The 72,089-nt window shown below is 41.3% G+C and overlaps 2 protein-coding genes across 2 annotated transcripts; both read right to left on the reverse strand.

The window, feature by feature from the left end:
• Positions 1–12,691: 12,691 nt before the first annotated feature.
• LOC109408411 (uncharacterized) lies at positions 12,692–54,127 on the reverse strand. Its single transcript, XM_029861048.2, has 4 exons — positions 53,730–54,127; positions 53,575–53,645; positions 13,231–13,384; positions 12,692–13,170 (listed from the first exon to the last, which is right to left on the reverse strand). The coding sequence occupies exons 1-4, from the start codon at positions 53,863–53,865 to the stop codon at positions 13,076–13,078; spliced, it is 456 nt and encodes a 151-aa protein (XP_029716908.1). The 5' UTR covers positions 53,866–54,127; the 3' UTR covers positions 12,692–13,075.
• A 10,259-nt stretch (positions 54,128–64,386) lies between these two features.
• On the reverse strand, positions 64,387–65,319 carry LOC109408410 (uncharacterized). Its single transcript, XM_019681724.3, has 2 exons — positions 64,641–65,319; positions 64,387–64,572 (listed from the first exon to the last, which is right to left on the reverse strand). The coding sequence occupies exons 1-2, from the start codon at positions 65,286–65,288 to the stop codon at positions 64,393–64,395; spliced, it is 828 nt and encodes a 275-aa protein (XP_019537269.3). The 5' UTR covers positions 65,289–65,319; the 3' UTR covers positions 64,387–64,392.
• Between the last annotated feature and the right edge of the window lie 6,770 nt (positions 65,320–72,089).

Genomic DNA, 72,089 nt, shown 5'->3' on the forward strand with positions numbered 1-72,089 from the left:
TTCTTCTAGTTATTCCTCCATGAGTTCCTGCAGGAATTCATCCCACAATTCTACCAGGAAATCCTGCAGGGATTCCTCCAGGAATCCAACCATAAATTCCTCCTGTAATTGCTGCAAGAGATTCTCTAGAGGTTCCTCCAAAGATTCCTCTAGAATTCCTTCCAGAATTTCTCCCAGGAAATCATCAAGAAATTCCTCTAGAAATTCCTTCAGTAATTCCTCCAGAAATTCCTTCAGTAATTCCTCACAGAGTTCCTCTAGGCAGCATCCATTTATTACGTAACGCTAACATCGAGATTTTTATACCCGCCCCCCTCCCCCCTCCGTAACGCTTTTTTGTATGAAAACCCACAATTTTTGTATGGACCGTAACGCTCGTCCATACTAGAGCGTTACGTAATTTGTGGACGGTGCCCTAGGAATTTCTACAGGGATTCCTTCAAAAATTTCTCCAGAAAGTACTCCAGGCATTTCTCTAAGAATTACTTCTTGAATTGCTCCATAAATTATTCCAGGAATTCCTCCAGAAACTACTTCAGGTACTACTCCAGGAGTTCCTCCAAGAATTCCACCGGAAATTCCTCAAGGAATACCTTCAGAAATTCCATCAGGCAAGTCTTCTTGGAAATACTCCAGGCATAACTCCAAGAATTTCTCCGTGAGTTACTCCAGGTATTCATACAGGATTCTTACAGATGTTTATCCAGGAACTACTGCAAGATGTCCTCCATTTTTTTTCCAGGAATTCCTCCAGTGATTCCTTCATAAATTTCTCCAGTAAATGCTCCAGAAAATTCTTTAGAGATTCCTTCAGAATTCCTTCCTGTATTTCCTCCAGGAAATCGTCCAGAAATTTCGCCAGTGATTCCTTTAATAAATCTTCTATGGATTCCTCCAAGAGTTCGTACAGAATCTCCTCCAGAAATCCCTCCAGACATTCCTCCAGAAAACACTCCAGGAATTCCTCTAAGAATTTCGCCAGTGATCCTTGGAGGAATTTTTGAAGGAATTACTGGAGGAATTTGTGAAGGAATTCCTGGAGGAGTTTGTAAAATAATTCCTGAATAAATTTCTTAAAAAATTCCAGGAAGAACTGTTCGAGGGATTTTTGGAGAAATTCATAGAGGGATTCTTGAAGCAATTCTTGGCGGAAGTATGGGAGGAATTCCTAAATAAACTTTTCTAGGATTTCTCCCAGGACATCCTCCAGAAATTCCTACAGGATCTTCCCCAAAAATCACTCCAGAATTCTCCCTGAAAATCCTCCAGAAATTATTCCAGAAACTGCTACGGGAAATCCCCCAAGAATTCTTTCAAGATTTCAATCAAGAATCCGTTCAAAAATTTTTCCAAGAATTCCTACAGAAATTCCTGGATGACATCCTACCTTGAGGAATTACTGGAGTGATTCCTGGAGGAATCCTTGGAGTAAATTCTAACGGAGTTTCTGGAGCTATTCCTGGAATCCCTGTAGTAACTCTTTAAGGAATACTGTACCTGAGATAATTCCGGGAGAAATTCCTGGAAAGTTAACCGAAGGAATTCTTGAAGGAAGTTCTAGAGACATTTCTTGAGGAAATCCTGGAGTAACTCCTGGAGTACGTTCTGGAATAGTTCTTCAAGACGAATTCCTGGAGATATTCCTAAGCAATATCTGGAGAAGTTCCTGAAAAAAATCGTGAAGGAATTCCTAAAAGATTGGCTGGAGGCACTTCTGGAGGAGCTCTTTAAGGATTTTCTGAAGAAATTCTTGAAGCATTTCGTTGAGGTATTTTTATCAGGAATTCTGGGAGGAATCCCGTAAGTATTTCCTTGTAGAATTCCTGGAGCATTCTTTTGAGGACAGCCTGAAGTAGTTCCTGGAAGAATTCCCGTAGGAATCTCTGGAATCATTTCTGAAGCAATTCGTGGAGGAATTCCTAGAGTTATACCTGAAGTAATTCTTGGAGTAATTAATGGAGTATTTCCTGGAAGACTTTATGGAAGACTTCCTGAAGGAATTCTTGGAGGAATTTTTGGAGGAATTCCTCGAGTTATTCCTGAAGCAATTCTTGGAGTAATTCATGGAGTATATCCTGGAAGACTTTATGGAAAAATTCCTGAAAGAATTCTTGGAGGAATTTTCGGAGGAATTCCTGGAGGAATTTCTGGAAAAGTTCGTGGATGAATTCCTGGAGTAATTCCTGGTGAAATTCCTGGAGGAATTCCTGGAGTATTTTTTGTAGGAATTCCCGGAGGAATGCCTGAAGGAATTTCTGGGGTAATCCCTAGAAGATTTATCAAAGGAATCACTGGCGAAATTTCTGGACGAAAGAAATCACTGGCGAAATTCTTAGAGGAATTCCTGGAGTGTTTTCTGGAGGAATGTCTGGAGGGATTTCTGGAGGAGATTCTGTACGAACTCTTGGAGGAATCCATAGAAGATTTATTAAAGGAATCACTGGCGAAATTTCTGGACGATTTCCTGGAGGAAATACAGGAAGGAATTCTGAAGGAATCTCTAAAGAATTTTCTGGAGCATTTACTGGAGAAATTTATGAAGGAATCACTGGAGGAATTCCTGGAAAAAAAATGGAGGACATCTTGCAGTAGTTCCTGGATAAACATCTGTAAGAATCCTGTATGAATACCTGGAGTAACTCACGGAGAAATTCTTGGAGTTATGCCTGGAGTATTTCCAAGAAGACTTGCCTGATGGAATTTCTGAAGGTATTCCTTGAGGAATTTCCGGTGGAATTCTTGGAGGAACTCCTGGAGTAGTACCTGAAGTAGTTTCTGGAGGAATTCCTGGAATAATTTATGGAGCAATTCAAGAAGTAATTCTTAGAGAAATGCCTGGAGTACTTTCTGGAGAAATTTTTGAAGGAATCCCTGTAGAAATTCCTAGGGCACCGTCCACAAATTACGTAACGCTCTAGTATGGACGAGCGTTACGGTCCATACAAAAATTGTGGGTTTTCATACAAAAAAGCGTTACGGAGGGGGGAGGGGGGCGGGTATAAAAATCTCGATGTTAGCGTTACGTAATAAATGGATGCTGCCTAGAGGAACTCTGTGAGGAATTACTGAAGGAATTTCTGGAGGAATTACTGAAGGAATTTCTAGAGGAATTTCTTGATGATTTCCTGGGAGAAATTCTGGAAGGAATTCTAGAGGAATCTTTGGAGGAACCTCTAGAGAATCTCTTGCAGCAATTACAGGAGGAATTTATGGTTGGATTCCTGGAGGAATCCCTGCAGGATTTCCTGGTAGAATTGTGGGATGAATTCCTGCAGGAACTCATGGAGGAATAACTGGAAGAATTCTTGGGGGACACCGTGGAAAAAAATCTAGAGGAATCGTCAGAGGAATCCCTAGATAAATCCTTGCGGGAATTCTTAAAGAAAGTCTTGGAGCAATTTATTGAAAAATTGTCTTGTGAAATCCCTTCCACAATTCCTGAAGAGAAATTCCTGGAGGAATTTCGAGATGAATTTCTGGAGTTATTCCTGGAAGAACTACTGGAAGAATTTTTAGTTGACATCGTGGAGGAATCCCTTGAGGAAGTCCTGGTGGTATTAATGCAGGAATTTCTGAAGAAATCCCATGAGTCCTTCAATAATTTTCGGGAAAAATCCTGAAGAGAAGCATGCATTATTGCTGGAGAACTCCTGAATTAATTTCCAGAGTTATAATGGAGAAATTCCCAGTAAAATCCTAGGGTGATTCTACTACAAATGCTGGAGGAATTCTTGGGCTAATTCTAAAGAAATTCCCTTGGTATTTTTTGGGGTTGCCCTGGAGGAATGCCTGGGGAGCTCCTGGACTCACTCTCAGGAACTTCAGGAGGGCTTCCCGTTGAACTGAAAATAAATAAACTGTGGGAAGCTACTCCTGGAGGAATTTCTGGAGAAAAATTCTAAACCAGTTCTTGAAAGTATCCCAGAAGAAATTTTAGTAGAACTCAAGGGCAAAAACCCAGACGGAGTAGCTGGAGAAATACCAGGAAGGACTCCTAGAAGAATCTCATTAGAGGTTTTCCAGAAAGAACTACGGGAGAGTCCCAGAAAGCACTCCAAGGGAAATCATAAAAAAAGCTGGAGGAATCCCAGATTCCTGTAGAAATAACAAAAGAAAGTTCTGGATGAATGTACATCAAACACAGAAAGTGCGCAGAAACAAAAACAAAAATAAATGACAACCACTTCATACTGTGCGTGCGTTCTCGCAACATAAATTGCTGGTGCGCAGGCGCTATAGCCCGGTGAGCATTGTGTGCAGTGAGAACGAAGCGACAAAAGCCCTATCGAGTCTCGGCCGCGGCCCCGGCCCGGACCCAGTCTCAGCCCGTAGGTTTGAATATCCCTCAAAACGGTGCCACCCAGTGGTATGATCTCGCTAAATTCCACCAGTGAGTGGGTTTGGGTCTAGGTTTGGGTGTATGGCATCTAGGCGAATTGAATCTTCACCCAAAGAAAAGGATGCCTTGAGATTGATTCATAAACATTGCGCGCAATTTGCCTTTCACTGTTGGCTCTGTCAAACGATGACCGCCGCCGCGACGCTGGACTTCGTTGCCATGCGCACGACGACCAACAGCAAGCAAACGTGTAGGGTTGCCAGACAGTATTGCAATAAAAACATTGATTTATTTCACAAAATTTTGAATTCAAGATTGTGACAAAACTATGAAAGATACAATGTTGCACCAAAGGACAGTTTGGTAGCGTATCAAAAAATGAATGTTTTGTAGAAGAACATTTCTCACATTTATCACGTTTTTCACGAGTAAACTATCAAAAAAGGTGAAAAGGGGGTACATTTTTAGGCACTTTTTACATAAAAGTCAAAATTTCTGCACTTAAATGACTTTTTATCAATTACCTGTCCAAAGAGCATTAAAAGACAAAGCTTTAGGCTTTCTATCCATGCGCTAAGATTAATTATACGGTTCATAGTTTCTGAGTTAGAGATGTTTAAAGATGGGGTAGATTAATAACACTAATTTTTGAATAACTCACTTAGCAGTGATTTCCGACCCTACCTGTAGAACAATTTTTTGCTGCAAATATGGTCTACTTTCACCTCCTTTCGGGTGTAACACGAATTACCAGTCACCCTGTATTTGATGATATTGTAGAGAAAATCAACAATTTTGCTTTGTCAGATGCGAAATTTAGCGACCTGTGCGATTTTCTGCGGTTTGAAAATTCTGGTTGTCTTCATCTTCAGGCGCCGCCCTGTAAAGGTTAGTGACCAAAATGGGAAATTTTTTAATTAACTTTTCAGAAAACTAGCCTATTATAGATCATGGAACGTTGAAACATAGATTGGTTAATTTCAAATGGACGAAAATGAGGTTTGAAGTTGAAAAACACTTTCGCATTTTTTCCTGCCGCATACTGTACGCATAGATTTTCAGCCAATTCCGATTAAGAATGTTAATATTAGTTTATTATTGCATGTTACATTGAATGTGACACACAGAACATAGCTCTTATTATGGAAGAAGACAGGAATAACAAAAGCCGAACCGTCTCCCGAAGCCGCTATCGTGGTGAAGTGCATTCGTTTGACATTTTTGTTTCGAACGGTAGTTTGATTGCATGTGTTGCGAATGTCGGAGACAAAGGAGGCCGAATATCGACGAAAAGGTTCAAATGACTGTGATCTCTAACAAGACTGATCACGACTTATCGACAACCTGATGGAAAAATAGGGTCATACCACATTAGATTCCTGATAGTGTTGCGGGTTCAGCTGTGGCTTCGAAAGTGGTTAGAAGTAAAAGTGAAGCAAACCCATTCATGCGATATATCAAATCGCGGTGATTAGGTAAAGGCGAATAAATAGCAATAAAATATTCTCAGACCATAATTGGGACAACCGGTAGTGTCATGGTCCATGACTCATGGAATCAGATCCGGCTATCCCACCGGAAATTACCAAATATAAAAATGAACCAAACCCATGCATACGACACATCAGATCGCAGATTTTTTGATAATCTAATGAACGGTTAGCAAGAAAATGGCCTTAGATCACATTAGAGACTAGCTGTTGTGTAGCAGAACCAACGTTTATGTGAAAAATTAAATCGTGGCTTTGTTTAATGGCCTAATATAATAAACATTAGGTATGAACAGTAGCGAATAGGTCTAAGTTCTCATATATGAGAACAAAATATAGACAAAACTAAAGCGATCTCATCAAATCATACTATTTCAGATTGCTAAGGTGTAAATTTATAGCAGGATGGGTCAACGTTGAATGGAAAAATAAGAATTTGATCGCGCCAACAGAAGATGGAAGGAGTTTTGAGCTCTAAAACTATGTAAAATAAGTGTATTTGGTATGGGAAATATGTTCGGAGTCCACCAGAGTATCCAAGATAGCGGTCCAAAGTCCAAGATAATGGCCCAGTATTCAAGTTAGTGCCTATTTTATAGGATTTTTAATTCTTGCATTATGGTCATATTTTGTATGAAAATATGTCCAGAAACCAAAATTTGTAATCAGAAAACCCAAGCTGTGCACTGTTTCACAAGGTCTGCAATATGACTATAGTTTGAATGGGGAAGAATGCCGGTCTTCGTCCAAAACTGGTAACCAGAAAATCATAAACGACATGCCAAAATTCAATACGGCGACTATTTTATGTAATTTTAGGTGCAGAGTCCAAAAATGAATACCAGAACATCCAAGATGGTGTCTCAATGTTCAAGATGGCGGTAAGTTTAGTTGGGGTTGATATCCGGAGTCATAAAATGATGACCGGAAAATCTAAAATGACGTTTCAAAATTTTGCGCCTCCATGACACTTGTTTGGTTTGAGTTTTGGATCGTTGTCTTATATTTTCTGAATATTAGATGTTATGCTAATATAAAATGTATCCATATTGAGTAGATTTAGCAAGCAGTTTTCATTTTGTATTTATGTCAATGTCATCAACATGTCGCTCGAGTTTTGTTGAAAGGATATTTTGAAGCACGAGAAAGGCACCATCACCGCTAGGTGGATTAATTAGGGTTTTTTTAAATTGAGTTCAAAGTTTACTGTTTTGGGTAAATTAGTACAAAATTTATGTTTATAAAATACTACGTTTTAAGATGCCAAGTGAACCATGAAAAGTATAGATACAATCTAGTCATAGATTTAGTTGTTCCTAATCTCCAAACAAACTGTAAAACACAAAAATGTCCCAAATGCCGCCAATTAAAGCATGCTTTGATTTTATCATTCGTTAATGATTTATTCACATGTAATGTTGTATTTGCGTGATGATTCAACGACTGTTTAACAACACATCCAGATTTTGTAAAGATATGTTTGCTTCCTGTCATGGCCACTAATTTGAAAGACAGCATAATAATAGAGGAATCAAATAACAAAGAATAGTTGTTTACTGGTATATTTCTGATAAATTGTTATTAATGTTGCTTAGTACGCAAAATATTTAAATATTTAGTATGTACGACTACGTTAAAATAATTGAAAAGCTTTTCTACATTTTTTCACTCACTTGCTTTTGAGTTTTTAGATCAGTGAATTCATTTATTTATGCTTATAATTCTCCACATTTTTTTAAATATCTCTATCAAATAAGATAATAATCATACAATAAAAAAAATATTCATGATGTGTGACTGTATAACGCGTTGACGAATGATAAAACCAAAGCATGCTTTCATTGGCGTTTGGGAAATTTTTGTGTTTTACAATTTGTTTGGAGATTAGAAACAACTAAGCCTGTGACTGAAATGCATCTATACTTTTCATGGTTCACTTGGCATCTTAAAACGTAGTATTTTATGAGCATACTAGTTGTACTAATTTATCCAAAATTAGTAAACTTCACACCCAATTTAGAAAAAATCATTAAATATCATGTCTGTGAAATTTTTTTACATGGAAGCTAATGTATTTTTTAGGTTATTGCCGATGAAAAAACTTGCCCGAACTTGCCCGACTGCAAGAGCGTCCTATATACATTTTGCGTGATTTTCGGAAACTTTCTATATAAAATCAATGCATATTTTATTTTTTCCAACTAATTTCCTCGATATTTGTTTATTTTAGTATTTTTCATTATTATAACTCGAAAACGGACATTGAGTTTGTTTAACCCTTTGGAGCCGGAGGGGTCATATATGACCCCGGTGATGAAACCGACCCTAACAAACGTGTTCGAGGCCAGCGAGGTTGCGGCAGCAGTGGCGAAACAGTCCGGCTCCAAAGGGTTAAAAACGTATTTGATTGAAAAATTTTGATTTTAGGTATGTATTTTATAAATCGGTTAATATCTCAAAAATAGTAGGCTTTGGAAATTTGACGTCTTCAGCAAACTTAGTCACCATAAATAGCCGAACAACTTTGCCGAAGACACCATATCGCTAAAATGTAATTTGGCCAAAATGACTTATAGGACTTTTATACGAATAACGCAAGAAAAATTACCTACCGCTCAGAATATCGAACATGTCCATAGAAATATTTTCTCTGAAGACACTAAATGAGTATCTCGACATCTCGACGAGCTAGAGGTTTTTTCCATGTATTTTCAAAACTGATACGGTTGATCAAGGCGACGATGGATCGAGTGATGTGCGTAGTTCGAGTATCAGGGACACTCTCGAGTCCCTTCGAATCTCGCAGAGGGTTACGGCAAGGGTATGGTCTTTCGTGCTTGCTGTTCAACATTGCTCTAGAGGGTGTAATTAGGAGAGCGGGGATAAACACGAGTGGAACGATTTTCACGAAGTCCGATCAGCTGCTTGGTTTCGCTGATGATATTGATATTATTGCTCATAAATTTGAGACGATGGCGGAAACATACATCCGACTAAAGCGTGAAGCCAGGTGAATCGGACCAGTCATTAATGTGTCGAAGACAAAGTACATGATGACAAAGGGCTCCAGGGAAGAATCAACGCGCCCGCCACCCCGAATTTATATCGACGGTGATGAAATCGAGGCGGTTGAAGAATTTGTGTACTTGGGCTCATTGGTGACCGCCGACAACGACACCAGCAGAGAAATTCAGAGGCGCATTGTGGCAGGAAATCGTGCCTACTTTGGACTCCGTAGAACTCTACGATCGAATAAAGTTCGCCGTAACACGAAGTTAACCATCTACAAAACGTTAATTACACCGGTAGTCCTCTAGGGGAACGAAGCATGGACCCTACGTGCAGAGGACCAACGCGCCCTTGAAGTTTTCGAACGGAAGGTGTTGCGTACCATCTACGGCGGAGTGCAGATGGAAGACGGGATTTGGAGAAGGCGAATGAACCACGAACTGCATCAGCTGCTGAGAGAACCAACCATCGTCCATACCGCGAAAATCGGGAGGCTACGGTGGGCGGGTCAAGTCATCAGGATATCGGGTAGCAACCCGACTAAAATGGTTCTCGAGAGTCATCCGACCGGTAAAAGGAGACGTGTAGCGCAGTGAGCTAGGTGGGTCGACCAAGTGGAGGACGATCTGCGGACCCTACGCAGAGTGCGGAACTTGAGACAAACAGCCATGGACCGAGTGGAATGGAGACGCAGAGCGTTAATGATTAATCATAAATTTAATCATGATTAATGATTAATGATTAAGATTAATGAAAATCATTAATCATAATCACAAAAAAATCTCATTTAATCATTAATCATTAATCTTATTCACACTGTTTTTGCAATCTAATCATTAATCGGTAATCATAATCATAAGAAAAAACATTAATCAATCGTAATGCCTGAAGTTCATAGGCACAATATGTGTTGAAAAATGGACAAATTGAGTGGAAAAATTGCGAAAAAATCCACGTAGTTCTGGTGGGATTTGAACCCACGTCTCCCCAAGTTCGCTAGACAGGGCGCGTTAACCAACTCCGCCACAGAACAAGGTAACAATTCTGTGAAGTAGAAAGCCAACCTGAACCCAAAGCCCACCTCACCCCACGTTCTTTCCTCGCAATTCACCATCTCCTTCGGTCCTTAGATGTCCACTTCCAACACTCTCTGAGCGTGCCTACGAACAACAGTGAGAGCAAGTTATTTTTAGTGTCGAGACTGTTTGCCTATCCACAGCACATGCTCATCCACAACTTGCGAATGAGACCGTCAGTGTGTGTCGGGCGTTCGACTCGGTGAGGTGGGCTTTGGGTTCAGGTTGGCTTTCTACTTCACAGAATTGTTACCTTGTTCTGTGGCGGAGTTGGTTAACGCGCCCTGTCTAGCGAACTTGGGGAGACGTGGGTTCAAATCCCACCAGAACTACGTGGATTTTTTCGCAATTTTTCCACTCAATTTGTCCATTTTTCAACACATATTGTGCCTATGAACTTCAGGCATTACGTATGTCTAACATACCATTTCGGTTGGTTATCCGAAAAACAACAACATTCGTGTTGAAATAGAGCGGCGGTCTCTCTATCGCAATAGCGGTCGTGCGAGGGACATGCGACCGAGTCGAACGCCCGACACACACTGACGGTCTCATTCGCAAGTTGTGGATGAGCATGTGCTGTGGATAGGCAAACAGTCTCGACACTAAAAATAACTTGCTCTCACTGTTGTTCGTAGGCACGCTCAGAGAGTGTTGGAAGTGGACATCTAAGGACCGAAGGAGATGGTGAATTGCGAGGAAAGAACGTGGGGTGAGGTGGGCTTTGGGTTCAGGTTGGCTTTCTACTTCACAGAATTGTTACCTTGTTCTGTGGCGGAGTTGGTTAACGCGCCCTGTCTAGCGAACTTGGGGAGACGTGGGTTCAAATCCCACCAGAACTACGTGGATTTTTTCGCAATTTTTCCACTCAATTTGTCCATTTTTCAACACATATTGTGCCTATGAACTTCAGGCATTACGTATGTCTAACATACCATTTCGGTTGGTTATCCGAAAAACAACAACATTCGTATTAATCAATCATTAATCATTCATCACCAAAAATGATTCATCATATAATATATATGATCCAATTTGAATTGGTTCAAATGCTGTTCTAAATAATTTAATTTATGATTCTTTTTTCAAAAATCTCCCGGACAGAGTTACCTTTTACTTTTGAAACTTCAAAAACATGTTAAACAATAGTATATTTTAATCATTTCCTGTTTTTTGTGATTGATTAATCATGATTAATCATGATTTTTAATCAATGAGCCAGTTTTAATCATTAATCATAATCAATAATCACAGGTATACCATATTTTAATCATTAATCATAATCTTTAATCATCCTAAAAATCAAATTAATCATTAATCATAACACTAGTTTACAAAATATAACGAAAGTCGTGAACTTCTGTCAACGACCAAAATTTTTGAAGCATAATTTAGCGCTGATTTCGAAACCGTGCTTCAAAAAATTTAAAGTAGAACAGTTTTTGAGTTTCAGCTCAATATCGAGTTTTACAACTTTTTAAAATATGGAATTTCATAAAATTCAAATATCTTGCATTTTGTTCAACCAATTTTAAATCTTTTTCCATAAATTAAAAGCTAAATATAATACCATTCGATCATCTCAATGCAGGTTTTGCGTCAGATTGATGAAAATCGAGATATTGGCGAGTTTTGGGGACGATCTTCTTAAATTTTAGCAAAATTTCCAAAAATTTATGAAGAAATGTATTTTTTTCAATGAGAAAAGAACAATTTAAAAATTCTTTTTCAACGTTTATTTGACATATCATATGTGGGTGAGTTACAGTAAAAAATTCAGCTCAATCGGAGCTTTGATTGCAGAGAATAAGATGTGTGAAGTGAGCGACTTCGCTTAAAAATAGAACAAAAATCGATTTCAAATCATCAACCTTGTATGGAAAGTCGAAAAAATTTCCGCTCTACTGTAATTTTTTTCCTTCGCGTTTTCGAACTCAGGGCATGATTCTACACCAAAAACAATCATCAGCTTACCGAGTTCAAAAATGCTGTAAACTAGTGTAATCAATAATCACCAAAATTTGAATTTTAATCATCAATGATTAATCATGATTAAAATTTTTGTTAATCATGAACGCTCTGGGAGACGGCTACTATGTACAGCAGAGGCCACCTCGGCCGTAGCCTGATCGGTAAGGTAAGTACGTAATTAATGGACAGCCCCTTAAGATAAAAAGTCCACTCAAAAGTAAAATGTAAAAGTGATGACCTGCGTTATGGAATGTAGTTAATTTCGCTTCATCATTAGTAAATCGTTATGGAACAAGTCTATTTTGGGCTCAATGGAATGCAACCGTGCGAGTGATGTCCGAATTGTGCAAAAACAATCGCTCGATGATCAGCAGACACAACACATGCCCAATTCCAGATTGCTATCAATATTGTATTCGACCAAAGCGAGACCAAACATTCTTCGGCTCATTCCATTCATGTTTGGTGTCCGCGCCGGATTGAACCAGCTGGTAAAAGGCAAGAAAGGCTCCGACACGGTTTCGAAATCTCCGCTTCGTATCTCGGCAGTTCCGATTACAGTCGAGATAATGCCCAAACCATTTATGAACCCTCCAAAACGGTTTCGATTGATATCTCTCAGCATCCGGACTGCACAATTGAACTGCGGCGGACGAACGGCTGTTTTGTTTGTACAACCTGATCGGAGAGCGCGCGTGATGGTTTCGAATTTCTCGTCGGACCCATAGGCGAAGAATGATCAATAAATTAGTTCCGTTTTGTCGGGCTTGTCATCTAGATGGATTGGTTCCGCAGACGAAGACAAGTCGTTTAGGTTGTCATTTTTATATTTTTGGTATAGAATTTAAGCGTTCTTTCAATCGAGTTTGGCATAAAACGGTTGAGCTGCTTCGGCACGCGTACTACATTACTCGATTCACTACGTATACCTACTGCAATATCATTAGAAATCCGCTAAATTGACAGGAAAGCATTCTGTTACCATATTGCGCGTAAAACGGGGGAAGGTATGAAACTCTTGTCGTATAAATGTTCATATGTAAATATTTGTATATATTGTCTGGACGAAAGGGTTAATTTCAAGGAGTCCCACCGGATTTTGGTAGCGTACGGTAGTCGCTGGACCACGTTAAGTCAACTTCCACTACGTTTGAAGGATTGATAGAATACGTAGCAGCCGTTGGGTTCATTCAGACGACATCGAAATAATACAGGGGTTCTTCTTTCTCACGGCGCATTTTTCGACAAGCTCCGGCCACCACAAGCGCTTCCAAGGTGAAGATCACTGAAAAGATAGATGGTTGGGGAGATCGAAAAAAAAATGTTGAATCTCTTTTTCCCTTACAAGTTAGTAGTATGACAAGTTTCATTTCCGTGGCCGTTTTCTCCATGTTGTTCTGATTGTATTCCGTGGCGGAAAGGACCGCTTTTCGTATGATTGCAGACGCTTTCAACGTGATGGTGCAGGTTTGATATATTTGCAGTAATTTTTCCATGCGCTGAAAAAGTGGAGAGAAAATTGCCGTTAGAATGGGTTGTTTGTTTTAGATCGAAGTTTGTTGTTCTAGTTCAATACAAAAATGAGACAGAAAACACAATAAAAAAATCCTTCATTCTGAGTAGTAAATATAAATATGGGAGCACCCTGACAACTGTCTTCGTATGGAATGGATTCTACTACACATCCCAGAATGTCGTTACCCCTAATAGTCTGCTAAGCTAATCATTACCCCGATTTTTGCACGATGATGATGACACATTACCCCGAAAACCACTCCCATCGGTGGCTTTAGTTCGAGAACTTTTTATGTATGGGAAACTTCCACCTTAGTTATCATCGTGCATCTGCGATTTCTTGCTAGCAGGTAAAATGAAATGACAATCTCGCTTGTCATGCCTCGAGAATGTGTGCTTGTTAACATCGATTTTTGTTAATTTGTTAACAAGACGTCTCTGAACTAACTGCTTCATGTGCTGCCACAATTGATGGATCTGTTGTAGATCGTCTTTTAGCACGCTGAGACGTAGGATTTTTGACCCCATTCCCGGCACTACAGGAAAACAAAATTGTGCAATTCACAAGGCAACGACTGTTTTCGTCCACTTCTTCCAGCTGAATCAGATACCATATTGCGTGAACTTGTTGTTAACAGCGATTGTTGTGAAGATTTTCTGCCGAAAAGTTGATTTTGAACCAGTTTACTGCACCTAGTCCAGTGCCAATTTTCGGCACCAGTTCCGAAGTTCCAGCAAAATCAAATTGGAAATCACTTCTGCACTCATTTTTGAGCTGACGAAGTGCACCCGTCTGCATGTAAATAATAATTGTTTTGAGCATTGTGCGGCTTTACAGTGAACTTGAAGCTCATTGATTGAAGATCTAGTGGCGGGAGATGATTACCTACGAAAGTGCGCTTGGAAAATATGCGGTAAGTGATATGTATTTTGATTTGTTTTACTGTGAGGTGCCGGGAATTGACGCGGGTGTGCAAGTGGTTCGACACCCTACCAGTGCAGGTGGTTATATACGCGTTTTTTAATTCTTCAACCTTACCTTACCTTACCGATCAGGCTAAGGCCTAAGTTGCCTCTGCTGTACATAGTAGCCGTCTTCATTCTACTCGGTTCATGGCTTTGTGTCTCCAGTTCCGCATTCTGTGAAGCGTCCGCAGATCGTCCTCCACCTGATCAACCCATCTAGCTCGCTGCGCACCACGTCTTCTTGTACCGGTCGGATGACTCTCGAGAACCATTTTAGTCGGGTTGCTATCCGACATCCTGATGACGTGACCCGTCCACCGTAGCCTGCCGATTTTCGCGGTGTGGACGATGGTTGGTTTACTCAGCAGCTGATGCAGCTCGTGATTTATTCACCTTCTCCAAGTCTCCAAGTCTTCCATCTGCACTCCGCCGTAGATGGTACGCAACACCATCCGTTTGAAAACTCCAAGGGCGCGTTGGTCCTCTGCACGTAGGGTTCATGTTTCGTGCCCATAGAGGACTACCGGTCTAATCAGCGTTTTGTAGATAATTAACTTCGTGTTACGGCGAACTTTGTTCTATCGTAGAGTTCTGCGGAGTCCAAAGTAAGCACGATTCAAAATTTGATGTAATGGTGGACAGTGTAGTTTGTTTCTGCCGTGCAGCTTCAAATTTGATTAAATTAGGTACGTGTGAAATAGTGAAAGTGCCGCGGAAAAAAGTGTTTTGCCGTGTGGCCGAAAAGTGCATTAACGCGACGACGCCAACAGACCAATAGTCAGTGGGGGTTGTTCGTGTTTAATTAATGATTTTCTGTCACCCCAGCAGCAGTAAGTACTGGCGGGCGGCAAAGCAAATTTGGCATTTTTTTTATTGCTTCTCTGTGTTCTGTGTTGTGTTGTGTGCATGATTTTGAATCTGTGTATAGGCTCAAGCGATGGTTGAGTGTAGTCTATGTGGTGGTAATGTGCTTCTAAGCGATTTACCCTTTGTGCTGTTCGGGATGTGGATGTGCAAAAGTAGTCCACTACAAATGCACATCTCTGACCAAAGCAGTGGCAAAGGTAATTACGGAGAACGAAAATGTAGCGTTCAAATGTGATGATTGTTTATCAAGTCAGTGTTGTGGCGAGCAGAATGTACTTTCGATTCGCTTAGTGGCGTTCGAGAGCACATTGCTGCTCAGATAAACGAGACAATGAAATGCGAAATCGAACAATTGGGGAGAAATCTAAATTGTACATTGGAGAAGGCAATTTCTGGACTTGGGGAATTAGTTAATAAAGAAATGGAAAATGTGAAATGTTCATTTTCTCAATTTAATTCGGGAAAGGCTGCAATGAATGTAAGACAAGGTACTTCTAGCACGGCTTCGGAGCCGAAATTGAATCCCAGGGGTAAAAAGCGTAGAGTTCAGGACGACGGTGCCGATACGTCGGATGATGTTTTTATCGAAAAAGTTAGTTTTGCGGATATTGTTAAGAACAACTCTAGGAATCAAACTAACGGTAAAACTAATAGAAAGAAAAGCGTGAAGTCTAATGACGCTGATGTCACCAGAAGGTTGGGGTGACTCGTAAGGCTCGTCCAGTCATTGTGATAAAGCCGCAAAAGTCCAATCTGAGTAGCGACGATACTCGAAAATTTTTGTATACTAAACTGGATCCAAATATACACAAGATCAGTTTAGAAACGGGAAAGATGGCTCTATTATTGCTGAGTGTGCAACAGAACACAACGTAAATGTTGTTAAGGACAAGGTATTTGGAGTACATAGCTCAAAATTTCTAGAGCACCGTTTTTGAGAACCGTTGAACGGATTTGGATGAAAATGCATTACACTAATTGTTCAGTGGTTGTCAATAGCGTGATGCATTTTAATCCAAATCCGTTCAACGGTTCTAAAAAACGGTGCTCTAGAAATTTTGAGCAATGTACTCCAAATACCTTGTCCTTAACCCTCCATCAGTCGCATCAAAAAAAGTTACACGAGCGGTCGCGTCGTGTACTCAGTACACGGCAAACGTTTTCAATTATGGTTTATATGCTTTACTAGATACAATGTTGGTGTCTTCGGCAAAAATGTCCAACTGGATAATGCGCCTCTGATAGTGGACATGTGGAACCGATCAACACGATCTGGTCCTGTCCCGGGTGTCGGAATGGCCCTCGCGGGAACCTGTTTCGTGGACATTTCAGTTATGGCACCAGAACTAGGCATGCGACGGCTCTATCTTCATGATTTTTCATGTACATCATCTTGGTAACCATGAAAATGACCAGTGACCTCCCTGGCTAACCCGTAGCCACCGGAATGTGCCCGGGGCCGGGAGGAACCTGTTTCGAGGACATTTTGACCATGACACCAAAACTAGGCTTGCGACGGCTCTATCTTCATGATTTTCCAAATCAATTATTTTAGTAACCATGAAAATGACCAGTGACCTCCCTGGCCAACCCGTGGCCACCGGAATGTGCCCTGGAGGAACCTGTTTCGAGGACATTATGACCATGACACTGAAACTGGGCATGCGACGGCTTTATCTTCATGATTTTTCATATCAATTATTTTAGTAACCATGAAAATGAGCAGCAACCTCCCTGACCAACCCGTGTCCACCGGAATGTGCCCTGGAGGAACCTGTTTCGAGGACATTATGACCATGACACTGAAACTGGGCATGCGACTGCACTATCTTCATGATTTTTCATGTACATCATCTTAGTAACCATGAAAATGACCAGTGACCTCCCTGGCCAACCCATGGCCACCGGAATGTGCCCTGGAGGAACCTGTTTCGAGGACATTATGACCATGACACTGAAACTGAGCATGCGACGGCTCTATCTTCATGATTTTTCATATCCATCATCTTAGTAACCATGAAAATGACCAGTGACCTCCCTGGCTAACCCGTGGCCACCGGAATGTGCCCTGGAGGAACCTGTTACGAGGACATTTTGACCATGACACCAAAACTAGGCTTGCGACGGCTCTATCTTCATGATTTTCCAAATCAATTATTTTAGTAACCATGAAAATGACCAGTGACCTCCCTGGCCAACCCGTGGCCACCGGAATGTGCCCTGGAGGAACCTGTTTTGAGGACATTATGACCATGACACTGAAACTGGGCATGCGACGGCTCTATCTTCATGATTTTTCATATCCATCATCTTAGTAACCATGAAAATGACCAGTGACCTCCTTGGCTAACCCGTGGCCACCGGAATGTGCCCTGGAGGAACCTGTTACGAGGACATTTTGACCATAACACCAAAACTAGGCTTGCGACGGCTCTATCTTCATGATTTTCCAAATCAATTATTTTAGTAACCATGAAAATGACCAGTGACCTCCCTGGCCAACCCGTGGCCACCGGAATGTGCCCTGGAGGAACCTGTTTCGAGGACATTATGACCATGACACTGAAACTGGGCATGCGACGGCTCTATCTTCATGATTTTCCAAATCATTTTTTTTTTAGTTACAATGAAAATGACCAGTGACCTCCCTGGTCAACCCGTGGCCATCGGAATGTGCCCTGGAGGAACCTGTTTCGAGGACATTTTGACCATGACACCAAAACAAGGCATGCGACGGTTCTATCTTCATGATTTTCCATATCCATTATTTTAGTAATAATGAAAATGACCAGTGACCTCCCTGGCCAACCCGTGGCCAACGGAATGTGCCCTGGAGGAACCTGTTTCGAAGACATTTTGACCATGACACCAAAACTAGGCATGCGACGGCTCTATCTTCATGATTTTCCATATCCATTATTTTAGTAACCATGAAAATGACCAGTGACCTCCCTGGCCAACCTGGGCCAACGGAATGTGCCCTGGAGGAACCAGTTTCGTGGACATTTTTGGCTTTGACGCCAAAACTAGGCTTGCGACGGCTCTATCTTCCTGATTTTCCATATCCATCATCTTAGTAACCATGAAAATGACCAGTGACCTCCCTGGCCATCCTGTGGCTACTGGACTTTGAATTGAAGCAACCTGTTTTGAGAACAATTTTGACCAAGGCGCCAAAACTAGGCATGCAACTGCTTTATCTTTTTGATGTTATATATCCATCATCTAGGGTAAATCGCCAATTGTTACACACCTTAAAAACTCTTCAATTGTTGCACATCTCATAAGCAAAACATGGAGTCTTCAACTATTAGCAAGTTTTCAAGGTGTGCAATAATTGACGATTCATTCTAAGTAACCGTGAAAAAGACCAGCGCTCACGGTTACTACTCTATATGAGGGTGGTCATGCATATAATTTTCGCTTATACAGTAAAACCTCCATGAGTCGATATTGAAGGGACCATCGACTCAAGGAAATATCGAGTAGTGGATCCTTTGGGAAGTTTTTTGGGGGGACCATCGTAGTAACCCAGAAATTATTTTTCAGTATGGAAAAATTTACCTCCATGAGTCGATATCGAGTCAAAGAACATCGACGCATGAAGGTTCGACTGTAGCATGGTGAATCCGTTAATTTGATACCTATTTCCCACCCAAAAGCGTTTATTGTATTGCATAAAAATATGTTCAATCTTGTTTTGTAATTTTCGAATAGAAAGAAATAAAGAATTTTTTTTGCTTCACGGAGCTGAAATTTTTTGTTTTGTGGTTTTGGTTACCAACTGATTTTTATACAGTCATACCTCTGTATAACGTAGCCTCGACTCGATATTACGTAACTCAATATAACGTAACTTTTACCTCGATATAACGTAACTTTTTTTATGGTTCCAATGTTTTGCTATTTGAATAATAAGCGTGATTCACGGAATAGACTTTATGATATTACGCTCCTCCTGGAACCAAGTCTGCTAGCCAGTTTAGCGTTATACGAACAATTTCGCAGTTATATGATAGTTTTCGGTGTCAGCAATTTTGTTTAGCTGCTAACTGCAACATGTTTACGTTTCACTTAACACGTACGTCCCCAACCCCCATTTCGACGAAAATTTCAAAATTCAAATGGCTGGTTCTCAGTCATTTTTCAACGGATTTTAAAAATTTTTGCACCAATCGATCACAAATTCCTTCTAGTTTTCAGAACCGGAGTCCACTTTACGGAAGCGTTCATGGTTCCGGAATTATTCCGGGGAGTCGTGGGGTAACCTCCTTATCGCTCATGGTGGCCACATTGTAACGTTAGCTAAAACCTCACATGCAGCATATCAATCTTCATGATTTTGGAAAACAGGAACTCTAGAAGGTATTTCGATACTTTCTGGACATATTGGCCACCATCGGAGATACTCCGGGAACTTGGTGCCCCCAGGGAAGTGGTCAGTTCATGTTTTTTTTCTGAACCCTGTCTTGCGACATATCATTCTTCATGATTTTGCAAAACAAGAACTCTAGAATGCATTTCGATACTTTCTGGACATATTGGCCACTATCGAAGATACTCCGGGAACTTGGTGCCCCCAGGGAAGTGGCCAATTCATGTTTTTTTTTTCTGAACCCTGTATTGCGACATATCATTCTTCATGATTTTGCAAAACAAGAACTCTAGAATGCATTTCGAGACTTTCTGGACATATTGGCCACTATTGGAGATACTCCGGGAACCTGGTGTCCCCGGGGAAGTGGCCAGTTCGTGATTTTTTTTCTAAACCCTGTCTTGCGACACATCATTCTTCATGATTTTGCAAAACAAAAACTCTAGAATGCACTTCAAGACTTTCTGGACATATTGGCCGCTATCTGAGATACACCGGAAACCTGGTGTCCCCGGGGAAGTGGCCAGTTCATGATTTTATCTGAATCCTGTCTTGCGACATATCATTCTTCATGATTTTGCAAAACAAAAACTCTAGAATGCATTTCGATACTTTCTGGACATATTGGCCACTATCGGAGATACTTCGGGAACTTTGTGCCCCCGAGGAAGTGGCCAGTTCATGTTTTTTTCTGAATCCTGTATTGCGACATATCATTCTTCATGATTTTGCAAAACAAGAACTCTAGAATGTATTTAGAGACTTTCTGGACGTATTGGCCACTATTAGAGGGACTCCGGGGATCTGGTGCCCCCGGGGAAGAGGCCAGGTAATGTTTTTTTTCTGAACCCTGTCTTGCGACATATCATTCTTCACGATTTTGCAAAACAAGAACTTTGGAAGGTATTGCGACACTTTCTGGACATATTGGCCACTATCGGAGGTATTCCGGGAACCTAGTGCCCCCGGAGAAGTGGCCAGTTCGTGTATTTTGTATGTCGTGCCACAGAATTGACTTTTGCCTATCTTGACCACTATCAAGGTATTCCACGATCCTGGTGCCCCGGGGAAGTGGCCTGTTTATGATTATTTCTGAAGCCAGTCTGGTGACATATCAATAGAAGACATTTGGAGACTTTTTGGATATACTGGCCACCAGCAGAGGTACTCCGAGAACCTGGCTCCCCCGGGGAAATCGCCAGTTCGTGATTTTTTTAGAACCCGGTCTTGCAACATTTTAGTCTTCATAATTTGGAATAATAGGAACTCTAGAAGACATTTCAAGACTTTTTGGAAATATTGGCCACTATCAGAGTTACTTCTGGAACTTGGTTGCCCGATGAAGTGGCCAATTTTTGATTCCCTCTGAAGCCTGTTTTGCGACATACATATCAATCTTCTTGATTTTGCAAAACAAGAACTGTAGGAAACTTTTGGAGACTTTTTGGATATACAGGCCACTATCAGAGGTGCTCAGAGAACCTGATTATTCCAAGGGAGCCACCAGTTCGTGATTTTGAAAACGGTCTTGCAACATTTCAATCGTCATAATATTGCAAAACAAGAACTCTAGAAGATATTTCAGGTATTTTGTCATGTTAGCCACAATCAGAAGATACTTCGAGATACTTGTATGACCCCGGTTTTATGACATATCAATTTTTATCATTTTGCAAAACAACAACTGTTTGGACATATTGACCAGTCCTTCAGGAACCTGTTTTCTGATAAGAGGCCAATTTGTGAAAATTTTCTGATCCTTGTTTTTCGACACATCAATATTCATAATTTTCCTCCTCAAGCGGTTTACAGATAACACGAATAAATCCTTAGAGAAAAGGTTTGTGGGATCATCTCGTTAGATTTCGCTCGATTATGTTCAGAATTTGTACGGAGTATATTTCTAGGGGTTCTTCAAAGAGTTTATCTTAGGAATCCTTATGAAATTCTTCCAAGCAGTTCCTCAGACTACTTTTAGAAGTGATTTCACGATACTTCGACGAATGGAATACTTACATGTAGTTTCTTGATATTTCCAGATATCCATATCCAGATAACCAGATATTATCCAAAATTACTTTTTTGTTTTCCCTACTGGGTTTCTCTCTGGGATTCCTTCAAGGATTTGATTATTTTTTGGATTTCGGTGTGAAATTCTTGTTTGGACACCTAAAATAATGTTTGATGTCTGTGAATTTTCCAGGAACTGCTTCTAGGATTGACCCAGGTGCCAATTTTAAAATTCCTTCACCAGGAATTGATATTTTTTTTTTCGAAGTACGAACTCTGGGTTTTACTTTCTGAAATTGCTCCAGGAGTTCCTTCTGAAATTCACCCAGATTATTATTTGGATATTCCAATAAGAGTTCCTCCAGCGTTTTCTTCAACAGCTCCTATGATAATTGTTCCAGGATTTTTTTCTTCAATAATTCCTTTTGAAATTTCTCCATGAGTTCCTACAGAATTTCTTCTTGGGATTTTTCCATAAAAAATGAAATTCTATCCATTTTGAAGTTCCATCTGCGATTCATAGAAGAGGTCTTCTAGAGTTCTTGTTTTGCAAATTCATGAATGAACAGGATAAGACATTCTAGAAGCACATAAAACGTCAAGAAAAAGTTCTGGACGTATTCCCGGGAAACTCCTACAAAAATCCCTGACCCTATATTTGTTCAAAAAAAAAAAAAACACAAACAGTCCACTTCCCCAAGGGAATAAGGTTGCTGATGTACCTCTGGCAGTGACCAATATGACCAAATTATTCTGTTTTGTAAAATCATGAAGATTGATGTCGCACGAGGTTCTCAAAGAACCTCTAATAATGGTCAAGAGTTCTTGTTTTACAAAATCATGAAGTGATATGTGGCAGGAACGTTTTTATTTTTTTTATGAAAAAATCCCAAGCAGAAGTTCTGTGGGAACTCATGGAGAAATTTCAAAAAGAATTATTGCAGAAAAAATCCTGGAACAATTATCATAGGAGCTTTTGAAGAAAACGCCGGAGGAACTCTTATAGGAATATCCAAATAATAATCTGGGTGAATTTCAGAAGGAGCTCCTGGAGCAATTTCAGAAAGTAAAACCCAGAGTTCGTACTTCGAAAAAAAAAATTATCAATTCCTGGTGAAGGAATTTTAAAATGGGCACCTGGGTCAATCCTAGAAGCAGTTCCTGGAAAATTCACAGACATCAAACATTATTTTAGGTGTCCAAACAAGAATTTCACACCGAAATCCAAAAAATAATCAAATCCTTGAAGGAATCCCAGAGAGAAACCCAGTAGGGAAAACAAAAAAAGTAATTTTGGATAATATCTGGTTATCTGGATATGGATATCTGGAAATACATATCAAGAAACTACATGTAAGTATTCCATTCGTCGAAGTATCGTGAAATCACTTCTGGAAGTAGTCTGAGGAACTGCTTGGAAGAATTTCATAAGGATTCCTAAGATAAACTCTTTGAAGAACCCCTAAAAATATACTCCGTACAAATTCTGAACATAATCGTGCGAAATCCAACGAGATGATCCCACAAACCTTTTCTCTAAGGAATTATTCGTGTTATCTGTAAACCGCTTGAGGAGGAAAATTATGAATATTGATGTGTCAAAAAACAAGGATCAGAAAATTTTCACAAATTGGCCTCTTATCAGAAAACAGGTTCCTGAAGGACTGGTCAATATGTCCAAACAGTTGTTGTTTTGCAAAATGATAAAAATTGATATGTCATAAAACCGGGGTCATACAAGTATCTCGAAGTATCTTCTGATTGTGGCTAACATAACAAAAATACCTGAAATATCTTCTAGAGTTCTTGTTTTGCAATATTATGACGATTGAAATGTTGCAAGACCGTTTTCAAAATCACGAACTGGTGGCTCCCTTGGAATAATCAGGTTCTCTGAGCACCTCTGATAGTGGCCTGTATATCCAAAAAGTCTCCAAAAGTTTCCTACAGTTCTTGTTTTGCAAAATCAAGAAGATTGATATGTATGTCGCCAAACAGGCTTCAGAGGGAATCAAAAATTGGCCACTTCATCGGGCAACCAAGTTCCAGAAGTAACTCTGATAGTGGCCAATATTTCCAAAAAGTCTTGAAATGTCTTCTAGAGTTCCTATTATGGCAAATTATGAAGATTGAAATGTTGCAAGACCGGGTTAAAAAAAAAAATCACGAACTGGCGGTTTCCCCGGGGGAGCCAGGTTCTCGGATGCTGGTGGCCAGTATATCCAAAAAGTCTCCAAATGTCTTCTATTGAAATGTCGCCAGACTGGCTTCAGAAATAATCATAAACAGGCCACTTCCCCGGGGCACCAGGATCCTGGAATACCTGTCAATTCTGTGGCACGACATACAAAATACACGAACTGGCCACTTCTCCGGAGGCACTAGGTTCCCGGAATACTTTCGATAGTGGCCAATATGTCCAGAAAGTGTCGCAATACCTTCCAGAGTTCTTGTTTTGCAAAATCATGAAGAATGATATGTCGCAAGACAGGGTTCAGAAAAAAACATTAACTGGCCTCTTCCCCGGGGGCACCAGATCCCCGGAGTCCCTCTGATAGTGGCCAATACGTCCAGAAAGTCTCTAAATACATTCTAGAGTTCTTGTTTTGCAAAATCATGAAGAATGATATGTCGCAATACAGGATTCAGAAAAAAAAAACATGAACTGGCCACTTCCCCGGGGGCACCAAGTTCCCGAAGTATCTCCGATAGTGGCCAATATGTCCAGAAAGTATCGAAATGCATTCTAGAGGTTTTGTTTTGCTAAATCATGAAGAATGATATGTCGCAAGACAGGGTTCAAAAAAACATCACGAACTGGCCACTTTCCGGGGACACCAGATTCCCGGTGTATCTCAGATAGTGGCCAATATGTCCAGAAAGTCTCGAAATGCATTCTAGAGTTCTTGTTTTGCAAAATCATGAAGAATGATGTGTCGCAAGACAGGGTTCAGAAAAAAATCACGAACTGGCCACTTCCCCGGGTACACCAGGTTCCCGGAGTATCTCCAATAGTGGCCAATATGTCCAGAAAGTATCGAAATGCATTCTAGAGGTTTTATTTTGCAAAATCATGAAGAATGATATGTCGCAAGACAGGATTCAAAAACACATCACGAATTGGCCACTTTCCCGGGGACACCAGGTTCCCGGTCTATCTCAGATAGTGGCCAATATGTCCAGAAAGTCTCGAAATGCATTCTAGAGTTCTTGTTTTGCAAAATCATGAAGAATGATATGTCGCAATACAGGGTTCAGAAAAAACCATGATTTGGCCACTTCCCTGGGGGCACCAAGTTCCCGGAGTATCTCCGATAGTGGCTAATATGTCCAGAAAGTATCGAAATGCATTCTAGAGTTTTTGTTTTGCAAAATCATGAAGAATGATATGTCGCAAGACAGGGTTCAGAAAAAAATCACGAACTGGCCACTTCCCCGGGTACACCAGGTTCCCGGAGTATCTCCAATAGTGGCCAATATGTCCAGAAAGTATCGAAATGCATTCTAGAGGTTTTATTTTGCAAAATCATGAAGAATGATATGTCGCAAGACAGGATTCAAAAACACATCACGAATTGGCCACTTTCCCGGGGACACCAGGTTCCCGGAGTATCTCCAATAGTGGCCAATATGTCCAGAAAGTCTCGAAATGCATTCTAGAGTTCTTGTTTTGCAAAATCATGAAGAATGATATGTCGCAAGACAGGGTTCAGAAAAAAAACATGAACTGATCACTTCCCTGGGGGCACCAAGTTCCCGGAGTATCTCCGATAGTGGCCAATATGTCCAGAAAGTCTCGAAATACCTTCTAGAGTTCCTGTTTTCCAAAATCATGAAGATTGATATGCTGCATGTGAGGTTTTAGCTAACGTTACAATGTGGCCACCATGAGCGATAAGGAGGTTACCCCACGACTCCCCGGAATAATTCCGGAACCATGACCGCTTTCGTAAAGTGGACTCCGGTTCTGAAAACTAGAAGGAATTTGTGATCGATTGGTGCAAAAATTTTTAAAATCCGTTGAAAAATGACTGTGAACCAGCCATTTGAATTTTGAAATTTTCGTCGAAATGGGGGTTGGGGACGTACGTGTTAACGAATGAAGTTGAGTAACTGTAACGCCTGACAGATGTCATCAAACCATCAACTGACGTAAAATGAACGTGACTGTTCATAGGCCAGAGAAACTTATTCACCTAGCGTGAATGAGGATAAAGCATCAGTTACTTTTGCATTTTGTTATATGAAGATCCTGCTTTTTCTCTTCGTTTAATTCATCCACATTCATTGAATTCCTCCAGCCTATTAGGGCAAACATGGAACATCATTTTGACGTTTGGCGGTGCGATAACTCCAAATTTGTTGAACTTACCGGATTTACAGGTAAGAAGCATTGCAGTTAAACCGTTTGCACCGACCGAACGTCTACTGTACTTATTCTTGACATATCATTCCTACTGAAGCATAGCTTTCAAACTCCAAAAGACATGACAGTAGACAGCAGTGGAAGCAAATTCGGTTTCATACGATACTGCGAGTTATAACGCCGGAACAAGTCCGCCTTGTCTTAGAAGAACCCTGCAAAAAATCGCTTAAGAAATGCTTTGATAAATCTCTAGAGAAATTTCTTGATAAATTTCTGGCGAAATTTCGTGGTATATCCCCCGAATGAATTTCCACCAAAATATGCAAAGGTATTCTAGGTATAATTCCTAGAGGAATTCATGGAATAATCACATGAAGAATATATGTAGAAATGCCACGTGAAGTACCAGCGGGAATTTCTGGAGGGATTCAAAGCAAACTTCTAGAGGAACCACAGCGAGAATCAATGGAAAAGGCGAAATTCCTGAAGGAATTATTAAAAGAAGTGCTTTAAAAGAAAATGAGGTATGAGCAGGGTTTCCTGGAACCAGCAATCTTTGATTGAATCTCTGAAGAAATTCCTGGTGGTTTTTGCCGAAATCCTAGCATGAGTTTTCGGAAGAATTTCCGGTGAAATCCCTGGAAAAAAATTACTTATGAGATGTGCAACAATTGACGAGTTTTTTAATGTGTGTAACAATTGGCGATTTACCCTAGATGATGGATATATAACATCAAAAAGATAGAGCAGTTGCATGCCTAGTTTTGGCGCCTTGGTCAAAATTGTTCTCAAAACAGGTTGCTTCAATTCAAAGTCCAGTAGCCACAGGATGGCCAGGGAGGTCACTGGTCATTTTCATGGTTACTAAAATAATGGATATGGAAAATCATGAAGATAGAGCCGTCGCATGCCTAGTTTTGGCGCTTTGGTCAAAATTGTTATCAAAACAGGTTCCTTCAAGGCAAAGTGGTTGATACTGACCGCCAAGTATGGGAATCAGGGGGGCCAAATATCTCACCAGGATCGGTTATATTCTATACAAATGGATCAAAAATGAATGAAGGCACTGGAACTGGAATTACAGGCCCAGGGCATAATATTTCAATACCAATGGGGAAATGGACAACTGTTTTCCTTGCAGAAATATATGCTATTTTAGAATGTGCATCTGTTTGTCTAAAACGAGGATACAGGCATACACGAATATGCATATTCTCAGATAGTCAAGCGGCTTTGAATGCGCTAAAGTCATTCATTTGCCAGTCCAAACTGGTGTGGGAATGTATAGGACTGTTGAAAAAGTTGTCCGCTATGAACCAGGTTAATCTGTACTGTGTTCCAGGTCATTGTGGAATAGATGGTAAAAGCTGATTCACTTGCTAGAGAAAGTTCAGGTGTTCAATTCATGGGGCCTGAACCTTTCTGTGGCGTTTCTAAATGTGAAATACAGTTGAAAATAAAAAAAAATGGGAACATCAAATGATACAGTCGAATTGGATTGCAACGAAAAATGCAAGGCAATCAAAACTGTTTATAAAGCCAAATAGTAAAATTACAGAGAAATTACAAAATCTAAATAAAAAATCTCTGAGCATAATCATTGGGCTCTTCACAGGACATTGCCCGGCTAGATATCATTTGAAAAAGATTAGCCGGTATCAAACTGATATCTGTCGTTTTTGTAACTGTGAAATTGAGACCTCAAAACATTTATTATGTGACTGTCCAGTATTAATTGTGCATAGAAGACAATATTTCAACAAGGAAGTCGTAAGTCCTTTTGAAATTTGGCTGGAAAATCCCAATTTAGTTGTAGAGTTCATTCTTAGAATTATACCAGATTGAGCAACTTTGCATCCTCAGCAAACGACGGTTACCCTAAATGGTGACTCGTCATCTGTAGGAATGCAAAATTAGACAGGGGTATACCACAATAGATCACAATAATGGTCGCAGTGGTTCAAATACCAACAAAAAAGGCAAAGTCCAGTAGCCACGGGATGGCCAGGGAGGTCACTGGTCCTTTTCATGGTTACTAAGATGATGGATATGGGAAATCAGGAAGATAGAGCCGTCGCAAGCCTAGTTTTGGCGTCAAAGCCAAAATGTCCACGGAACTGGTTCCGCCAGGGCACATTTCAGTGGCCACGGTTTGGCCAGGGAGATCACTGATCATTTTCATGGTTACTAAGATGATGGATATGAAAAATTATGAAGATAGAGCCGTCGCATGCCTTGTTTTGGTGTCATGATCAAAATGTCCTCGAAACAGGTTCCTCCAGGGCACATTCCGGTGGCCACGGGTTGGCCAGGGAGGTCACTGGTCATTTTCATGGTTACTAAAATAATGGATATGGAAAATCATGAAGATAGAGCCGTCGCATGCCCAGTTTCAGTGTCATGGTCATAATGTCCTCGAAACAGGTTCCTCCAGGGCACATTCCGGTGGCCACGGGTTGGCCAGGGAGGTCACTGGTCATTTTCATGGTTACTAAGATGATGTACATGGAAAATCATGAAGATAGAGCCGTCGCAAGCCTAGTTTTGGCGTCAAAGCCAAAATGTCCACGGAACTGGTTCCGCCAGGGCACATTTCAGTGGCCACGGTTTGGCCAGGGAGATCACTGATCATTTTCATGGTTACTAAGATGATGGATATGAAAAATTATGAAGATAGAGCCGTCGCATGCCTTGTTTTGGTGTCATGATCAAAATGTCCTCGAAACAGGTTCCTCCAGGGCACATTCCGGTGGCCACGGGTTGGCCAGGGAGGTCACTGGTCATTTTCATGGTTACTAAAATAATGGATATGGAAAATCATGAAGATAGAGCCGTCGCATGCCCAGTTTCAGTGTCATGGTCATAATGTCCTCGAAACAGGTTCCTCCAGGGCACATTCCGGTGGCCACGGGTTGGCCAGGGAGGTCACTGGTCATTTTCATGGTTACTAAGATGATGTACATGGAAAATCATGAAGATAGAGCCGTCGCATGCCTTGTTTTGGTGTCATGATCAAAATGTCCTCGAAACAGGTTCCTCTAGGGCACATTCCGGCGGCCACGGGTTGGCCAGGGAGGTCACTGGTCATTTTCATGGCTACTAAAATAATGGATATGGAAAATCATGAAGGTAGAGCCGTCGCATGCCCAGTTTCAGTGTCATGGTCAAAATGTCCTCGTAACAGGTTCCTCCAGGGCACATTCCGGTGGCCACGGGTTAGCCAGGGAGGTCACTGGTCATTTTCATGGTTACTAAGATGATGGATATGAAAAATCATGAAGATAGAGCCGTCGCATGCTCAGTTTCAGTGTCATGGTCATAATGTCCTCGAAACAGGTTCCTCCAGGGCACATTCCGGTGGCCATGGGTTGGCCAGGGAGGTCACTGGTCATTTTCATGGTTACTAAGATGATGTACATGAAAAATCATGAAGATAGTGCAGTCGCATGCCCAGTTTCAGTGTCATGGTCATAATGTCCTCGAAACAGCTTCCTCCAGGGCACATTCCGGTGGACACGGGTTGGTCAGGGAGGTTGCTGCTCATTTTCATGGTTACTAGAATAATTGATATGAAAAATCATGAAGATAAAGCCGTCGCATGCCCAGTTTCAGTGTCATGGTCATAATGTCCTCGAAACAGGTTCCTCCAGGGCACATTCCGGTGGCCACGGGTTGGCCAGGGAGGTCACTGGTCATTTTCATGGTTACTAAAATAATTGATTTGGAAAATCATGAAGATAGAGCCGTCGCAAGCCTAGTTTTGGTGTCATGGTCAAAATGTCCTCGAAACAGGTTCCTCCCGGCCCCGGGCACATTCCGGTGGCTACGGGTTAGCCAGGGAGGTCACTGGTCATTTTCATGGTTACCAAGATGATGGATATGAAAAATCAGAAAGATAGAGCCGTCGCATGCCCAGTTTCAGTGTCATGGTCATAATGTCCTCGAAACAGGTTCCTCCAGGGCACATTCCGGTGGCCACGGGTTGGCCAGGGAGGTCACTGATCATTTTCATGGTTACTAAGATGATGTACATGAAAAATCATGAAGATAGAGCCGTCGCATGCCTAGTTCTGGTGCCATAACTGAAATGTCCACGAAACAGGTTCCCGCGAGGGCCATTCCGACACCCGGGACAGGACCAGATCGTGTTGATCGGTTCCACATGTCCACTATCAGAGGCGCATTATCCAGTTGGACATTTTTGCCGAAGACACCAACATTGTATCTAGTAAAGCATATAAACCATAATTGAAAGCGTATGCCGTGTACTGAGTACACGACGCGACCGCTCGTGTAACGGTCTGGTTCACAAAAAAGTTACACCAGCGGTCGCGCCGGTGTACTGAGTACACATTTAAAATGTGAGGTTAGAATTACGTATTTTTCGAGTACTTTCCGTGCATTTTTTCATTTTTTTTCTGCCTTACTAACAAGAAGAAGAGTGGATCTTGGAATAGGACCAACACCCGGTTCAATTTGGTGCGAATTTCGATTATTTTTTTGCATTTTTCTGAGACGCGTGTACTCAGTACACGCAAGCGACTGATGGTGGGTTAAAGATGGCATTCAAAGTGAATTGGGTGAAAGCTACAAAGTTGTTGTTCCCTCATCGGTGCCAAAGCTGAAACTTATGGGCATGTGCGATCAGTTTTCTTCCGATGAATTCATTCAAATCCTAAAGGATCAGAATGAAGACATCGCTATCAATGATGTGAAAGTAATCCGTATGTTTGAAAATCCGCGTTTTAAGTACAACAAGTACAACGCGGTGATTGAAGTTGGTAAAGATACGTATAGTTGCATGTTAACCGCTAAGAAGGTAAATAAAGGTTTGATCGGTGCCTTGTTGTTCCAGATAATAGCATTATACGATGTTTCGAATGTGGAGAATTTGGGCACGTGAGCACTAATTGCAAGAACGGCACTAAGTGCTCTAAGTGCAGTGAAAGTCACAAGACAACTGAATGCACGTCAACTGTATTGAAATGTGTTAATTGTTGTAAAATGAATAACGAGCGTAAACTTAATTTGGACGTTAACCACGCAGCTTTCAATGTTAGTGAATGTGAAGTCTATAAAAGACTTATTCAAAGAAAAAAAGCAGCTTGCATTTCAATGAATAGCAACCAAGTTCCGGTTGCAATGTTACACAATTTGATATTTTATATTTTAACATTGCTGGCTTATCGACAAACTACGTTGCATTACGCCAGATTGTAGAAGCTAAACGTCCACTTTTAGCATTTTTATCAGAAACACATACTGTTGATATGGATGCATTTGAACAGTACAGTATTCCGGGTTACAATGTAGCTGCTTGTTTGTCACATTCAAGACACACTGGCGATGTTGCTATTTATGTCAAAGAATCGATTCAATTCAAGCTTCAATTGAACGAAGTTTGGTAATTGGTTTTTGGGCATTACAGTTGTGCGAGACATGAAGGTGGTTAACTATGGTCGTTTATATCATACTCCCAGTTCAAGTGATCACCATTTTATTGCTATTTTGAAAAACTGGCTTGAGAGTTTCGTAGATCCTAGTAAATTAAACGTACTTGCTGGTGATTTTAATATTAATTGGTGTGACATTCATAATTCGAATCAGTTGAAACGATTGTCGGATTTTTTTGAATTTAAAGCAAAAAGTAAATGAGTATACGCGTATTTCCAGCCATAGTAAAACCTTGATTGGCCATGTTTAATCTAACTTTGACTCTGTTTGTACAGTTACGTGTTTAGATTTAAAAATAACCGATCATGAAACATTAGTTATTAACGTTGAGGATACTCAAGCAAATGATAATTTGGTCAAATTGAAGTGCTGGAAAAAATACTCAAAGCAAGCAGTTTCAAGGCTTGCGAGAGAAACATGGATTTTCAAACAACGGGTTCCTTGGATAGTACATAAATAAGCTGTTCTTACCGACGTTTTGAAAACGTGTACCAATGAATTAGTTGAACAAAAAATTGTATCTTTGAAAAATTCGAACAGCTGGTACAATTTAGATCTACTGCGTCTTAAACGTAAAAGAGATAAATTGTACAAAAAGTTACGTAGATATAATAATTTTAACAATTGGAATAGGTACTGTGTTGCGCGAAATAAATATTCGCAATCGCTAAAACAAACGTGTTGCGAATATATACAGAGGAAAATTGATCAGCATCAAAACAACAACAAAGAGTTATGGAAAATTTTAAAATCTTTGCTTAAACCTAGTAATTGTAAATTGCGGTCCATAACCTTTAACGGCACATTAAAAGATAAAGAACAAATAATAGCATGTAAATTTAATGAATATTTCATTAATAGTGTTTCAGCAATTAACCAATCCATTGAGTTAGTTGATGAACCTGATGAAATAAAACAGCCGATAAACAATAATTGTAGATTTGAATGTTTTCACCCGATAACGATTGAAGAACTTAGGAATACTTGCTTTTCTATGGGAAAAACGGCTGGCGTAGATAATGTAAATGCAAAGGTAATACAAGATTGCTTTGATGTCATCGGCCACAACCTGCTGGACCTGATAAATGAATCTCTGCAAACTGGGCACGTGCCTCAGGTTTGGAAGGAATCTTTAGTGATTCCTATTCAAAAAGTAGCTGGGACGATTAAATCCGAAGAATTTCGTCCCATCAATATGTTGCACACATTTGATAAAATTTTAGAACTTGTAGTTAAAGGCCAGCTATTAACGTATTTAAATAGTAATAACTTGCTTATACTAGAGCAATCGGGATATCGGGAAGGTCATTCCTGTGAAACCACATTGAATTTGGTATCAGCAAAGTGGAAAGAAAGCATAGAGCGAAAAGATAGATTGTTGCTGTATTTTTGGATCTGAAACGCGCCTTTGGAACAATTTCTCGGCCTTTATTGTTACAAAAAATCAGGCGTTTTGGAATTTCGGGTTCTGCATATAAATGGTTCGAAAGCTATCTGTGTGACAGAAACCAAAGGACTGCATTTAACGATTCTGTTTCGAGTCCCATGAACAATAATCTTGGTGTTCCGCAGGGAAGTGTATTAGGGCCTATTTTATTTATTATGTACATTAATGACATGAGACGAGTCTTACGATATTGTGATATAAACCTTTTTGCAGATGATACCGTGCTATTCATTGCAGCTAAAAGTTTAGGCGAAGCCCATTTGAATGAAGATTTGCGTTCTCTGAGTAGATGGTTAAAATACAAATAGTTGCAGTTGATATAAAACTAAATTCATGGTAATTTCGCGTAGCCGAGTAAACGAGAACGTCTCAGTTAAAATTGATGATGAGACACTTGAACGCGTTCGGGAAATAAAATATCTTGGCGTGATTATTGATGACAGATTGAAATTTGACTCTCATATTGACAATGTCATCAAGAAAATAGCCAAGAAGTATGGAATTCTCTGCCGACTGAAGAACGATTTAACAATAGCTAGCAAGATACATTTGTATAAATCAATCATCTCTCCCCACATAGACTTCTGCTCTTCCATTTTGTTTCTAGCTAATGGAACACAAATATCGAGATTGCAGCGATTGCAAAATAAAATAATGCGTTTGATTTTGAGATGTAATAGATTCACATCCTCCTCTTTCTTATTGGATGCCCTACAGTGTTTATCAGTGAAGCAAAGAATTGTGTTTTTAACTTTGGTGTTCATTTTCGAGATAGTTAATGGTTTGCTGCCTCGATATTTGTGTGATCGAATTGGAAGAGGAAGTGACATTCATAGGTATAATACTAGAAACGCGGATGACGTAAGAACACCACATTTTTTGAACGGTGCTTCACAAAATTCCCTATTTTATAAAGGTATTAATGTTTTCAATTCGATGCCCACACACATAAAACTAGCACCAACATTATCTCGGTTCAAGAGACTGTGTATTTCACACGTCAAAGTTGCCTTTTGAACAGCTACCCTGTCGAATTTTAAATACTTGACTAAATTTGTATCTTGACGAAGTTTCTGCAAACGGATATTTTTGTGTGAACATTTTTGAATAACCTTTTATTATTTATTGAAGCACCAATAAACTATAATGTTCGCCTCGATGATGATGATGGAATTTTATTGTATTGACGTAATTTATACTATTTTTGTGTAGTCTACAAAAGTTTGAGTCTCGCGCGCGGTGACAGGTATAAATGACTTTTTTGTATTTATTTATCATATGGATGATTTGTACTGTTGAAGGATTGTGTAGAGTAGTATTAAGTTTGCAAATCTGATTACATTATTATTATTATTGGCTCTTTATTATGGGGATTTTCAGCCCGAGGCTGGTTCATCCCCGAAACTGATTACATTGTTTATAATTAATAATTATCTTAACCGTAGTGTGGCCAGCAAAAAAAAAAACACCCGTAGAAGGCCGGCAGGGTACCCGGGTACCCACGAAATGGAAATGATCATATCTCAGCGATTTTTCCACCGATTTTAAAAGTTTTTGCCTCATTCAACTCAGAAACTCATTATCTATCGAGATCGTATTTGGTTAGACCGGTCCGATCACCATAGGTACAGGAAAATCCGGATTTCCAGATCCGTGTTTTTATACAATACAATATACGGGATTTTCGGTAGGTTAGTAGCAACTTCGGTACCAAGAATCGTAAAATTGCTTTGGCATATAGTATCTGACCGGCCTGGAATCATAAAACGTGTTGACTTTGAAACTGTGATTTCGGAACACGCTTCCCGTGAGGCCATGGTTGACCATAAACACTTTAAGGTATCCTAGCCTTAACAATGTGGGTTTCAATATGGTATAAGGACATGCTCCCAAAAATATGGATTTTCCGAAAACCACGGTGATTAGATCGGTCTAACCAAATATTTTCCCGATAGATGATGAGTTTCTGAATTGAATGAGCTAAAAACTTCCAAAATCGATGAAAAATTGACGGAGATATGATCATTTCAATTTCGTGGGTACCCGGGTACCTTGCCGGCCTTCCACGTAATAAAAAAATGCAGGAGCCCCTCCCCCTGCCCCTCCTCACTTTAAAATTTAGTCAACCCCAGTAATAGATGTATATTCACGAGTTCTAAGATCTAACAGAGTTCCAACATCCTAGTCTCAATAACCATTAAAATATCGAGATTTGAAATTGAAAAAGGTACCCGGTACCCTGCCGGCCACATAAGTGTTAAAGATATATCGTCTAGCTCAAACCTTTGTAGGGGTATGTGGCGGGACCATCATCATCATCATTCATCAATTCATCAATTTCCTGCCACAATGCGCCTCTGAATTTCTCTGCTGGTGTCGTTGTCGGCGGTCACCAAGGAGCCCAAGTACACGAATTCTTCAACTGCCTCGATTTCATCACCGATGATAAAAATTCGGGGTGGCGGGCGCGGGGCTTCCTCCCTGGAGCCCTTTGCTATCATGTACTTTGGCTTCGACACATTAATGACTTATTCGATTCGCCTGACTTCACTCTTTAGTCGGATGCAGTGTTGCCACATTTTTTTCGGGTTTCATCTGTGATTTTGGTCAAAAAAATCTTTTACATCTGTAGGAAATTTCAGAAAATCTTAGTAAAAATCTGTGATAGGTTAATGTCTCCAAAATCGAATAATTTTGAACAATTTGTTTAAAAAAAAACGGAAAACAATGTGTTTGATCTCGCACTGTCGCCGGCGTCGTCGTTGGCTGCTTCTAGCATGCAGAGTAGTGTGGGACACAAAAAGACATTTTACTCCTGTACACTTTTTGAGTTCCATTTTGGTCCCATATCAACTGTGCAAAATTCCAGATCGATCGGAGAAACTATATTTTAGCGCCAGCCATTTTAAGTTTTCATATGATTTAGTATGGGGAAAATTACTTTTTCAATGAAAAATCGCCACAGGTTGCCCCTTGACCCCTAAAAATAAATCGATGAATGATTTCTGTTGGAAATTTTACGAGGAACCAACCCCCCGAAGACCGCAAAGCGATCTGAGGCATGTGAAAAAAGTTATTGACTGAAAACCGAATGTCATGCAAACGCTGTTTAACATGTAAGGAATAACAATAAATAATAAAATCTCGTTGTTTTATCGATCGGGTGAAGCCTAATAACTTTTTCCACGAACGTCGCATTGATTTGCTGTCTTCAGAGGTCTGATTCCTAGTGAAGTTTTCTACAGAAACCATTCGTCGACTTATTTTTAGGCATCTAGGGGTGACTCCTAGCGATTTTTCTTTGCAGGAGTAATATTTCCCCATAGTAAATCGTATGAAAAACTAAGAATGGCGGGCGCTAAAATATAGTTTTTCCGATCGATCTGAAATTTTGCACAGATGATATGGGACCAAAATGGAACTCAAAAAGTATACAGGAACTTGAGTTTTTCCATTTTTTGTATTTTCCCATATAAACCGTGTACCAGGCTAATGCAGAGCGTGTGCAGAAGCAGCACATTGAAGAGCCACACCGCTTTGAAACCGCAGCAGCCTGATTGTGCGTTGGGCTCGATACACGCAGCAGAGCAGCGCACCGCTGCTATTCACATTCATTTCAATTGTATTTATATTGTCCGTACTATCGCTGTCGCCTATATAAGCGACAGCGTGTTCTATGTAACTTTAGTTGTAAGTCAATTAAACCACCACAGAGCAGGAGCACTGCCTCTCTGTGGTGCGCCAATAAATCGTAGTCAAAGTAGTTCGTTGTTACCTTTCCTCCGGGGGAATAAAACACAACGTGGGGCCTGATCAACCGCTGGACGAAACACAATGTTCTTAGAATAACGTCGACCAAAACACTCCCAGGTTGCATCTGAAGATCATCAGAAACCACAAGAACGTCGAAAACAAAGCGCCTGAGGCTTGGCCTAGGCCATCCGACTAAAAGATTTAATTTCTATTATTAAAATTTGAGTACCTGCAAATTATAATAAAGCTTTTTTTCACGAAAGTCATTCTCATTGTTTTAAAAATCTTAAAAATCTTTTTTATTGCAAAAATCTTTGATCTGTGATCACAGATATCTGTAGGCGAAAATGGGAAAAAATCTGTGTAATTCTAGGTAAATCTGTGTATGTGGCATCACTGGTCGGATGTACGTTTCCGCCATCGTCTCAAATTTACGAGCAGCAATATCAGTATCATCAGCGAAACCAAGCAGCTGAACGGAATTCATGAAAATCGTTTCACTCGTGTTTAACCCCGTTCTCCTTATTACACCCTCTAAAGCAATGTTGAACAGCAAGCACGAAAGACCATCACCTTGCCTTAACCCTCTGCGAGATTCGAAGGGACTCGAGAGTGTCCTTGATACTCGAACTACGCACATCACTCGATCCATCGTCGCCTTGATCAATCGTATCAGTTTATCTGGGAATCCGAATTTGTGCATAATCTGCCATAGCTGTTCTCGATCGATTGTATCATACGCCGATTTATTATCGATGAACAAGTGATGTGTGGGCACGTTGTTTTTGCGGCATTTCTGTAACACCTGGTGGATGGCGAACATCTGATCCGTTGAAGCGCGTTCACCCATAAATCCAGCCTGATATTGCCCCACGAACTCCCTTGCAATCGGTGATAGACGGCGGCATAAAATTTGGGATAGTATCTTGTAGGCAGCGCTCAGTAGTGTGATCGCGCGGTAGTTCCCGCAATCCAACTTGTCGCCCTTTTTGTAGATGGGACACACGATACCTTCCATCCATTCCTCCGGTAATACTTCCTCCTCCCAAATCCTGGTAATGACCCAGTGTAGTGCTCTCACCAAGTGCTTCTCCACCGCATTTTAGAAGCTCGCTTAATAGTTGTTCTGCTCCAGCGGCTGTTGTTTTTCAACCGGCCAACCTCCTTCTCAATCTCTTGGAGGTCAGAGGTCTTCCGTCCTGTGCACATGCTCCTAGATCTGTTACCACGCCACCTTCGGTACTTGCAACGTCGTCATTGAGGTTTACATCGTAATGCTGCCGCTACCTCTCGACCACCTCACACTCGCTCGTGAGAATATTTCCGTGATTGTCTCGGCACATGTCGGCTTGTGGCACAAAGCCTTTGCGCGAGTGGTTCAGCTTTTGCCGTCTCGCTTGTTGGAATCAATCTCCCATAGAGTCCGGAAGCTTTTTATTGCTGGACGATCTCCTGGTCCTGGCGTACTTCTCTGGATCTTGGACAAGCGATCGTTCCAAGAAGTTGAATCGCTGTGTCACGTTGTACCAGTTGTCTCTCAACTGGATAAGAAGCTTTTCTCGTTATGGAAGCTCGATAACGTAGCGACTATCTGCATTTCGAACGGAATGTTCGACAAAATGATCTCCACAGTATCGTTCGGACGGCGACCAGCTTTTTGACTGCTGCACTTTTCTAGCTGCCAGCACTTTTCTAGCTGCCGGCAGCAGTGGGAGATCGTTACCAAGAAAGCTTCAGTCATAGCAAATGAAATGGGCGAAATGAGCGGCATCCTGAACGATGTCCATTGGTGCCACCGATGACAGCGAAAGTCGGATCGGTGAGGTCTAAGTGCTCCTGTATAGACCATTGATCCATCTGCTCTGGATCTTACTAAGAGGGTTCCTTAGATGTCCACGCTTAACACTCTCTGAGAGTATTTACATAAGATGCGAGAGTGCGACAATGAGAGTATGTTGATCATAAGATGGTCGATTCTGTTGCCTATCTTTTCATTCACGACTTGTGATTGGGTTAAGAATACGTATCGCTTCACCTTGTACAAAGCTCAATAGAAAGCTCCTCATTCTTTAGAAAATGGCATGTTTCATGAAAGCTCATTTTTGGTCGAGCTAGCAGCTTTGACGTTCTGCTTCAACATTATCTGCTAAAACTACATATTTCTTCAATATTTAGGGGTAGGCGGGGCATTATGGACACCCGGGGCAGAATGGACACCCTCAATATTTTGAAATATGCGAACTTTTTTGAACTTTCAATGAATGGAGAATATAGTCCATTTGTCTAAAACGTAGTTTCAGGAAAGAAACATTCGAAATTAAAATTATACTTGATTTTACACGAAAAAGTTGCGTCCTCCGTTTTTTGTGCATGGAAATTATAATTTTCACACCATCTAAAATAAGATTTAGTGATTAATTTATTGCAGGTCGATTAAAACCTGATATTTCTAGAACACATGCAAGTAGTTTTGCTGTATCTACATGCTTAACATGTTTATATTTTCTTCTTTATCATATCAAAAATCAAGTTTGAAAATATCTTCTGCTGCCGGGGCAAAATGGACACTCACCTTTTTGAAAGAAGCGGCAAGGGAAAAATATAACCTAAATCACAAACCAACCAAATTCTTCGATTTCAGTATATTTTCGGTTAAATGTTCACTATAGTAGACATAGGGTGAAACAAATTGGTCAAAAAACGACAGCAGTGGAAAATAGTTGTTCTAGGCACAGCTGTACATGCCGACAAAAACGAAGCTTCATCCAAAACACCCTGAAATTAAATTAACTGAACAAAAATGAACTACTTCGGCGTATTATTCATCCATAATAGTTGTTTTGTAATGAAATGACTCTATAGGTGTAAATAATGTACGAAATTCATAAAAGTCTCATGGTGTCCATATTGCCCCATGGGGGTGTCCATTCTGCCCCGTATGCTTGAAGACGGTCATGAAAAACTAACATTTTTCATAACATTTTTTGAAGTGGATAAATCATTTTTCTTCGTGAGCATTCTTATGCAATAGATGCTAAATAGACTTTAGAAGGATACATGTATCAAAAAACTAAACTTTTTTGACATCTTGCCAGGTAAAGTTGGCAAAAACCTTAGGGTGTCCATATTGCCCCGCCTACCCCTATTGATTTCAAAGCGGCGTAAAGAAATGAGCTGTGGCAAATAATCGTAGAACATGGTTTTCTGATAAAACTGATCAGGCTACCAGCTAGCAAATGAAATAATGCCAATTACCACATCGCTTTTCATATCCGTATGCTAGCTTACAACCCAGCAGATGACTTGAATGATTTTAGATTGATTAACTCAGAACGATAAGATTGTTTCATCACATTACTATTTTATTCCAATGCAGAAATTGATTTTATCAAGGCTCATGATATTCCGCAGTACCGATATGATTTTCAATTTACCTTCCAGTCAAAATGTGGCCTTGGTGTGGTATTTTCCTTTTGCTAGCTTCACCAACCAACTCAGTCTACATCAAAAACTACCTTGATTCAGCACTTAGTGAATCTTATGTTGACGAAACTAGCCGATTCATTGCATCCATTTTGATGCCAATATGCGACATGAACAATAACATATATCAATTGAATTTTCTGCAGCTATTTTTCGATCCGTATAGCAACTTGGTAATGAATAGAGTTCTGAAGTATATCGCCGGGGCTTCGTGTGGCAATAAAATTGTCTCCAACTACAGCAGGACAACGATGGGATCTACAAGTGGGACACAGTACTACGTCGTTTTCTGCAACGTATTGCATGAGGTAAGTTTTTGTTCGTATGATATGAAGCTATAGAACAAAACTTTTATGATTGCCCGTAGAATGTAGGGCAGCTTGTAGAGTTCGTTCATGATCGACAAGCTTTGCATGGTAATGGTCGGTTTATTTTCGTCACTTTTATGAACAATGGAGCGGTCTACAATTCCAGATATTTTATACGGGATAACGATAGATATCGACTGCATTACCTGTTTATGATAACGTTCGATGCATCTGGATGGTACGAGGCAAAATTCTTTCATTCATACACACTGCGTGCACGCCCATATGAAATGAGTCAGAACATAGAGCAGAACTTCAAAAACCAGATGCGGAATGTGCATGGATACCATTTCACGTTGAAATACTCAAGACCCACCTACGCGACGCTTAAAGAGACCAGTCAGTACAGATATTTTATAAGGACTATGGGAACGGCTCTAGGTGGAAATGGGACCTTACTGCCACTGAACTACAACAGTAAATATTATCCAGATTTCATGCTTTTCGAAGATATTTACTTCGATACTACGCAGTTCAAATTCATCAAACCGCTTTCCATGAATCAGTTCCGGTACTTGTGCGTGGTGACACCTGCGCTGGAGAAGGAGGTTCCATGGCTCCAGGTGTTCATCGATCCATTCCGCTGGACAGTCTGGGTCACATTTCTGGCAGTGATAGAAATGCTTGCTCTGTTTGTCTATCGGTTTGGCTACATTCGGAGAGGCATTCTTACAATTCACTTTGAAATTTACCAGACATTCATCAATGGCCTTCCGGATAGGAGACGCACACGGTTGGAAGAGTACGTTACCGGAATGTTCGTTCTGCTGTGTATGATCCTGATGGCAGTCTACGAATCGACATTGGTTTCCTCCATGTCGTTGAAGCGGTTCTATCCGGAAGTCGACACCATCGAGGAAGTCAACAACTCCAAGTATCCGGTGGTGATTGTCAGGCGTGTTACCGAACAGTTCAACATTCATTTTAAGCGCATGGTCTTCTTTGGAGAACATAATCAATCTAACAGGGATCCTAGCTTGAACAACATAACCGACTATCAGCATCTGGTTCCCTGTGAATCAGTTGATTTTTATCTCGAAAGAAACGCGAGCAAGCGGATGCATTTGGTAGCAGAATATGCTGGTTCTAAAACGAACAACTTTGCTATCGCTACGTTCTCACCGTACGGAGAAATTTTATACCATTATTGGAGTACATTTCTGGAGGCAGACTTGTTCAGGTATTGGCAGCTCACACAGTTTGCTCCAAAATATTTCGATCGGATTGGTGGTCTCACGGTCAAACCTTTCAGTTTAAAGGATATGAACATTGCGTGGTTCGTAATTTTGGTGGGATATTTGGTAAGTATTGTGGCTTACTTTGGGGAATTAATTTGCAGTTGTATGGTTCGAAATTTCTTTTGTAAGTGACTAAACCATTTTTAACGGTAAGAATGATGAATAACAACTTAAGGAACTAATTACATGTGAGCCGATATTTCTTGTATTATCAACTGACTTTTCAATTAACAGCACATCCGAAACCTAGAACAGAGTACCAAAATGAACAAACGCTGATTCGCTGATATTGTAGATTATCATTTGTTGATTTATTGTCAAAAGTAGACTGTATAAATCCCAGTGCATAACATAGCAACTTGGGAGACGTAAAGCAGTCTACTCGACGTGTTGTTCTAAGAGGAATATAATTTAGAAGCACTGGCGAGGGCGCTAGACTGGGTCATTACCAAGATTTGGGAGAAGGAAGTATTACCGGATGAATGGATGGATAAATGAATGGATCTACATCTACCATCTACAAAAAGAGCGATAAGTTGAATTGCGGGAACTATCGCGCGATCACACTACTGAGCGCTGCATAGAAGATACTATCTCAAATTTTATGCCGCCGTCTATCACCGATTGTAAGAGAGTTCGTGGGGCAATATCAGGCTGGATTCATTGGTGAACGCACTTCGACGGACCAGATGTTCGCCATCCGCCAGGTGTTGCAGAAATGCCGCGAATACAACGTGCCCACACATCACTTGTTCATCGATAATAAATCGGCGTATGATACAATCGATCGAGATATGGTAGATTATGCACGAATACGGATTCCCCGATAAACTCATACGACGATGGATCGAGTGATGTGCGATGTGCGTAGTCCGAGTATCAGGGACACTCTCGAGTCCATTTGAATCTCACAGAGGATTACTGCAAGGTGATGGTCTTTCGTGCTTGCTGTTTAACATCATCTTAGCAGGTGTAATAAGGAGAGCGAGTATAAACACGAGTGGATCGATTTTCACGAACTTCGTTCAGCTGATGAAACGTACATCCGACTAAAGAGTGAAGCCAGGCGAATCGGATTCGTCATTAATGTGTCGAAGACAAAGTACATGATGGTAAAGGGCTCCAGTGAGGAATCACCGCACCCGCCACCCCGATTTTTTTTGATGGAATCGAGGTGGCTGAAGAATTCATGTACTTGGCCTCACTGGTGACCACCAACAACGACACCAGCAGAGAAATTCAGAGACGCATTGTGGTAGGAAATCGAGCTTACTTTGGACTCAGCAGAACTTTAGGATCGAACAAAGTTCGCTGTCACACGAAGTTAGCTATCTACAAAACGCTGATTGGACCGGTCGTCCTCTATGGGTACGAAACATGGACTATGTGTGCAGAGGACCAATGCGCCCTTGGAGTTTTCGAACGGATGGTGTTGCGTACCATCTACGGCGGAGTGCAGATGTAAGACGGGACTTGGAGAAGGTGAATGACCCACGAGCTGCATGGAGACGCACAACCATGGTCCGAGTAGAGTGGAGACGACTTCTTCCTACGTACAACAGAGGACACTTTAGCCTTAGTCTGACCGGTAAGATAAGTAAGCATGTAGTTTACAACTAGACTATTTCAGAAATTTTCACAAGTGAGAAAATGTGAATAAAATTGCACGATAGAACGAAGAATATGGACATTGATGGACATGAACTGGTATGAATATTTACGGACCTGGCCCTAGATGTCTGGGTAGATGTAGGAATCCGATATCTGCCTACGCCATTTAGGAATCCAAAATGGCGACCTCAGGTTTGTGAATTAACCTTCGCATTATAGCTATTTCCAGGTAGGGATTTCTTGGGGTTTTTGTGGGCATTACAGGAAATTTTACAGGATTTTTAGCGGAACTCAAGAGAATTACGGGAGTTCCGAAAGTATTAGAGATCAGTTAAGAGCGATTTCGGAGTTTTCAGAGAGTTTTCAGTGGCATTGAAGGAGCTGTCATGAACGTTTCAGAGAAATAGCCCTGAACGACTCCGAAACCCCTCAAACTCCCGAAATTCCCTCGGGTCCCCTGTAACGCACCTGAGAGCCTCTGAAATTTCCGAAAACGTCTCGCAGTCACCTGTAACGTCTCTAAAACTCGTTGAAAATCCTCCGGCACTCCCTAATATGCCCCCTCGATTCCCCTGTAACGCACCTGAGACCCTCTGAAATCCCTTAAAACGTACCGGTAACACCTCTGGAATCCACTGAAAATTCCTTCAATGAATCTTCCTTAAATGCCTCAGAGAACCCCCTGAAGGCCCCTGGGACCCCTGTAGCCCTGTAGCGCACCTGCGACCATCCGAAACCCCCCGATAACGCACCTGTAACGGCTCTGAAACTCGCTGACAATCCTCTGAAACTTCCTGAAATGTCTCCGGAAATACATGGATTTACACTGGAACCTTTTTTTGTTCCATTGGCTCGGGTTCATATCTTAAAAATATGTGTAAATAAAAAAAAGGCATAAATGGGGGTTACAAGGGGCTTTACGGGGTTTCAGGAGACTTTTAAGGGCGTTTCGTTGGCGTTTAAATGGGATTACGGGGGTTTCAGGGACGTTTCTAGGAGCATTAAGAGCAATTCAGGGGGTCTCAAGTGTCTTTCCAACGAGTTTCAGGAACGTTCAAAGACATTTCAGGAACCCCCTTTCAAGAACGTTTTAAGAACATTCCCAGATGTTTTGGAAGCGTTCGATAGCATTTCAGCGGCGTTTCAAGTGGTTTTTAGGGGCATTTCAATGGGATTACGGAGGTTTTAGAGACGTTTCGAGGCATTTCAGGCCTGGGTGTTGCAGGAACATCCTTTAATCAAAGGGGTTTCATGGGCATTTCACATTGATTTCGGTAATTTCAAGGGTATTTCAATATTGAAGGGACGTTACATGGCCTTTCAGGGGCGTTGAAAGGGGTTTCATGGGTTTTTGTGAAGGGGTCTCTGACAATCCTTTGAAACTTCCTGAAATACTTTCGAAATTCACACTTCTTCGGGCCCCATGAACGCATCTGTGACCCTCCGAAAATCCCGAAAACGTCTCTGAAATCAGCCGAAAATGCTCTGAGGCTTTCTGAAATGCATCCGATACCCCCTCGGACCCCATGTAACGCATCTTTGACTCTCCAAACCTCCGAATACCCACCAAAAAACCTTAGAAGCTTTCTGAAATGCCTCTAAAATACCCCTTAAAACGAAGTTTCCTGTTCCTAAGTAATGCGATCAAGTAGAATGCCTATTTTTTGTGACAGTGATGGCTGAGTTTAATTTGCACGTGGAGCGTTACCGGCGTTACACTTTTTTCTTTATTTACAATCTGGTCACTGCTCAAGTAGTTTTGAAGCGGTGTGAGCATTACGTGTCGTATTTCTTTTGCACAGTATGAACGAAGCCAAAACCAGCCATAAGCCCTCCTGGGCCCCTTGTAACGCATCTGAGACCCTCCAAAATCCTCGAATACGCCTTCATAACGCCTTCGAAATCCTCCGGAAATGCTCTGAATCTCCTTGAAATGTCGCCGAAATTCCCCTAAAACCCAATTGGACCCCAAATCTCCGAAAACGCCTGCGTAACGCCAGAGAAACCTGAAAAAAATCCTGTGAAACTTCTTGAAACTTCTTGGAAATGTCTTCTTCTGTGGATCCGAAATCCTCCTAAAAACCCCTCGAACCCCATGTAACGCACCTGACACCTTCCAAAACCCCCTAAAACGGCTCCGTAACACCTCTGATACCTTCCGTAGCGCCGAAAGTGTGCAGGATATAAAAAAGGTGCATTAATGTACAGTGCATAATATACCGCTTGAAATTTCCGAAAGAACTCCGGAATGATTTTTTAACCCACGAGCGATCGCGCTGTTGTATTTTGTACAACACGTTGAAAAAATCTCGCTTTTTGTACTCAGCATTAGCGTGGTGCTGACGCAGGTACCGCGCGAGTTACGGAAGGTTAAGAAAACCTGAGAGGAATTTCTGTAGAAATCATTTGTGGCATTCCTGGAGCAATCCCTGAAAGATTTCTTGGATAAACCCCTAAAGAAACACCTGGATGAATCCCTGGAGCAATTTCTACAGAACTGTCTGGTGGAAGCCCTGTAGAATCCGATGGAATTCCCAGAGCAATCCCTGCAAGAATTTCTGAAAGTCTAGCTGGAGGAATTCCTGTATAAATTATGGGAGGAATACCAAGAGAAATATCTGATGAAATCTCATGAGGAAATTCAAGAAGAAATCCAAAATGAATTTCTGGAGGATTCCTTAGAGAATATTCTGAAGAATTTCCTGGAGAAACTCTGAGAGGAATCACTAGAAAAAAAAAACAGAAGAAATCTCTTGAGGAAATCTTAGAGAAATTTCAGAAGGAATCCTTGGGGGAATTCTTGGAGAAATCCCTGAAGGAATTCCTGGGAAAGTCTTAGAGAGAATCCTGGAGAATCTTCTGAACAAGTTCCTGACGTAATTCCTAAAAGAATTCTTGGAAAAATTCTTGGATGAGACCCAGCACGAATTCCTGGAGAAATTTCTTGGACGAATTCTTGAAGCAATTCCTGGAGGAATTCCTGGAGAAATCTCCAGAGGAATTCTGGGTGGAATTGCTGGAGAAATATCTGAAAAAAAAATCCCTAGAGAAATTCTAGGAGAAATTCCTGCAAGGACCTTTGGAGAAATTTGTGGAGAAATCCGTGGACAAATCTCTGGAGGAATTCCTGAAAAAATCCTGAAAGTATTCCAGGAGAATTTCCTGGAAGTACCTCTGAAGAAATTCCTAGAGGATTCCTGAAGAAATTCCTGAAGGAATTGCTGACATAGTTTCTGGAGGATGTCCAGGAGCAATTTCTGGAAAAGTTTCTGGAAGAATTCCTGAAAAAAATTTCTGTGGTATTTTTTGGAGGAATTCCTGTAAAAGTTCCTGGAGAAATCCCTGGATAAAATCCTGAAGAAATGCCTGGAGGAATTCCTAGAGGTATTCCTGTGAACAATGCTGGAGGAACCTCTACTTAAGTAATACTTGAAAGAATTACTGAGTGAACTTCTGAAGGAATCTCCAGAGGAATTGTATTTCTATTTCTGTTATTTTTCTTTTACTGAAAAATTCCCTTGAGAAATTCCTGGAAGAATTCCTTAAAGGATTTGCTGGAAGAATCCTTCGAGGAACTTCTGGAGAAATCCCTGGAAAATACCTGGAGAAATTCGAGGAGAAATCCCTGGAGGAAACCTTGAAGCAATTCATGAAGGAATCTCAGATACAATTCCTGGAGAAATGCCTGAAGCAGGCTTGTAAACATTCGACACTTATCACTACCTTCGTTTCGTTGCCCCGGTCAGGTGTCAGCTTGCTTTGTTTCATTCGAGCGCGACCGCTACCTCTTACACACAACACGAGCGGCAGAATGAAGATCAATAAACAAAAAAGTGGATCAAATCATCGTCGTCTGACACGATGACATTTGTCTAATTCTAAAGCTTTTTGAAAGATTTTAGCCAATTTTGATTAGGATTGGTATAATATTAGTTTATTCGTGTGTGATAAATCGATTACAACACAAACATTTATCCAAAACAGCTCTCTTTATGGAAAGACAGGAATAACAAAAACCAGACCATCTCCCGAAGGCGCAATCGTGGTCAAGCGCATTCATTCGACATTTTTGTTCCGTACAGTAGTTTGATCGCTTGTGTTGTGAATGTTGGAGACAATGGCAGCCGAATATCGACAAAAAGGTGTCAAAGACTGTAATCGCTAACAATACTGGCCTGAAGGAATCCCTGAAAAATTCCTGAAAGTATTCCAGAAAAATTTCCTGCAAGACTCCATAAATTATGAAAAAAAAAAATCCCTAGAAGAATTTCTGCAAAAATTCCTGGAGAAATTGCTGACATAATTTCTGAAGGATGTCCAGGCCCAACTCCTGGATAAATTTCTAGAGGAATTGCTGAAGGAATTCCTGAAGAAATTCTTGAGGTAATTACTGGTGAATTTCTTGGAGGAGTTCCTTTGGGAATTTCTGGAGGAATCCTTGAAGGAATTCCTGGAGGAATCTTTGGAGGAATGCTTGCAACAATTACTGGATGAATTTCTGGGGGAATCTCTAGAGAAACTTCTGAAGAATCCCCTGAGAAATCTCTGGAGGAATTTCTAAAGAAATTTCTGGTGGAATTCGTGGAGAAATCCTAGAAGAAATTTCTGAAGGAATCCCTGGGGGAATCCTTGGAGAAATTCATGGAGAAGTTTCTTGAAGATTTTTTAGCGGAATTCCTAGAGGAATCCCTGCAGCAGTTCCTGGAGGAAAATCTGGAAGAATTCTTGGAGGAATTCCTGAAAAAAATCTAGAAGGAACTTCTAGAGATAATCCTTGAAGAACTTTTGAAGAGTTTTCTGGAGAAATTTCTGGATGAATTGCTGACATAATTTATGATGGAATTTTTTGATTAATTCCCGGTGAAATTCCTGGAGAAATACCTGAAGAAATTCCTGGAGGAATTCCTCGACGAGACCTTGGAGAAATTCTTAGATGAAATCCTGGAGGAATGCATGCGTAACTTTCTGGAGGTATCCCAGGAAGAACTCCTGAAGCAATCCCAGGAGAAACTCCTAGGAGAAACTCCCTGAAGCAATTCCTGGAGGAATTTCTGCAAGAATCCAAGGAGGAATCCCTGGAAGAATCCCTGGAAGAATGCCTGGAAAGTTTCCAGGAAGAATGCCTAGGAGAATACATGGTGGAATTTTCGGAGGATTCCTTGAAGTGAATTCTGGAGAAATATTTGGTGGAATTCCCGTAAGAGTCTCTGAAAAAAATCCCTCTAAGATTTCCTGGATAAATTTCTGTAGGAATTTCTAGTGGAATTCTTGGAAGAATCCTGGAAGCAATTACATGAGGAATCTCTGGAGGATATCCTGAAGGAATACATCGAGGAAACCCTGGAGGATTTTTTTGAGAAATCTCTGAAACAATTATTGTAGGAATTCTTGGAGGGATCCCTGATAGATATACTAGAGGAATCCCTGTAGGAATAACTAAAGGAATATCCAGAGGAACTCCTGGAGAACTTACTAGAGGCATTTCTGGCGCAATTTCTAGAGGAATCTCCAGATGAACTCCTGGAGGAATTTTCAGAGAAATTCCTGGAAGAAGTACTGAATCAATTCCTATAGGAGTTCTTTAAAGAATACTGGGAGGAATTGCTGAAGGAATCCTAAGAAGAGTTCCTGGGAGGCTCTTTGGAGGATTTTTCCAGAAAGAAACTCCCGAGTTATGCCATGTAGAAATTCTTGGAGGAATCTTTGGAGGAATTCCTGGAGGATATCCTAGAAGAATGCCTGTAGGGATTAACGGAGGAATCTCTAGAAACACTCCTGGAGGAGTCTCTAGAAAAATTCCTGGGGGAATATCTGGAGGAATATCTAGACGCGTTTCTGCAGGAATTCCTGGAATAATTCCAGGAGCAATCTCAGAAGAAACTCGCGGAGCAATTCCTGGAGAAATCCCAGGAATAATTCTGGAGGAAATTGCAGATGGAATTCTTGGAAAAACCCTGAAGGAATTCGAAGAAGAGTTCCTGAAGGAATCCCGGAGACAGTTCCTAGAGGCACTCCTAAGGAAATCCTTAAACAGTCCCTGGAGGAAAAACTTGATTAAATTCTAGAAGAATTCCTGAAAGATTTCCAAGAGGAACTCCTGAAGGAATTCTAAAAAGTGTCTTTGGTGGAATTTTAAAAATAATCCCTAGAGTTGCTCCTGAAAGAAACACGGAAGAAATTCCCGGGTGAAACCCTGGAAGAATTCCTGAAGGAAAACCTGGAGGAATTCCTTAAGAAAACCCTTTGGATCTCGGAAGCAACTCCACTAGGAATTCCTTTGGAAATCCCTGGAAAGCGCTCTCAACAAATTTCTGGGAGAGTTTTTGTAGGAAAACAATATGAAGCAATCCATTTCTGGACGATTTATTGTTGGAATCTTTGTATGGACTCCCAAAAGAATGTATTGTACAGTGTTTGAAGGAACTCCTGGATTAATTTTTTAGTTAATCTGGGGTAAAATTTCTTCTAAGGGTTTCTGGAAGATATTCCTACTGAAATATTTTGGATTATTCCAGATTGAATTATTGGAGCAACCTCTAGTGGATTTCTTGAAGGAATATATGGAGTAATCCCTGAAGAAATCTCTGAAGGAACACTTGCAAACATACCTGAAAGAATTTCTGTTGACATTCCTTTGGGAATCCCTGGATAAATTCCTGGAGGAACCCCTTGAAAAAAAAAGCACTGGAACAATCACTGGAGGAACCTCTATATTTAGATATCCCAGGAGAAATTCCCGGAGGAATGTCTGGTGAAACCCATAGAGGAATTCTTGAAAAACTCTCTGGAGCAATCCATTATTGAATCACTGAAGGAAGCTATGGACAAATTCCAGGAGGAATTCGTCGATGCATCCTTGCAGAAGTATGTACGAAAATTTCTGAAGAAATCATGGGAGGAATTCTTGAAGCATTTCTTGTAACAAAGCCCGAAACAATCACTATCGGAACCTTACAAGATGCCCATGGGAGAACTCACGAAGGAGAAACTCCTGGAGAAGTCCCTTGTGGAATTTCTGAAAGAATCCCTGAAGAAGTTCCTGAATAAATGCATAAAGGGATTTTTAATGGTGTCCTTGAAAGGATTCGTAAAGAAATCTCAGGTATTTTGCTCTTAGAATGACGTTTGTTTGAATTGAATACTAGAGAAAATTCGTGTAGCAGTAGCACATAACCGCACCCTATAGCAACATATGGTTCTACAGAGAACTTTTTTCCCCTTCCCGAACCGGTTTCGGCATATCTGGAAAATTTGGCATGCTGTTTTTGTATTCCATAAATAAACATCACAAAATTTAATCATTCAACCAAGCATGTTATTTGATAAAATTTTATTTTAAGATTGAAGTAGTTCTCTTGAAGAAATATTTGGCGAAATTTCCTGCAGCTCTCGAGTAAAAGAGGTTTGATAATTGTGGATAAATCCTTAATTATTAGAATAGTTTATTTTTTGAGATTTTATTGGAACTCTGAGTTATTGATAATCTTTGAGTTGGCTTGGTTAAAAAAAAAACTGGCGGCCAGGGATGGGGGGTGGTTTATCACGGCCCTCCCCTGCCCCCCTCTGGCTACGCCCATGGTGACAATCATGTAAATTGAATATTGGCATTTATTATTTATTCCATTTGTCTTAGTGCAGAAGGCTTCCGAAGTAAGATGACAATCTACATGTGTTCTATTCAACCACCTCCTCCAATACTGAGAGAATATGATTCTACACGCGTTATTTCTTCTACTGTTGAACATACCGACCTTTCTCGTTGAAGAAGTTACATTTTCGAATTACATACAATGGGAACTATTCAAGGAGACTTTCATCGAAGAAACTGGCCACCTGATAGCATCCATTCTAGAGTCAATATGTGATTCCATTAACGTTTACCAGCTTAACTTTATTCAACTCTTTTTCGACCCTGACAGCAACGTGGTAATGGATCGAGTGCTGAAGTATGTGTCAACGGCTTCGTGCAGCAGAAAAGTAGTTTCCGACTACACTGGCGACAAGATGGGTTCCACCAGTGGGACTCAATACTATGTCGTTTTCTGCGACATTTCCCCGGTTGTAAGTGTTCTTGTAAAAACCACCGTTTGAACGGGTTTATCCATGACATCAGTCTCTGTTTTCAGAACTTCGACAAACTCATGGATTTCGTAATAAACCGACTGCTACTACACGGAGACGCCCGGTACATTTTCGTAACGTTCTTGAACGACAACGAAGTTTACGACTCGAGATTCTTCGTTCCCGACGACGACAGATTTCGATTCCATTATCTATTCATGATAAAGTACGACGCATACGGATGGTTTGAAGCTGACTTTATAGATCCATTATCACGCCGAGAACTTCCGTATACAGTTGGACAAGATATAGAGCAAACGTTCCAAAATCAACTGAGAAATGTCCGCGGTTATCGGTTCGAGTTACAATACTCAAGATATACCTACACTAGCCGAAATGGTTTCAGTCGTCATTTGTACTTTCTGCAATCCGTGGCTAGAGCTCGTGGAGGTAACCTCAGTCTGATAAGACCATTCAACGAAAACAACGAAACGCCAGATTTGATGATCGTTGAAGACATCTATTTCGACCTTACGGAACTGGGGCTGTACAAACTACTGCCCATGAATCAGTTCCGCTATTTGTGTGCAGTGACTCCGGCGCAAGACGAAGAGATTCCATGGATCCGGGTTTTCGTTGATCCATTTCACTGGGCAGTGTGGACGGTGTTTCTGTTGGTAGTTGAACTGCTAGTTCTGTTTGTCTACCGCTTCGGCTACCGAGAAGGCATTCGGAGAGGTCTACTGACCATCCACTTCGAAGTTTATCAGACATTCATCGATGGACCATCGAACAGGAGACGAACGCAGCTGGAGAGGTTTTTGAACGAAATGTTCGTTCTGATGAGTATGATTTTGATAGCAGTTTATGAGTCGGCTTTGGTGTCGTCAATGTCACTGAAGCGGTTCTACCCGGAAATCGATACCATCGATGAAGTCAACAACTCCAAGTACCCGGTGGTAATTACGAAACATGTTACGGAGCAGTTCAACTTACGGTTCAAGAATGTTAAATTCCTGTGGGATGAAGAGCCACCAAAGGGAAACCGATTGTACAATATAATCGATTACCAGCATGTGATTCCGTGCGATTCGGTTTCGCTTTATCAGGAAGGGGTAATTCATGGACGGTTTCACAAAGTTGCGGAACATTTCGGCAGCAAGACGGAAAACTTTGCCATCGGTAGGTTCTCACCGTATGGAGACATTTTGTATAACTACTGGAATTCATTTATGGAGGGAGATTTGTTCAGCTACTGGCTGCTGAGGAAGTTCGCTCCGAAATATTTCAACCAGGAAGGTAGGCATTTGGTAAGACCACTCGGTTTGAAGGATATGAACATTGTATGGTTTGTTATTGCTGTTGGGAGTGCAATGAGTTTCGCAGCTTTTATTACGGAGCTGGGTTGCAGGTATTTCGTGGAAATGTATTTTGCTGAGTAATTAAAGTCTAAAATTGAATATAGGTGCATATTTGAAAGTTTGTACAATGTACACATTGTGTTTGTTTAGCTGACAAATTGAGAGAAACATTTATAAAAACATTCCCGGTTTTTTTTAAGGGATATGAACCCACGACTCCGTATTGTTAGTCTAGCACTTCAGCCAATTAAGTCACGGAACAAGTTACGATACTGCATGTGCTTCGAATCCAGTTTGACTTTCTATTCCGCAGAATCGTAGCTTGCTCTGCGGCTTATGTTAATAGTGTTCACAATGTTAACCCTAGTCGGGCGTTGGGGTCATTATGACCTCTAAACGTGCACTACGTCAACGAGGTGACCGTCGGCTAATGCACGAAGAAGGTTAATGTTAATAGTGATGCGATGTTTGTCGAATGCACATTAGCTGCATTCTGCAACTCACAGTCATTTGACGTATGTCAGATGTTGCTGTTATCTAATAACTTCATTCTGTAAGTGTAACGTAAACATGTTGCAGTTATCGATCGTTTACTGTATTCCTTCATTTCTGGCGTTTTTATTTTTAAATAAGTTCATTAATGCCTGAAGAAGAAATTTATGAATGAATTTGCAGGTAATAATTGTCATTAATTTTTGCTTAATGTAATAATTTCCATTGTTTGATGTGTGTCTTCTTGTTTAAAACATACCATAACAGATGAGTCTCAGCAATTCCCTAAAAGTTATTATCAAAAATCAAATTATTTACTCACTTTAAACACTCCAATGATAAGGGTCAGCGACAGAAAGTTGTACAACACCAGCATCACAACGACCGGTTCCACTGAAATCGACATGAATGATTCATAATTAGATTCGGAAACAATGAACAAACTCCCCCACCCCCTCGGAAAAAAACCACACTCACCGTCATAACAAGCGATATCACGGTTCAGCTCCCGGGAGCATTGCAGCAGTGCGGATGCCACCTCGAAAGAAACGAAAATTTCCGCAAAAGCGATAAAATAGCTCCAGGTGTAGTAATTGCACACCGCACAACGCATCCTGGATTCTTTGGTTTTTCTTTCCGGCACGACTTTTCTATAATGATGGACGAATTCTAACAGTAATCTAAGGCTGCTGTTTCTACACTAACTCGCTAATGCTGATTGGAAATTGCTTTTTTCGTTTACTTGAATGTCGAAGGCAAATCATTCAGTCTGGCTGTGACTGAATTTTCCGACTACGTGGGAACTACAGTCATTCTCAACTACCTACAGCCTTCTACTGTCGAGTGAAAAGACCGATTGCAACAACAAATGGAAAAGGAAATTTGACAATATTACGCGGCTGCGCACTGGCCAAACGTATTTGCCGGTCGCTATACTGTCCTTGCAGCATTATCCTGTAGCATGATAATAAGCTAGCATGGTTCCAACACAGTAAAACCGCTCAGCACTAAAATGTGTAAGCCCTACTCATAAGTGCATAATTTCCAGACCACACAAAAATGTGTTACAGTTACACATTCTCAAAAAACAGCTCGTACACTCGTCTAGATGCGAAATGTCGATATTTTTTTGTTTTCCAAGGTCACTAGTAAACCTAGCTAGATTGCTATACAAAAATATTTACGAATTTAACGATTTTGCGGACACAGGAGCTGATTTTGTGAATGTGCAAGGGTTACACATTTTTGGTGTAGTCTGGAAATTATGCACTTTAGTGCTGAGCGGCGTTAGCGTGAACTGTGACGAACAGGGTGCACTGCGTTTTCGGCACTGAAGGGACAGTTCTCCACCGGACGTACAATGACACGGAACCAGAAATCAACCCAAATATAGGTTCTTTTCACTCATATCGGCTCTTCAGTGCGAGAACCCAAATTTGACTTACCGCTTTAAAGCTCCGAGTGGATAGTTTTCGTTTGATCCCGGCAGAAAATTGCAACCCATCGCAAAGTTCTTTCTACCTAGCGTTGACTTTCAAAGTACCCTAGTGGGTTGAAATAAACCCACTTTTGGGTAAATGGCAAAAAACCCAAATTTGGCTTCTCGCACGGACTTAATCGGCTAGGTAGCTGCTTCTCGCTTTGTTTTTGACAACATTGCGTGGGGAAGAGCAAGGAAACAACCTACTGCTGAGTAAAAAGTTCAAGCGGTTTACTTAATTTTGCGTTCTTTTAACGTATTTTTTAGGTAATCTGTTTTTTCATCGATGAAAATGGGCGCATACTGGATATTGACCAATCCAAATTCCTGTGTGGTAGTGGTTTGTGTTCGGATTTCCCGTGTTAATTTATCTGTAAGAACTTTGTAAACATCTTTTGTTCTCACGTATATGGATAGGCTTGCAGTAGGTTTCGTGAGACTTTTTGTACAACTCAATAGAGATAAGTGACATTTCAACACACGAACACTAGCGCAAGTTTTTCCTCACACAAAAGTGCACGCCGATTGAAAGGCTATTCAGATTGCATATGCAAATATTACCCAATTGAATTGGGTAAAACGGGTAAATAATGATAAAACTAACGTCCGGGGTAAGAGTGCAAATATTTTCCTCGCAGTTTCACAACTACATCTACAAAAAAGGCACGCATACATTTGAACGTGATTACCTCTATAAAGCCTCTGTGGTAATTTGGACACATAAATATGATTGTAAATTTACAAAACATCTGTAAACAATTCTAAGAATTTGTATGAAAACATTTACACACACTGATACTACAATGCGCAAACCTCCCGTTTCTCAACACATATCGAAACGGGTCTCTGTGATATTGTCGTCGTGGTTGAAACCCGAAGTTTCCCCACACCCGACAATCGAATTTTCTCAAAATCCATTCGTGAAACCTAACGTCGGACGTTATGCGCTGGACAGCGGACCTGGCCCTCTATTCAGCGCACTGTGCCCGACGTACGTCCGACACACGGTTTATGAGAAAAATCGATTTTCGCGTGTCAAAAATTCCGATTTTCAACTGCACGAACAATATGAAAGTTTACATAGTTTTACATCATTTGACATAGAAATCACAACAATGACAAATTTTGAGTTGTGGAAACGGAAACGTATGTAACATGAATTGTATACCTACATTGTATATGTAGAGAAGAGTGAGAAAATACAAACTTGGAGGAAAGAGACGGATTAGGGATAGAGCCATTGTCCTTCTGCATTAGCATTGGGAAAATCTGGCTGAGACATCGATGTTTGTGAATCGATTCGAATTGGATCAGCAGAATCGATTCGCCAATTTTAATCGAATGCTTTGAATCGATGTTTTTACATCGATTTGATATTATAAAATATTACAAAGCTATAAAATGATTCGTTTGCTGCTTGTAGTTCAAGTTCATGGTAGGTTATATTTCTCTAAATAAATTAAATATCAAAATTTGAGCTTGCACATCGAACATTTTGGAACTCTGATTCGAAAATGGATATAACGTTAAGACAGTGAATTGTAGAAAAAAAAAATGAAATTTAATATTTTTGAATTGAAAGAAAAATCCTGAGATCCTGATATTTCCCACACGCTTAAAAATCCGTTCCGAAATTCGTCTACAACTAGTCACGATTTCTGTAACAAGCAGAACTATCGCTTACGAATATACACCATGATTAAAACTCACGGGCTCGTGAACTATGTCTCTCTCTCTCTTCTTGGCGTAACGTCCCACTGGGACAAAGCCTGCTTCTCAGCTTAGTGTTCTATAAGCACTTCCACAGTTTTTAACTGAGAGCTTCCTCTGCCTATGACCATTTTGCATGTGTATATCGTGTGGCAGGCACGAAGATACTCTATGCCCAAGGAAGTCAAGGAAATTTCATTTACGAAAAGACCCTGGACCGACCGGGAATCGAACCCGTTACCCTCAGCATAGTCATGCTGAATACCCGTGCGTTTACCGCTTCGGCTATATGGGCCCTACTCGTGAACTATGTTCTGCTACTTATTCGTAACGCATGAGTAACGGGCACATAAAATATCAAAAATCACGTAAATATGAACTGTGTTCTGCTATCGACAGTTCACTTCACAGAAGTGGGAACCAAGTTCACGGAAAATAGTTTTTGGTTCACGGGAACTGGATCTTGAATCACGGGATGTGGAACTTAGTTCATGGTCTGCTATAGGAACAAATGCAAATACCATAAAACCGTGAACCTACGATTCTCTCTATAGAAACTACATAATTGATAAATTTATGTTTTGAACGATATAGATATAATCTGGCAACTGCAACACAGTTTTCGTGGTCTAAATTTTGCAGAATATGAATATTTTTATCTCATTTTCACAAACTTACGTGTTTTGAATGCCTCAACGGGGTCTTTTTTGGGAAACAGCAGCATCCGGGGAACGACGACGAGTTAACGACGACAGCCTCACCAACTTTTGAGCACACAAATCGCTAAAGTCCGAAAAGCACTTACAAGCTGCCTTCACTTTAACAGTAAGAAGCACTTAACTACTTAATCGCCACTTGTCGAAATTTATTTATTTTGCACAACATCAATCACAAATGATAGTTATCAACAGAAGACAGAAGGAATACATTTTGAAAAGTGTTTTGATGAGTGTCGTGTGGATGACAGCGCGCGTGAACGGAGTTCTCGCATTTAGGAACAAAGTCCCAAAATTGATTTTAAGGGTTCTTGTATCGCGATTTATGTTCACAGTTTTCGATGCGTTACTAAACGAATATTGAAATTGAGCTGGCCGGAACTGAGTTCTTGAGTTTACGATTGGTGTTCGTGTAATGTGGCTATAGGAGTCACGTTTACGAGAACTAAATCACGATTGTGATCGTGTTGCAAGTTCCTTCATTCGTGATATTTTGTTCAGGAATATCGGAACGGATTTTTTTGCGTGCAGAACTCTGAGAAGTATTCCCATATAGTACTGAGATAAATTCCCGCAGACTGCTAAGAGAAATTCCCCAGAATCTTTAGAGAGACTCCTCCAGAATACTGAAAGGAGTTCCTCTAGAATTATGAGAGAGATTTCTTCCAGATTGCTGAAAATGATTACACCAGTATCCTCAGTGACATCTCAGGGTAATTACTGGTCTGATGACTGGTCACTGCCCGAGTAAATATCATCTAATTAAGATTGGAAAAATCCAATCCTCCGAGTGTCGTTTCTGTCAAACGGAAAACGAAACTGCTGAACATTCACTCTGCAACTGTAGAGTACTATCCAATCAGAGATTGGCGGTATTTGGTAAAGGGTTTCTAGGGCCCTTGGTAATTTGGCGAAGTAATCCCAACAGGGTAATAAACTTCATAAAACGAGTTGTGCCTAGTTGGGATCAGGTGTTACATCAACCATTGTCCATCACAGCTCAATTGTGACAGGATATTTGACTAGCACCAATTTAAATATGGGTCATACCACAATATTCCTAAATAATGGACGCAGTGGTTGAAAGGCTCTACATATGAGGAAAAAAATCCTGAGTGACATTATGTCGAAAAAGACTTTTCCGGTATCTTGATAGGAATTCTTTCTGAGTTCTATTAAGGATTCTCCTAGAATTCTGAGTGAGATTACTCCATATCTATAAGACGGATTGTCTCAGAGTCCCGAGAGGAATTCTCTCAGAATCATGTGAAAGATTGTCTCAGAATCCTAAGAGAAGCTTCCCCTTGGGATTCTCCCAAAATCTTCCAGAATCCTAAGATGTATTCTCCCAGAATCCTGAAAGGAATTCCAAGAGCGGTTCTTCCACGTGCTTGAGATAAATTTATCTAGATTACTGAAAGAGATACTCACAAAAAAATCGGAATTCTAAGATGAATTCCCCAAGAATCTTAAAAGAAATGATCCTCTCTCCTCTTCTTGGCGTAACGTCCTCACTGGGACAAAGCCTGCTTCTCAGCTTAGTGTTCTATGAGCACTTCAACAGTTATTAACTGAGAGCTTCCTCTGCCAATGACCATTTTGCATGTGTATATCGTGTGGCAGGCACGAAGATACTCTATGCCCAAGGAAGTCAAGGAAATTTCCTTTACGAAAAGATCCTGGACCGACCGGGAATCGAACCCGTCACCCTCAGCATGGTCATGCTGAATACCCGTGCGTTTACCGCCTCGGCTATATGGGCTATATGGGTGTCATGAAATGATCCAGAACCCAGAAAAAGGGTAGCTTAGAAACCTAAGAAGGATTACTCCAGAATCCTGAGGAAAGGCTTCCTCAAAATACTGGGCAGAATTTCAAAAGAATCCTGAGATATACTGTCACAGAATTCTGGGAGATAGGATTTCCCCAGAATCTTGAGGAAGAATTCCTCCAGAATCCTTTTAAGTATTCTCCAACCATTCCCCCAAAATCCTAGGTAGAATCCTTCAGAATGCTGAAAATATTTCTGTCAGAGAGGGATCATATGAAGGGATTCTACCAGATTCTTAAGAGAAATACACAGTTAAAAAAAAATGTAATTTTAAGTTTATTTACATGCACATATTTGGAGCATGAAAATAAATACAATTTTAAACAACGATTTAAAATTACACGATCTGAAAGACGAAAGGGTTGCGTTGAAATTTAAACGTCGTTGAATTTTACACGATATACTGCTGGTGGCTCGCCTGATGTTTTGTTCCATTTCCCACTTTGTTTCCATTGATGCTGCTTTGCTCTCCGAGCTGGACGTAGAAAAATAAAAGAAAACGGCACCTCTTAGGAATGATTTTTCATTATTTATTCAATCTATATAACTTCCATAATTTTTAAATTATAATAACATAAGCATATTCTTGTCTATGGTGAGCATCTACGGCATGCCGTCTCCGAGCCGAAGTAGCGCTGCCGTGCGCGGTGCTGACTGGTGATGCAGGGAAATACACCCACTTTCTGAAAGCAGTTTATTGTTGAGTTCACAATCACAGCAGCATTCGATAATAATTCACAGTTTACAGTTATCTCTCACTTACCTGCAGATAAAAACCAGCTTTGGTATTGATGTTGCAGGCAAAAACAAAACTTTTCAGCAGCACAAAATCAGCAAATTTCTCCGCGAAAAGTCGCGTGCATCTCTTCCAAATAGTAAGGAATCAAAGCTTGTTTTTATCAGAGATGGCGCCACCACATTAAAAGTAAAATCATTTTTCTTGTATGGACAAATCGCTGGCTTGCACTTGTTCCGCATCGTAGCGATTTGTGCCTTGGGGCAAAAAGTTGCAAATTAGAAACAAAATCATTATCCCTACGCGTTTCTTCTGGATTCATTGCAGTAACAGAGAATTGATTACATCACCATACAAATTTCAAGCTGTTTACTTTCTTTTTCCTGACTGGCATTTTCCACCCGTGTTGCGCATGATGTTTCGAGTGGATAGGTGCCAGGCGGCGCCGCTGTATATGTGAAAAACACATGGAACACGAGCGCCATCTATGATTCCGTAGCGTAAACTTTTCTGCTTGTTTACACTGTTATCATGTTTACCGCATTTATTAGAAAAGCGCCTCTACCGGCACTCTAGCAAAAACGCAGCTGATTGCTTGCCATTGAACGTGACGGCCATACTACTATTGGTGCTGGTTTGTAGTCAATAATCTACATGTCGATTGAAATTTAAACGTTTCTCAATTGAATACCCAACGTATATCAACTCATTTTTGTGAAGGGTATGAAATGTACAATTCACAGTAGTATCACGGGTTTAATAGTGTATTACTGAATGTATTTTCATGCTCCAAGTTTGTGCATTGATTTTAACTCAATATTAAATAAAATTGTTGTTTCAAGCTATGTAAATTTAAATTGGAAATGATTTACATGTCATTGAAATTTACTTTCTTTTTGCTGTGTATATCTAGAAATCTAAGAAGTATTTTTCCGGAAATCTGATCCTGACAGGAATTACGAAAAACTTCTAGAATGGACTTCATAACATAAAACCAAGGGGGTAGACAGCTTTGCTCAGAGCAAGCTTTTGTTGATCGAGCAACTGTGAGTTGCTCCCTGTTGCTCCCAAATTTGCTTAAACATTTTCCGCTGATCCAAGTAGTCAGACGTATGCCAAACATTCGACCCGTCAAACTTGGTTGGATAGGAAGTCTTAGGCCTGAATCCTGAGCCATGTCGGCGTCGGTGGTGTAGTGGTAAGCGTGGTTGCCTCTCACCCCAGTCGGTCGGGGTTCAATTCCCGTCGACGCCGATGGGATTTTCTGAGACATAAAATCCGCGATCACGTCTTCCCTTGGATAGGAAGTAAAGCCGTAGGTCCCGGCCCATGTGTTGATGGGTTCGATATGTAGGGTCCTCAGGTGTGGTGGCTGTCTCCCTGGGGCGTCGGAATTTAAGGCTTAGCTCCTAGACCCAGCCGACGTAAAAACACAACTGGCGCCGAACGGTGCTAGTTGGCCAGAAAAAAGAAGAAGAAGAAGAATCCTGAGCCATAAAATCTAAGAAAATGGGACTTGGGAGTAGGAAACGTGAGCTCTGCTATGACACGACATTCTTCAAACTCATAATGACCAAGAGCTACTTGCGTATCAGAGGCACGTACTCCTCCTACATATCTCAAAGTCAGTTTTTCCGGCGCCCGTCTTTTCCCGGGCTCACGGAAACATGAACGAAACGACGAAACTCTAGTGAAAACTTGTGAGCTTCGTGGTTAGTGGTCGTCGTCGAACCGTTTCATAAGCCTTGGAGTATGGGTTCGAATTCCCCGCTCCAGTCGGTGAAAACTTCAAATGAAAAATTCTGCACTGAAACACTATGCGTTTCGTTTGTTGTCCGTTGTTCCATGTCAGTGATCGTTAAATCGATGTAACCTCTGGTTGAAAACGATGTAGTCTTTCTTTTTAACTCCTAGCCAGTTACAAGCTAGGTTCTGCATATTGCAGACACTCTTTTCACACCCGTAGGCCGTAGGTGAATTCCGGTGCACAATTTCTTATAAACATAAACCACCAGAAAGAACATCTTCTTTTATTTGTGCCAGATTTGGTTCACGGAATTGTAGAATTAATTATATCTTGTTTTATTACATTTTGTCAAGAAATAAACACAAATGAACATCGATGAGGTTTCCTGATACCCTGCTAGCGGTACGGATATTTTTCACAGCGTAAATAAACAAATCCATGCCATGCAGTTGCCATGTACAGCTAACGCTGTGTGTAACTCCGAGCAAAGCGAGTTGCTCAGAGTTACTCAAAAGCTACTCATGATCAGTCTCGGGAGCAAAAGCTGTCTTCCCCCTTGCATAAAACAGCAAAAATTACCGCAGATGCCTGAAATACATTTCCCCAGAATCGTTGAAAGGACTCTCCTAAGATCCTGAAAGGGATTGGCCCTCAGAGTTCTGGGGTGATTTCTCTAGAATACTTCAGATTTTGGTGTAATAACAAAATCTCAAGAAAATCTTCCCATAATCTTGTAAGGGATTTTCCCTGATTACTAAGAGGAACTCTCTCAGAATCCTGAAAGGGATTTCTGGGAGCAACTGCTCCAGTGTTCCAGGATACAGAAAACAGAATTCTACTGGTATTCTCATAGAATGCTGAGAAGGATTTTTTCCGAAACCTAAGAGGAATCATAAAATATATGCGAGGGATTCTCTAAAACCCTGGGAGGAGTTCCTGAGAATGCTGAGAAAGATTTCCTCAGAATTTGAGTGGGATTCTAAGTGAGGGTATTCCAGTAATCAACCCAGATCATCCATAAATTTCTTAGAATCCTGAGAAGGATTTCACCCTTGGTTGGGAACCCTGGTAGGAAATATCCCAAAATCCAGAAATGAATTCCCTTAGAATCGAGATATTCACTAGAATTGTGATAGGTATTCCCATATAATACTGCTGAAAAAAAAAATACTAGAGAATTTTTAAAGGGACTCTTCCGTAACTGTGAAAATTCCTCTAAAATTCATTGGGAGATTCCTTCAAAATGCTGAAAATTATCACACCAGCATCGTGAGAGACCTTATTCTATAAAAGTGAGAAAGACCCTTCCAATGAGAATTCTCCCTGAATTCTATTAAGGATTTCCCTAGAATCCTGGCAGAGATTACTCCAGTTTTCTGATATGGATCACTCTTAAAAAATTAGGAATTTACACGTGACGTAAACCATCAACAAACGTAAACATTTCATGACTGAATGGCAAATTGGACTCAATTTTACATCCATCATGTAAGTTCCAGTTAGTTGCACAAGATGTCAACAAACCTATCTGACCAGATAGGTAGAAACAGTTTTACATTTATCATTCGTCTCACAACTCGGTGATACAGCCGAGAGGTATAGTACGTGCCTCTCAATCAGTGGACCAGAGTTCGAATCCAGTTCATTATTTTACTTACATATGATTTGTCTCTCGCTTCGGGTCTAGCGATCGCTAGCTCGACTTTATTTGTGATAGAAGACGTAAATTTGTGTCAAACGGGCCGCTCCTTTTATGTGCATCCAAGTGAACTTAAATTTACATGATTGTTTCTAAGAGTGATTCTCTCAGAATCTTTTATAAGAATTCTTCCAGAATCCTGAGGGATTTTCTCAGTTACCCGAGATGAATTCTCCCTGAATCCTGTGACGGATTGCCTCAGAATCCTGAGAGAAGATTTTCCTCGGCATTCTCCCAGAATGCTTAGACGGATATCCCCAGAACTCCCTGGTGGATTCTAACAGAGTATCGGGAGGGATGCTCCTAGAATCCTGAGAGAAATTCTCCTGCAGTTTTGAAAGACATCTCATGAGAATCCTGAAAGAGATTGCCCCAGAGGAACCCTCCACATTATTAAGAGAAATTCATCTAGAATCCTGAGCAAGAAGCTAAAAAAATGTTCGGAATTCAGAGATGGACTGGCCTAGAATCCTGAGAAGGATGCGCTAGAACCCTGAAAGGGACTCTCTAGACCATTCCTTTAGAATCCTGAGAAAGATTCACTTGGGAGGGATTGCCCCAGGAACCTGAGATATACAGATATGCCTCGATATGTCCACTAAGGACACTAGATTATATAGACCCTCGATTTTAGGTACATTTTACCTAGATTTTAGGTACATTTTACGTCGATTTTATGTACATTTTTGTAATGGTTAAATTCTACAGTGCATTCTAAAAAAAATAATATGTTTGAATCGAAAGAAAAATCGAATGTAAAAAATCGATTCGGTCGATTTCGTGGGGCTTCAACATCGATTCAAAAAATCGATTAATCGGAACAAAAACATCGATGTTGCGAACATCGATTCAAAATTGCCCAACGCTATTCTGGAATTCGAATCAGAAACGGTAGTTACTAGACCATCATGCTCGTCTTTTGACTAGCCAGACATTTAAAAGCAATGTCACACAAAAATCAACCTTTGATACACTTTAGGTATGGGACCTCACCATTGTTTGTATGGGTCGTCACGTTCAAAACCCTCCTCCACTTAAAAACATGACGTAATTTGTGCACGGTTCGTGTGCCTGTCGGTCTAGTTTTCTTGGCGGATCGTCCCGACGGGGCAGAACCTGCCTTTTGGGTATTCTATGAGCGCTTCCATTTTGATGCTCAACTACATAGTGGACTATTTTATGTAATATGTAAGTCCTATCGCCTAAACAAGTGAATTATTTTCAGCAGGATGTAGTTTTATTGACAAGTCCCTGCAGCGTTTGCTGTATATCTGCTGTAATCAAGGTGACGCACTCCTGAACTGCTGGTTTTCCCGGCTGGATTATTGCTGACGGAATTCCAGACAGGAACGAAACCGCATTGACGATGTTGTTCAGCAAATTCGGCAAATCGTTGAGAAACTAATACAAGAAGAATAAAACATAAGTTTTCCACAGTCAACTTATTCAAATCAAAATGCGCTTTTTACCTTGGACACACAGTTGGTCGAGCTTGATGAGCACAAATTCAGCATACTGAGCACCGTACTCGCACCGGTCTTTCCATAATCGAGCATAGACAGAGTGGTGTTGGCAACCATTTCGAAATAGGGAACTGCCACGCTAATGCACTGCTGTAGCCGGCCCACGGATAATCGTGGCTGTAACAATTGCGAAGCGAACTGTTGAGCACAGCTTTGCCACTGGTTGGCGTAGAAAGTCGTCATGGCATTCAGGATGTTCTGCACGATCGATTGAGCTGGTATCATCACGTTGTTCGTTACGCTCTGTTTGTAGTCGTCAGCAATGTACGACACGGCAGACTTGTAATTGGCAGCCTTGGACAAGGAGCTTAGTGTCGATTGCAGCTGGTCACCAGTGAGATTCAAGTTCGGATTCTGTATCCACAGAGCAACCAAGGACTGCTGAATGAAGTTATCCAAGTCGTCCATGCCGTTTTGCACACGATTCTGCTGTTGGATGATGGATTGGTTCATCTGTGTGGCTGCAGCGTTCAGCTGAGCGAGTCCGGTCTGGATTGAGGCGTAGTTGGCTTGCGTGAATGCATACCAGTCGAATGCGAGTGCAGTCGAAATGAATGCAGTTGCAAGTGATGATAAGATAAGAAATGTCTTCATTTTGATAATATCTGGAAAACTAAATTATGGCGGAGCAGTTCTAGCGTTTTATATTAAGCCGTCTCAGGTACTTGAGTTTGCACATCTGCTTAGGATTATTTATTGCAGCTTTTGAATATTATTGCAGTACAGATAAACAGACGTCTCAGTTTACTCGTGGCTGATACCACATGTCAAAAAGTTAGATGGGCTTATTTCTTTCTATATGATGCAACGATTCATTTTAAATTATTTAGTATTACATCAAATTCAAGATGAAACTGAATCAACAATATTTCTCGATAATACACGGTTCGTGGCTGCCGTTCTCCATCCTCGGTCATGCCCGATGCTCGTCAAGTCACGTTCTACCTGATCTGCCCATCGTCCTCTCTGCGCTGCACGCCTTCTTGTGCCAACCGGATCTGTCACGAACTCCAACTTTGCAGGGTTGTTGTCCGGCGTTCTTGCAACATGCCCTGCCCATCGTATCCTTCCGGTTCTGGCTACCTTCTGGATGCTGGGTTCGCCGCCAAGTGCAGCGAGCTCGTGGTTCAACCTTCTTCGCCACACACCGCTCTCCTGCACACCGCCGAAGTTCGTCCTTAGCACGCGTCGCTCGAAAACTCCGTGTGCTTGCAGGTCCTCCTCGAGCATGGTTCACGTCCCGTGTCCGTAGAGGACCACCGGTCTTATTAGCGTTTTGTACATGGTGCATTTGGTGCGTGGGTGAATCTTTTTAGACCGCAGCTTCTTCTGGAGTCCGTAGTAGGGCCGACTTCCGCTGATGATACGCCTTCAAATTTCACAGCTCACGTTGTTGTTATCCGTCAGTGAGAATCCGAGGAAGACGAATTCCTCCACCAACTCGAAAGTATCCCCGTCCATCGTAACATTACTACCCAGACGGATCCGGTCGGGTTCGTTTCCGCCTACCAGCATGTACTTTGTTTTTGAGGTATTTACCACCAGTCCGACCTTTGCTGCTTCGGGTTTCAGGCGGGTGTATAGCTCTGCCACCGTTCCAAATGTTCTGGCGATAATATCCATGTCGTCCGCAAAGCACACAAATTGACCAGATTTCGTGAAAATCGTTCCCCGGCTGTTGAGCCCAGCTCGTCGCATCACACCTTCCAGGGCGATGTTGAAGAGTTGGCATGAGAGTACATCACCTTGTCGCAGTCCCCGGCGAGATTCGAATGAACTGGATAGTTCTCCCGAAACACTTACGCAGTTTTGCACACCGTCCATCGTTGCTTTAATCAGCCTAGTCAGCTTTCCAGGAAAGCCGTTTTCGTCCATGATTCTCCATAGCTCTGCGCGGTCGATATTATCGTATGCCGCTTTGAAGTCGATGAACAGGTGATGCGTTGGGACCCGGTATTCATGGCATTTCTGGAGGATTTGCCGAACGGTGAAGATCTGGTCCGTTCTCGACCGACCGTCGATGAATTTGGCTTGATAACTTCCCACTAACTCATTTATTTTGGGTGACAGACAAAGGAAAATGATCGGGAATAGCACTTTATAGGCAGAATTCAAAATAGTGATCGCTCTGAAGTTCTCACCTTCCAAATGGTCGCCTTTCTTGGGAATGGGGCAGATTACCCCTTCCTTCCACTCCTCCAGTAACTGTTCGGTTTCCCAGATCATGACTATCAGCTGGTGCAGACAGATGGCCAACTTTTCTGGGCCCATCTTGATGAGTTCAGCTGCGATACCATCCTTGCCAGCTGCTTTGTAGGTTTTGAGCTGGTGAATGGCATCCTTTACTTACCTCAACGTGGGAGTTGGTTCATTTCCGTCCTCCGCTGCACTTGTATCGTCGCTTCCTCCGTTGCCGTGGTCACCCGTGCTCACGTTCTCCACGCCGTTCAGGTGCTGATCGAAGTGCTGCTTCCACCTTTCGATCATCTCACGTCCGTCCGTCAAGAGGCCTCCGTCCTTATCCCTGCACATTTCATCTCGCACTCCGCTTCTTCCAGGCGGCGCTTTTTCTTCCAAAAGAGGCGGGTCTGCTGTTCCGCTTCTGTTTGTAACGTTCCACGTTCTGTCGGATCTCTTGCTGCAGCATTACCGCCCGAGCTGCGTTCTTCTCTTCCAAAACCGTTCTGCACTCTTCGTCGAACCATTCGTTCAGTCGATTCCGTTCCACGTACCCGATGGTGCTCTCGGCTGCGTCAGTGATGGCTGCTTTATTCACTATACTCCAGCAGTCCTCTAGAGGGGCCACATCGAACCCGCCCTCGTCGGCAACGCTGCCTTGAGATTCTGCGTGTATGCTGATGCGATATCCTGTTGCTTCAGTCGCTCAAGGTTGTACCGTTGTACCGGTCGCCGGTAACGTTCATTGTTGATGACGGAGAGTTTTGGGCGCAGTTTGACCATCACCAGATAGTGGTCGGAGTCGATGTTGGCGCCACGATAGGTCCTGACGTCGATAATTTCGGAGAACTGCCGTCCGTCAATCAGAACGTGGTCGATTTGAGATTCCGTCTGCTGTGATCTCCAGGTGTAACGAAAAGGGAGGCTGTGTTGAAAAAAATTGCTACGTATGGCCATGTTCTTGGAGGTGGCGAAATCAATTAGTCGTAGGGCGTTTTCGTTCGTCTGCCGGTGGGCGCTGAATTTTACAATCGTCGATCTGAATTCCTGATCCTGGCCTACCTGAGCGTTTAAATCTCCTATGATAATCTTGACGTCGTGGCTTGGGCAGCGATCGCACTCGCGCTCGAGTTGCGCGTAAAATGCGCCCTTGACATCACCAGTACTTCCGGAGTGTGGGCTGTGCACGTTTATTAAGCTGAAGTTGAAGAATCGGCCCTTGAATCTCAACCGGCCACCAACCGATCACGCGCCTCTGCATATCAACCATCACAATATAAGCTGTTCCCAGCGCGCGTGTGTTGCCGCAGCTCTGGTAGATGGTATGATTACCTCTAAACGTTCGCACCATGGATCCTGTCCAACACACCTTCTGCAGCGCTACGATGCCGAACCCGCAGTAGATCGGCGAGTATGCGGGTGCTCCCAATGAAGTTGAGAGATCGGCAGTTCCATGTACCGAGTTTATGTTGCTGATTTTCCGTTACAATGGGTTTTGGGCTCGTAGGGCCTGACACCAATCCCCTACTTTCCGGAGGACCATAGTGTACAGTTGAGCTTAAAGTCCTTCCCTGGCACTCGGACGTCGATCAGCCGCCCCTAACATGGGGATCAGACGCTGTTGTGAGCCGTTGCTCCTGGAGAACCGACGCTCAGGTTTGCAGAAGCAACCCCCCCTTCCCTGTCAGCCTACGACCAAAGTTCCCACCGGCTCATAGTTTCCGTCCGGTACCACGAGGAGGTAGGGATAGGACTTGCTGGGCAGAGGCTAGTGGATCACAACGGGATCTGTATTGCGTAGCATACCCAGCTTTTACCGTACTATGATGCAGCGATGTTCTGGTCAAATTTTCAGTTTAATCTGGCCGCAGTTGGGCGGTGATATACTCATTTAAAGTTTGTTTGGGATTTTAATTTTTTTTTGTGAATTTTAACTTTTCTGTTTCACGGAATTATCCAATTATAGATTAGGGACCGATACCTCCCACTCGTTATGGGAAAACACTCACTCTCTTGCTCACTGTTAAGATAAGATCGGGTGGTCAACGCATATTCCGATGACCGATCACTCTTTAGTGAGCCACCGGTAAAAGCACACGCACGTCCCTCGCACGTCGATCTAAATAAATTACGTAGTTCGTAGTTGATTTAATAAAAGTGAATTTCATTTGAAACGCGTGTGTAAAATAGTGATCTGTAGTGATATCACTTTGCCTGCATGATAACCGGTGTGCCGACGGTCAAGATCCACTAGACCGCGCTGATCTGCATGCTCCATACCGGAGAACCGAGGTGAGCCACGACCTGCCCAAACATTAACTATAGTGAGTTCTTCACTGTTTGTATGAAAGTTTCTATGGGAAAACGCCATTTTTTGTACTTTTTCGAAAGGGACTTTATTGTTTTTTTTTAATGAATCACATAACCAGTAATATAGAACTGTAGCATTGAACATGTTGTAGAACTTTGTCAAAAGCTACAAAGTGAACAGATGCTTGTGTTCAACGGACCAAATTTTACAAGCAAACAATTTTAGGGTTACGGTCACATATAACTCATAAAGTGGAAAATCTTCGTCAAAACGTTGTAACGTCACGGTAGAATGTGTCTTGTATATATGTATCAACAATAGAATGCAATCTAAAATATGTTTATTAACCCTAAAAGGGATACCTTCATGGTCTTTGTTCATGGCCTCAGTTTCGTCACCTCGCTGAGTGTGTTCCATCAAAGACGAGCTCTGAAAGGCGCCTGGGGTCCATTGGACCCCAGGTATCCCTTTTAGGGTTAAGCTGGTTATAAAATCATTTCCTCATTATCGCACCACACCACGGAGTTGGACTATGTACGAATAATTTTCAACATCGTAATCTCGCGTCTCTATCGTACGCAAATACGTCATCTGTCGTCGTCCTTCAGTCAAGGTTCGAAAGAAAACTTTCCCGCTTTCTTCCAACCCGACCGCCGAAAACCTGTTGATCAACTCCGAACTGGAACGGATCCAGTTCCAGCTCCAAGCGGCTACCGCAGCTCTCGTTACCCAAAAGTGGACATCAACCTGTCCGCAATACTGATAGATCATTTCAACAAATTAACCACTGCTGACCCAGATCTCTCGCCGGCCGCCCTCCACGCAACGCAACAACGTAGAATTCCAACGGATAGGTTATTACCGCAGCCAGCCAGCGGTTCAGTGTGGGTATGATTTGAAATAGGATTTGAGGACCCCCTGCCCCCGTTGGAACCGATTTGCTACCGTATCACCACACGGCCGATTTGACGGGTTCATATGTAATTTAAATATGTGTCTCAAAAGCTAAATCTTTCTTGTTGAGGAAGGCGCGCAAAACACCGAACTCCACACGAAACGGTTTCAACACGTCTTTGGCTGCTTGCGCACTGGACGGGCGTGGAATTGGGGCCTTACCTCTGAAGCACTCTCGGTCGAGGAGGAGGACGACCTCCTGCTGGGGTCGTCCGGCTGGGGCCGCCGTCGTCGTCGTCGTCGGCCGAATGATTGAGTGTGGTATGGCCAAGATGAATAGCTTCTGGTGTTCCATCGGCTCCTAATGTCATGTCGTTTGTCCGTTTGTTTTACGTTTGTCCGAAACAAGATAAAATATTTGGGGGGACGTGACCCGTACTGGTTTGCATAATTATGTGATCGGTAGCAGTTTCCACGTATGTTGCCGCCGCTCTGATAGATGGTATGATTACCTTTAAACATTCGCATCATTGATCCTGTTTTACAAGCGAAAGTTTCTGACTTTCCGTTGCAATATTTTTTTACTGTTGGCTCGCAGGGTCGGATGTCAAAACCCCACTTTCCGTAGGACTAGTCCTTCCCTGCCACTCGGATGTCGATTAGCCGCCCCTAGCATGGGCAACAGACGCTGTTGTGAGCCACTCTTCTAGAGAACAGACGATCAGGTTCGCAGAAGCAAAGTCATCCTCGCCGTTTTCCCTGTCAGTCAACGACAGTCCCCATTGTGGTTTGTTACCCGATCTGACCAAAGGTTGTTCACAGTTTACGGCCCAGTACCACTGAGATGGTAGGGATAGGAGTCGCCGGGAAGAGGCTGGTATTTTGGGCAGCTTTCCGCTACAATTCAATCAATTTCAAACCAATTAACTTGAATTTTTGTACATGGCTAGATACTAGACGTATTCTACCGCGTACAAAAAATCAGGTAAATTGGTTCCAAATTTACTGAGTTATAGCAAAAAAGTGCCCAAAATAGACGCCCTGTCGAGATGGTTCCACTTCCGTATGTCATGAAGTCCTTCAACGAATCTTTCATGAACCTTAAGGAATTTCTCCAATAACTCTTTTAGGGACTTGTCCAAGAAGGAATTTTGCAGGAGTTCCTCAAGGAAAATATCTTTGATGAACTGCTGAAATCATGCCTGGAGCCATACTTGAATATATCCCCGGAGATTTATTAAAGTTATTTTGGAGGAATTCCCGAAGAAATATTTGTAGAAATGCTTGCAGGATTTTTTGACCATTGCCATTGGGTTGATTTTGGAGGTATTTTCGATGACATTCTTGAAGGATTGCTACAGTACTATGAATATTAATTAGTACTAGAAGTACTAGAAATACTAAAAGGAATTATGGAAAGGAACCCTGAAGAAATTGTGAAATGGATTTTTGGAGGAATTGTCTAGATTTTTTTTTATTAAATTCATGGCGAAATCCGCAAAGAATTCCTCTCAATTTCTTTGGTGTAAATCAAAAAAACAATTTTCATAAGAATTTCTATAGATTTTCTTGGAGAAATTTCTGCAGGAGGCATTGGGGAAATGTATGTAAGACCCGCTGAGGAAATTTGTGCCGGAATCTTTTAGGGATGAATGTGTTCACCTTTCTTAGATTATATGAAAGAAAACTTTGAGAAATCCCCGAGGGACTCTTTGTAACGTGGGTTGAAAAAATCCTTGGAGAAAAAGATTAAATCTTTACTGAAATTTTTCAAGGGATTCATGAACGAATTGTGAAAGAGAACTTGAAAAATCGTCTAAGGATTCTTTGGAAATTTCCCAAAGCCTTCTGAAGAAATCACTGCAGGAATAACTAATGAAATGCTTGAACAAATTCGTAACAAACCCATGTAAAGATTTCAAGAGAAACCGTTTGAGGCATTGCAAAAAGAACTCTTGAAGAAAATTCTAAAAAAAATCTTGAGGGAATTCTGGAGGATTTCTCAGGGAAAA

The sequence above is a fragment of the Aedes albopictus genome, chromosome 3 (assembly GCF_035046485.1).
Source record: "Aedes albopictus strain Foshan chromosome 3, AalbF5, whole genome shotgun sequence".
NCBI lineage: Eukaryota > Metazoa > Arthropoda > Insecta > Diptera > Culicidae > Aedes > Aedes albopictus.

Coding starts and splice junctions, on each gene's coding strand:
- LOC109408411 (XM_029861048.2), bottom strand. CDS start 53,865: ATGCGTTGTGCGGTGTGCAATTACTACACCTGGAGCTATTTTATCGCT. Junction 53,646..53,729: donor TGATATCGCTTGTTATGACG/GTGAGTGTGGTT, acceptor TGTCGATTTCAG/TGGAACCGGTCGTTGTGATG. Junction 13,171..13,230: donor ACTTGTCATACTACTAACTT/GTAAGGGAAAAA, acceptor CTATCTTTTCAG/TGATCTTCACCTTGGAAGCG.
- LOC109408410 (XM_019681724.3), bottom strand. CDS start 65,288: ATGAAGACATTTCTTATCTTATCATCACTTGCAACTGCATTCATTTCG. Junction 64,573..64,640: donor CGACCAACTGTGTGTCCAAG/GTAAAAAGCGCA, acceptor TTCTTGTATTAG/TTTCTCAACGATTTGCCGAA.